Genomic DNA, 51,356 nt, shown 5'->3' on the forward strand with positions numbered 1-51,356 from the left:
GGACACCTAAAGGATATGGATTATCCTGTGAATGGAAGACATTCACAACCTAGCTCAGTGCGCACTGATGAGGCTAGGTTATCGGAAGCCCTTGATTCTCGTTTTGGGATTTCACGACGAATCATAAGGGTGCATAAGAAAATGACTTCATGTCAACTGGAGAATTGTGTTATTTGAACGCTACAAGTGTCGACACATACATCTCAGCAATTGTATATGCGCTCCAAGTGATCCAAAAGACTATGGCCATAGCAGAGCACGAGTATGCTCAAACTGGATCTTGATGAGTGATACAATGTTGCAGAGATAGCCTTGCTCACCGGAAAGAAGTGTTAACTTATTTTCACTTCAAGGTATCTTACTGTGGATACATGTTTGTTTTCATGGACTTGGAAACAATGAGGTGGTGAGAAAGCATGGCTAGTAGCAACTGGGTTTATACGCAAACCCAAGCATTATTTTAATGCTATAAATTCTCCCCTACCGTGAGTAGTAAAATTCTGATACAATAATATGGGCAGTAAATCATCTATCTATGCAGTTGATAGATGTAGTGACAACATGTGCATATGTGGTCACTGGATTATGGTATTTATGGAGTTTTGAAGGATTCCAAATACATAATCACCAATCACAAATTTGCAATGCTTGGAAAGTCTTTGTGACTTACAGCATCCTGGTCAAATATGGTACATTCGACCTAGTGAATCCTTCTTTCTGAAAGGATACACAAAGTATGGTATGTTCAGTGTAAATATGTGCAACATATTTTGAACATACATTACTTATCGACGGAGTTCAAGATAGAGGATATGAATTGAAAGAGATTTCCAATTCAAAGTAAACTATCTTAAGTATCTTGGATACAAAGTTGTCTATATCCAACGTATATTGAAGAAATTCAATATAATGGAATCATAGTCATTTGATTCTTTCAGATCATGAAATGTGCTATTATATCTTGCAAGAGCATCCGGCCGGATATTGCTTTGCAATGATTTGCTAGCTAACAGCACATGAGATCGAGTTATGATCTCCAGGTGTACTCATGCTCTCCTTATGTTTGGATATACTGATCTTGGATATCTATAGAAGATCCCCAGGTACAAGATCAATGACATACTTCTGGTAAGTTGGACCTACTGTTTGATAAATGTTAATCAACAGAGATTAATGGTCACTTACACTAATCATTCTATAGTACACTTCGTGGGATTGTACAGAATGATATACTACATACAGAGGGTATGTGGTGGTCATGATTTTATATCAGTGACCTTATTATCTATGAAGATAATATTACTTTGTGTTGTTTAGATGAAAAACAAGTTACCAACTAAGTCTCTAACTTACTCCACATTTTAAATGTGTTTGTGAGTACGTATGGGATGACTTAGTGGTGCAGCCAGACTCACAGGAAACGAACCTTAACCTCGTTTTCTGTAGAGCCAGACTGAAAGATTAAATTTGCACGTGCACAGCCAAGCACCCAAGCAAGCCAGACGATACAAACACGAGAGCTACAACATAGGAGCGCAGCCAGGCTGCTAGGCCACGGCGGCAAACCCGAATTTTTTGCATTTTGGTCCTTCATCGGAAAAAATTCACGTTTGGACCCTAAAAAATTTTAATGTCATTTTTGGACCCTTTACTCGGCGCCGTAGCCTGTGGCGCCGAGGTAACACAGCTCGGCGCCATAGGCTATGGCGCCGAGGTACGTGCTGCGTTGGCACAAACGGACGTCGTGGCGCCGACGTGGTACCGAGCTCGGCGCCATAGATCATGGCGCCGAGCTCCGTTCTATATAGAAAACTTGTCTAGCTCAGTTGGTTAAAATACATGGCTCTTAACCCTGTGGTCGTGGGTTCGAGCCCCACAGTGGGTGTTTTTTAATACTTTTTGTCTTTGTCACTTATTTATTTTTTTGTTGTCCATATTTTTCGTTTATGTCGTTGATTTGTCCGTCATGATTTATTTCTCATCCAATTTTATTTTTGTGACTGATTTGTTTATTCGTCCAGATTTTTTTATCCGGCGAGCACAGCAACTGTATATGCAGTAAATTCTAAAATATATCATCTATGAGACAAGTATATAATGGAGTATACTTTTATTTAGTGCAGAAGAAAAAAAGATGAATATGTGTGCTTCTTTTTAGTGGGAATATGTTATTATGTATTTAAAATTTATGTTCAAAAGAACTCAATGAAAATATAATATTTTTATTTGATCACGATTGAAGTAAGAGTGTTCTCATTTGATTTTTATTGTGGTTAGCTGAGCAAACAAGGGGAGAAGTTGACGGCTTGTGAGCACTGTGGCACACATCTGCTGTGCTCGCCGGATAAAAAAATCTGAACGAATAAACAAATCAGTCACAAAAATAAAACTGGATGGGAAATAAATCAAGACAAATAAATCAACGACATAAACGAAAAATATGAACAAAAAAAATAAATAAGTGACAAATACAAAAAGTATTAAAAAACGTCCACCACGAGGCTTGAACCCACAACCTCAGGGTTAAGAGTTTTATATTTTACCAACTGAGCTAGACAAGTTTTCTATACAAAACAGAGCTCGGCGCCATGATCTATGGCGCCGAGCTCGGTACCACGTCGGCGCCACGACGTCCGTTTGTGCCAACGCAGCACGTACCTCGGCGCCATAGCCTATGGCGCCGAGCTGTGTTACCTCGGCGCCACAGGCTACGGCGCCGAGTAAAGGGTCCAAAAATGACATTAAAATTTTTTAGGGTCCAAACGTGAATTTTTTTCCTATGAAGGACCAAAATGCAAAAAATTCGGGCGGCAAACACGCCCGTATAGTCAGTCTCTACTCAACAATTTCAAAAGCGTGAAGTTCCGTCCACCTCGTCGTCTCCGCGTCTGCCACCCACTCAACAACGCGGCGGCAAATCGCGGCCGGTTGGCTGGCGATCGCCGCCTCCTACCCCTCGCCAGCGGCCCGCTCCAGAAGCAATGGCGCTGGACCTTGCCATCGGGGGCTCGGCGGCCCGCAGGGCCGAGACCCAAACCCTAGCGCCCGTGTTGCTCATGGGCCCGCCGCCTCCACCGCCGATCCCGCCGATGACGGGGATGTACTTCGTGGGGCCCCCGACCACAGGGGCGCTCCTGCCGCTCCCGATCCCCGTGGCGCTCCCGCACGAGGTCATCATGTACATGGACGAGTGTCGGAGCCGCTCCCTCCTCAAGGTGAAGTTCGAAGCTTAAAGCTCGCACGCATGGCTGTTCCTTATGGTGTAATTTCTTGTGCATCCGTGGTTGATTTTGGGAAGTGACGTTTCACGTGGTCTAGTTCATTTCCAACGCGGGGATTGAGCCTTCGCTAGAGGACGAGCGGAGGAGGGAGCGGGTAGTACGCGAGCTCGGCAAGGTAATGGGGGTTAGGATTTTCGGGCTTAAAAGTTTCTGCTTGCAATGCTGGTCGAAATTGATCTTTTCATCTGGTGGTGACTTTGTTGCAGATAGTAATGGATTGGGCAAGGAGGGTGGCCTACGAGCAGGGCAAACAGCACTGGATCACATCAGCCACCGTGTTAACCTTCGGCTCTTATGCCTTGGGGGTAAGGAGGATGCCAAATTTGTCTGTAATTTCTTGGAAACCTTATTGGTGATATAACATCCAGTTTAATTGTTCATGGTGTTGATTTAGAATGATCTATTTGTGTATGTTGAAGTGTATAAGTGGATTTAGAATGATCTATTTGTATATGTTGATTTAGAATGATCTATTTGTATATGTTGAAGTGTATAAGTGGATTGACTAACTTCTAATAGCTTAAGCTTTTGGGTTGAACTGGTCAGTGCGTCCACTCTAACATAGTATCAAAGCTAGAGATCTTGAGTTTGAATCCTATCAGAGACTTTATTTGTTTCTTTTGCTGCACGTGATATGTGAGTGAGGATGTTGAAGTGCATAAGTGGATTAGCTACCTTCTTCTAATAGCTTAAGTTTTTTGGGTTGAACTGGTTAGTGCGTCCACTCTAACATAGTATCAGAATGGCATAGGCTTTATTTGTGTCCCTGTCCCTTTGTTTTCATGTTTGCGCCTTTCTCTCTGGCTGCATGTGAGCGGGGGTATTGAAGTGTATAAGTGGATTGCATCTTTCTCTCTAGCTGCATGTGAGTCAGTGTGTGGACTGTGGACGTGTATAAATGGATTGCCTACCTTCTCCTAATAGCTTAAGCTTTTGGGTTGAACTGATTAGTACATCCACTCTAACACTATAGTGTTTGTGTTGCATTTACTTCATGTTTTGTATGTTGTGTTCTCTTTAAACAAATTAATTGTTGCCGAAATTGATATCACTAGTCTTTAATCGCACGGACCTTTTCCGGCAAAGCATTAAGTTTATCAGCTAGTGTCGGGGACCATAATTAGGGGTACCCCCAAGACTCCTAAACTCGGCTGGTAACCACCATCAGCACAAGCTGCAAAGGCCTGATGGACGCAATACAGGTCAAAGCTCCGTCCACTCAAGGGACACGATCTCGCCTCGCCCGAGCCCGACCTCGGGCAGGAACAGTAGACCCAGGTAGATTCACGCCTCGCCCGAGGGCCTCCTCAAGTAACGAGCACTCCTTCGACTCACCCGAGGCCCAGCTCGGGCAGGCTTCGCAGTGAAGCAACCTTGGCCAGATCGCCTCGCCAACCGACCGTATCGCAGGAGCATTCAATGCAAGGATTGCCTGACACTTTATCCTGACGCGCGTTCCTCAGTCGACAGGCCGAAGTGACCGCAGTCACTTCGCCCCTCCACTGACTGACCTGACAGGAAAACAGCGTCGCCTGCCCTGCTCCGACTGCTGTGCCACCCGCCAGGGTGAGGCTGACAGCAGCCGAGTCCAGCCTCAGGCGCCATAGGAAGCTCTGCCTCGCCCGACCCCAGGGCTCGGCCCCCGCCTCGACCTCGGAAGACGATCTCCGCCTCGCCCGACCCCAGGGCTCGGACTCCGCCTCGACCTCGGAAGACAGTCTCCGCCTCGCCCGACCCCAGGGCTCGGACTCCGCCTCGACCTCGGAAGACGGTCTCCGCCTCGCCCGACCCCAGGGCTCGGACTCAGCCTCGACCTCGGAAGACGGTCTCCGCCTCGCCCGACCCCAGGGCTCGGACTCAACCTCGACCTCGGAGGAATCACCGCCTCGCCCGACCTTGGGCTCGGACCGACCATGTTACAGGGGGGTACATCATTACCCTACCCCTAGCTAGCTTAGGCTACGGGGAACAAGACCGGCGTCCCATCTGGCTCGCCCCGACAAACAAGTAATGATGGCACCCCGCGTGCTCCCGTGACGACGGCAGTTCTCAGCCCCTACGGAAGCTAGGAGACGTCAGCAAGGACCCGACAGCCCCGACAGCTGTGCTTCTACAGGGCTCGAGCGCTCCTCCGACGGCCACGACACCACATGAACAGGGCACCAACACCTCTCCGACAACCACGTCGGCATGTACATAGGGCTCTGGCTCCTCTCTGCTAGACACGTTAGCACATTGCTACACCCCCATTGTACACCTGGGCCTTCTCCTTACATCTATAAAAGGAAGGTCCAGGGCCCTCGTACGAGAGGGTGGCCGCGCGGGAGGACGGGCTGACGAGCAGGCTCTCTCTCTCTCCCTCGCGAACGCTTGTAACCCCCTACTGCAAGCGCATCCGCCCTGGGCGCAGGACAACACGAGCCGCGGTTCCCTTTTTCCCCCTTGTGTTCCGTCTCGCGCCGACCCATCTGGACTGGGACACGCAGCGACAATTTACTCGTCGGTCCAGGGACCCCCTGGGGTCGAAACGCCGACAGTTGGCGCGCCAGGTAGGGAGCTGCTGCGTGTTGACGAACAACTTCCCGTCAAGCTCCAGATGGGTAGTCTCCAGCAACCTCTCCAGCCCGGGACGCTGCTCCGTTTCGGGAGTCTCGAGTTCATGTCCCCCGACGGCAGCTACGACATGGTACTCCTTCCTCCGCCGCGCGACAACGGCAATGGCGGCCGTCAGCCCGCCCGGCGGCGGCGGAATCGACGACGTCTTCCCCCCGTGGCGGAAGAGCAGCATCCGGGCCTGTCCCGTCACCTTCCCCGCCGCAGGAGGAGGAGGCGGGGCAACTATGGCCAAGCAGGAGGCGGCACCTCGTTGGTTGTCGAGCGAGTCAACGACGCCGGCGCCCCAGCGGGGGACACGTCGGGCGTTGACCTCGCGTCTGAGACGAAGGCGAGCGTCGTTTCCCCGCAACACGCCAACCCCAAGCGGACTTCGTCACCATCCGTCGATCAAGAGGTACCGTCCGTTTTCCACCCTGTGCCTTTTAGATTCAGCTTCGACCCACCAAGCGACCCCGCTTCGGTGGACGCTTTCATAAAGGCATATCCTAACCTTCCGGGGTACCATATGTGGTCAACCTGGGACCGACTAACGGCCGTCTCAACCTATGGGCCCCCGGGTTCCGAGGAAGATGACGAGCCCGACTCTGGTTGGGATTTCTCCGGGCTCGGTAACCCCAGTGCCATGCGAGACTTCATGGCCGCATGTGACTACTGCCTCTTCGACTACTCCGATGGTGGCCACAGCCTCGACGACGAGGACTGTGGCCCAAGTCGCGAATGTTTCCACGTCGATCTAGGGGGTCTCGACGAAGGCAACCACCTTGGTATGCCGGAGGACGGCGATCCCCCTAGGCCTGCGCCTCGCGTTGACATCCTTCGGGAGCTAGCTGTGGTCCCAGTCTCTGCGGGGGGTCAGGACACACAGCTCGAGCAAATCCGCGAGATGCAGGCCAGGCTCGACGAGGAAGCAGGACAACTTGTGCAGCTCCGGCAGAACATCGGGCAGGAGTGGGCAGGCCGAGCGCCAGCCGGAGAAGCGCGTCATCTGGCCCAGGACGTCCAGCACCGCATCGCTGACGATGCCAGGGCAAGGCTGCCCTCGGCTTCCAGTGGGGTCGGCCAGAACCTGGCTGCAGCAGCAATACTACTCCGAGCGATGCCGGAGCCATCCACCACCGAGGGGCGGCGTATCCAGGGAGAGTTCAAGAATCTCCTGGAGGATGCCGCGGTCCGACGGGCCGAAAGCTCTGCCTCCCGAAGGCAGGGGTACCCCCCGGAGCATCGCGCCGCGACTTCCCGATTCATGCGGGAAGCCTCGGTCCACACCGGGCGCACGCGGGACGCAACGCCTGCAGCCCCGGGCCGCCTCGACAACGAGCACCACCGCCGCGACCGTCGAGCCCACCTCGACGAGAAGGTGCGCCGAGGCTACCACCCCAAGCGTGGGGGACGCTACGACAGCGGGGAGGATCGGAGTCCCTCGCCCGAACCACCCGGTCCGCAAGCTTTCAGCCGCCATACGACGGCCACCGTTCCCCACCCGGTTCCGACCCCCGACTACCATCACCAAGTACTCGGGGGGGGGGGGGGGACAAGGCCGGAACTGTGGCTCGCGGACTACCGGCTGGCCTGCCAGCTGGGTGGAACGGACGATGACAACGTCATCATCCGCAACCTCCCCCTGTTCCTCTCCGACGCCGCCCGGGCCTGGCTGGAGCATCTGCCTCCCGCGCAGATCTCCAACTGGGACGACCTGGTCAAAGCCTTCGCCGGCAACTTCCAGGGCACATACGTGCGCCCTGGGAACTCCTGGGATCTCCGAAGCTGCCGCCAGCAACTAGGAGAATCCCTGCGGGACTACATCCGGCAATTTTCGAAATAGCGCACCGAACTGCCCAACATCACCGACTCAGATGTCATCGGCGCGTTCCTCGCCGGCACCACTTGCCGCGACCTGGTGAGCAAGCTGGGTCGCAAGACTCCCACCAGGGCGAGCGAGCTGATGGACATCACCACCAAGTTCGCCTCTGGTCAGGAGGCGGTCGAGGCCATCTTCCGGAAGGACAACCAGCCTCAGGGGCGCCTGCAGGAAGACGTCCCCGAGGCGTCCGCTCAGCGCGGCACAGAGAAGAAGGGCAAGAAGAAGTCGCAAGCGAAACGCGACGCCGCCGACGCAGATCTTGTCGCCGCCGCCGAGCACAGGAACCCTCGGAAGCCTCCCAGAGGGGCCAACCTGTTCGACAAGATGCTCAAGGAGTCGTGCCCCTATCATCAGGGTCCCGTCAAGCACACCCTTGAGGAATGCGTCATGCTTCGGCGCTACTTCCATAAGGCCGGGCCCCCAGCGGAAGGTGGCAAAGGCCACGACAACGACAAGAAGGAGGGCCACAAAGCAGAGGAGTTCCCCGAGGTCCACGACTGCTTCATGATCTACGGTGGGCAAGTGGCGAACGCCTCGGCTCAGCACCGCAAGCAGGAGCGCCGGGAGGTCTGCTCGGTGAAGGTAGCGGCGCCAGTCTACCTAGACTGGTCCGACAAGCCCATCACCTTCGACCAAGGCGACCACCCCGACCGCGTGTCGAGCCCGGGGAAGTACCCGCTCGTTGTCGATCCCGTCATCGGTGACGTCAGGCTTACCAAGCTCCTCATGGACGGAGGCAGCAGCCTCAACATCATCTACGCCGAGACCCTCGGGCTTTTGCAGATCGATCTGTCCACGATCCGGGCCGGTGCGGCGCCCTTTCACGGGATCATCCCCGGGAAGCGCGTCCAACCCCTTGGGCAACTCGATCTGCCCGTCTGCTTCGGGACTCCCTCCAACTTCCGAAAGGAAACCCTCACGTTCGAGGTGGTCGGGTTCCGAGGAACCTACCACGCAGTGCTGGGGAGACCATGCTACGCCAAGTTCGTGGCCGTCCCCAACTACACCTACCTCAAGCTCAAGATGCCGGCCCCCAACGGGGTCATCACCGTCGGATCCACGTACCGACACGCGTACGAATGCGACGTGGAGTGCGTGGAGTACGCTGAGGCCCTCGCCGAATCCGAGGCCCTCATCGCCGACCTGGAGAGCCTCTCCAGGGAGGTGCCAGATGCGAAGCGCCACGCCGGCAACTTCGAGCCAGCAGAGGCGGTTAAGTCCGTCCCTCTCGACTTCAGCAACGATGCCTCCAAGCAAGTCCGGATCGGCTCCGAGCTCGACCCCAAATAGGAAGCAGTGCTCGTCGACTTTCTCCGCGCGAACGCCGAGGTTTTTGCGTGGAGTCCCTCGGACATGCCTGACATACCGAGGGATGTCGCCGAGCACTCGCTGGACATCCGAGCTGGGGCCCGACCCGTGAAGCAGCCTCTGCGCCGATTCGACGAAGAAAAGCGCAGAGCCATAGGCGAGGAGATCCACAAGCTGATGGCTGCAGAGTTCATCAAAGAGGTATTCCATCCCGAATGGCTAGCCAACCCTGTGCTTGTGAAAAAGAAAGGTGGGAAATGGAGGATGTGTGTAGAATACACTGGTCTAAACAAAGCATGTCCGAAGGTTCCCTACCCTCTGCCTCGCATCGATCAAATCGTGGATTCCACTGCTGGGTGCGAAACCCTGTCATTCCTCGATGCCTACTCAGGGTATCACCAAATCAGGATGAAAGAGTTCGACCAGCTCGCGACCTCTTTCATCACACCTTTTGGCATGTACTGCTATATTACTATGCCATTTGGTTTGAGGAATGCAGGCGCGACATACCAAAGGTGCATGAACCACGTGTTCGAAGAGCACATTGGCCGAACGGTCGAGGCTTACGTCGATGACATCGTAGTCAAGACGAGAAAAGCCTCCGACCTCCTCACTGACCTTGAAACGACATTCAAGTGTCTCAAGGCGAAAGGCGTAAAACTCAATCCCGAGAAGTGTGTCTTCGGAGTCCTCCGAGGCATGCTCCTGGGGTTCATCGTCTCCGAGCGGGGCATCGAGGCCAACCCGGAGAAAATCGCGGCCGTCACCAACATGGGGCCCATCAAGGACTTGAAAGGAGTACAGAGGGTCATGGGATACCTTGCGGCTCTGAGCCGCTTCATCTCGCGCCTCGGCGAAAGAGGCCTACCCCTGTACCGTCTCTTAAGGAAGACCGAGCGCTTCACTTGGACCCCCGAGGCCGAGGAAGTCCTCGGGAACTTAAAGGCGCTCCTTACAAGCGCGCCCATCTTGGTGCCCCCCGCTGCCGGAGAAGCCCTCTTGATCAACGTAGCCGCAACCACTCAGGTGGTCAAGGCCGCGATCGTGGTCGAGAGACGAGAAGAAGGGCATGCATTGCTCGTCCAGAGGTCGGTCTACTTCATCAGTGAGGTACTGTCCGAGACCAAAATCCGCTACCCGCAAATTCAGAAGCTAATGTACGCGGTAATTCTGACGCGGCGAAAGTTGCGACACTACTTCGAGTCTCATCCGGTGACTGTGGTGTCATCCTTCCCCCTGGGGGAGATCATCCAGTGCCGAGAGGCCTCGGGTGGGATTGCAAAGTGGACGGTGGAGATCATGGGCGAGACAATCTCGTTCGCCCCTCGGAAGGCCATCAAGTCCCAAGTCTTGGCGGACTTTGTGGCTGAATGGGTCGACACCCAGCTTCCAGCAGCTCCGATCCAACCGGAACTCTGGACCATGTATTTCGACGGGTCGCTGATGAAAACAGGAGCGGGCGCGGGCCTGCTCTTCATCCCACCCCTCGGGAAGCACCTCCGCTACGTGCTGCGCCTCCATTTCCCGGCGTCAAACAACATGACCGAGTACGAGGCTCTGGTTAACGGGTTGCACATCGCCATCGAGTTAGGGGTTTGGCGCCTCGACGCTCGTGGCGACTCGCAGCTCGTCATCGACCAAGTCATGAAGAACTCCCATTGCCGCGACCCGAAGATGGAGGCCTACTGCGATGAGGTTCGGCGCCTGGAAGACAAGTTCTACAGGCTCGAGCTCAACCACATCGCTCGACGGTACAATGAGACTGCGGACGAGCTGGCTAAGATAGCCTCGGGACGGACAACGGTTCCCCCGGACGTCTTCTCCCGAGACCTACATCAACCCTCCGTCAAGACCAACAACACGCCTGAGCCCGGGGAGGCCTCGACCCAGCCCGAGGCACCCTCGGCCCCCGAGGTTGAGGCACTACGGGTCGAGGAAGAGCGTAATGGGGTCACGCCTAATCGAAACTGGCAGACCCCGTACCTGCAATATCTCTACCGAGGAGAGCTACCCCTCGACAGAGCCGAAGCTCGGCGACTGGCGCGGCGCGCCAAGTCGTTCGTCTTGCTGGGTGACGAGAAGGAGCTCTACCACCGCAGCCCCTCAGGCATCCTCCAGCGATGCATATCCATCGCCGAAGGTCAGGAGCTATTACAAGAAATACACTCGGGGGCTTGCGGTCATCACGCAGCACCTCGAGCCCTCGTTGGAAACGCCTTTCGACAAGGTTTCTACTGGCCGACCGCGGTGGCCGATGCCACTAGGATTGTACGCACCTGCCAAGGGTGTCAATTCTACGCAAGGCAGACACACCTGCCCGCTCAGGCCCTGCAAACAATACCCATCACCTGGTCGTTTACTGTATGGGGTCTGGACCTCGTCGGTCCCTTGCAGAAGGCACCCGGGGGCTTCACGCACCTGCTGGTCGCTATCGACAAATTCTCCAAATGGATCGAGGTCCGACCCCTAAACAGCATCAGGTCCGAGCAGGCGGTGGCGTTCTTCACCAACATCATTCATCGCTTTGGGGTCCCGAACTCCATCATCACCGACAACGGCACCCAGTTCACTGGCAGGAAGTTCCTGGACTTCTGCGAGGACCACCACATCCGGAAGGACTGGGCCGCCGTAGCTCACCCCATGACGAATGGGCAGGTAGAGCGTGCCAACGGCATGATTCTGCAGGGACTTAAGCCGAGGATCTACAACGACCTCAACAAGTTCGGCAGGCGATGGATGAAGGAACTCCCCTCGGTGGTTTGGAGTCTGAGGACGACGCCAAGCCGAGCCACGGTCTTCACGCCGTTTTTTCTAGTCTATGGGGCTGAGGCTATCTTGCCCACAGACTTAGAATACGGCTCCTCGAGGACAAGGGCGTACGACGACCAAAGCAACCAGACCAGCCGAGAAGACTCACTACACCAGCTGGAAGAGGCTCGGGACATGGCCTTACTACACTCGGCACGGTATCAGCAGTCTCTGCGACGCTACCACGCCCGAGGGGTTCGGTCCCGAGACCTCCAGGTGGGGGACTTGGTGCTTTGACTACGACAAGACGCCCGAGGGCGCCACAAGCTCACCCCTCCCTGGGAAGGGCCGTTCATCATCGCCAAGATTTTGAAGCCCGAAACATACAAGCTGGCCAACAGTCAGGGCGAGGTCTACAACAACGCTTGGAACATCCGACAGCTACGTCGCTTTTACCCTTAAGATGTTTTCAAGTCGTTCATATACCTCGTTCTCTTTACATACACAAATAGAGTCTAACCGTCAAGGAAGGGTCAGCCTTTTCTCGGCAAAGCCTGACTCTCCCTCGGGGGCTAGAAGGGGGGAACCCCCTCTGCGTCAAAATTTTCCTCGGAAAAAGTCTTTCTGCCAGAACATCTTTCGCGCTTTTCGACTACTTCGATAGTGGGATCCTGAAAACGACGGAGTACACGTAAGCGGCAAGGCCGACCGAGCCGAGGGACTCCTATGCCTCCGGGATACGGATACCTCACTCATCACCTTCTGCGATAAGTAATTCACGCTCGGATAAGCGATTCTGCTGACCGAACAAGTCTTAACGCTCGAAAACTTTTCTGCCGAAACGATTTTTCGTGCCTTCTCGACTATATCGATAACAGAATCCTGCGGACGAGTAAGAGTACACGTAAGCGGCGAGGCCGACCGAGTCGAGGGACTCCTATGCCTCCGGGATACGGATACCTCACTCATCACCTTCCGCGATAAGTAACTCTCGCTCGGATAAACGATTCTGCTACTGACAAACAAGTCCTGATACTCGAAACAAGGGGAAAAGAAACACAGCTTTATAACACAACGATGATATGTTTGGGCCTCGACGGCCGCAAAAAACATACGCGTACTACAGGCAAACTGTTCCTGCAGGTTCAGACATCAATAAGGGGAGCAGCAGCACCCTCGGCGTCGACTCCACCTTCGGCGGAATCCGACCCGGCCTCGGACAACGACACGGTCGGAGAATCTCCACCTCGAAGGAAGATGTCAGCACCGCGCCTGGGCCATCGCCGCCAGGGTCTCCTCCAGGAACCCGGCTCGAGCAGACGGCTTGACCGGCCGCTCCGTAGCCTCAGCCAGCTGTCCCTCGAGGACATCAGCCCGGCTCATGGCCTCGGCAGCCCGACTCCAGGGTTGGTCCTGCCAGTGGACGACCTGGCCAGGTTCCAGCCGCCGCTGCTACGCCTCCTCGGCCTGGGAAGTCACCTGCTCCTGGGCCGACGAAGTTTCTTCTCGAGCCGACTCCGCCTCTGTCCACGCTGACACCGCTGCCTCCGGCTCCGGCTCATCGCAGAGCGGCCGAGGGTTTCTTTAACTAAACAAGAGAAGCCTTGGGTGGCAAGGCCGACCGAGCCGAGGGACTCCTACGCCTCCGGGATACGGATACCTCACTCGTCACCTTCCGCACATGGCAACTCACACTTGGTTAAGCGGTCCAGCTAGCCGACAGGCAAGTCCCGGTGCTCATAATGAGGAAGAAACACGGTATTGCACTCAAAATACCTAGATGTTCCGGCCCCGACAACCACAATGAACAGACACCGGCACTCAAGGTGCCATTACAAACGGAACTCCGGTTCCACTCCCGCGGGTATGAACAACCTCCACATCGGAGGGCCTGCGGGACGACAAGCTCCGGGTGGCTCGTCGCCGACCACTACAGCAGCGACAACGACCTCCGCTCCGGGCGGCCAAACAGCAGCAGCGATGACCTCAGGGCAGACGCTGTTGCGACAAGGCCCTCGCCCGCGTCCCCACTCGAGGGGCGAGGACAAGCTATCAAAGCCAAAGAGCCGGAGGTCGGTCCGCGGGTGGCGCTGACGATCTCGTCGGCGGGGAAGCCTTCTCCGGCTGCCACCACCTCAGCACCGACGATGGCAGCCACCTGCCTACCGGCAGATCCCCACTCAAGTCCTCCCGGACGGGCGAGCACCGACCTCCGCGCGGAGGCATCGTGCCGGAGCGAGGGCAGGACAGCCCAAGAACACGAACGCCGCCCTAGCAGCGTGCGACGTCTTGGGCGGTCCCCCGGTGCGCGCGGCGTAACAGTCGCCTGTACGGCGGGCAGATAGCCACACTCCGCCCAGCGGTGGGAGGTGGCACCGGAAGCTGCGCCAGAGCCAGCTGAGCCAGCAAACCAGGCATGCTGGAGCTGACGACGCTTGCGGCCAATCGGCCCCGCGTTGTCGAAGTCTGCCCCCTCCGCTAGGCCGGTGAGCGCCATCTCCCCTGAATGCTGAAGGAGGAGGTGGCCCGCCGGCCCGTACGGGAGGTAGAGCTCCGGCTCAGCTCGTCCCCCGCCCCAGCAAGGATGATGAAGATCCTTGAAGCTGAGGGCGGGGCAGAGGCCGCAGCCCGGCTTGCTTCTCCCCACCATCGAACTGGTGGTCACCGTCCTGGGTGACCATTGGTGAGGGGATGCAGCCGGGTTGCCTGATGAAAATCCTTGAAGCCGAGCGATGGCTGAAAGGTGCCAACTTCCACGAAGTTACGCTCCTCCAACGGCAGCAAGACGAAAGCAACGCGGGCACTCCCCATCCGGGGGCTCGGAAGGCGGAAGGACGCAATGCATGAGGAGAGTGCGAAGGCATGGCTACCACTCGGGGGGGTCGCGATCCCTTTTTAAAGGCGACTCTCCCCGCTCGCGTCCTCAGGCGTCGCAGACTAAGTCTTCACCAACGCGCTCCAGGGTCCTCCCCCTACGACACGGGGTTGGGTCCCATGCGTCATGCGAGCTGGCCAAGGACAGAAGAAGCCAAACCGCCGCGCGCGGAGCGTGTAACCGCCCAGCGGTTACAAGCACTCCTCCATCTTCGCCTAAACCAACGGGTGAAAGGGCGGACCGCCATGCAGGCGGCATGCAACTGCACCACAGGGACGCACCCTTTCGACTTCGACGCGTCCAGCATGGAGGCCCAGGCCCACACGTCATGTAACCGGCGCGCCGGTTACTACGTGCGAAAAACTGCACCGCCACTTGCGCCAGTACCGCGCCTTCTCGACTGCGGAACCGGTGCCGCGACTCGAGGCAAGTAGGCAACCCTGCGCATAGCCCAACAGTGCCAACCAAGCGCATCGGTCACGGGTCAGTCAGCCGCGGGAGAAGGCGCGACGGTCGATATGGCCAAAAGTGGGCCGGCAGTAATGGCGGCGGCAGGCTGGCGGAAGCAGCAGTCAAATCGTTTGTAGGCTCACGTCCTTTCCTGGAGCAGCAGGGGAGCCTTCTCCCACGGCGCGGAGACGACGCGCCCGTGTTCCGTCCCTCGAACGGCTCGCGCAACGGCTGCCCCGTGAACCACTCGTCTTGTCGCATTAACTCCGCGGCAGGGCAGGCAACACCTTTGGCAGGCGAAGCGGGCGACGCTTCACCTCCGCCATGATGACCGCGTCAAAAAAGGTGTGCCACATCGTTCAATTTCGTATCCTCTTCCCCTTTTCTCTCTCTTGCTACAGGGACCGGGAAAGGGGATACTCCGAAAGGGATCCTTCTCTGCGAAGGAAGCGGGCCCCGAGCCCTCCTACTGATCAGGGGTTCGAAGGCTGGCCCCTCGGAAGGGTTCGACAGCCACCCCAGAGCACTCGGGCTCCGCGCCCACTACTGATCAGAGGATCGAAGGCTGGCCCCTCGGAAGGGTTCGACAGCCGCCTCAGAGCACTCGGGCTCCGTGCCCACTACTGGTCAGAGGTTCGAAGGCTGGCCCCTCGGAAGGGTTCGACAGCCGCCTCAGGCCTCTCGGGCTCCGCGCCCACTACTGATCAGGGGTTCGAAGGCTGGCCCCCCGAAGGGTTCGACAGCCGCCCCAGAACACGCAGAGCGAGGGATGACTCTGGGTACGTCCGATACATGGCCGAAGCTCGGGCTACGCTCCCGAGGTACCCTAGGACATTTCCGAGACCAGCAGGAGCGATTCTGTAACAGAATCCCATCAGAGGGAGGCATCGAGCCCTCGGACCCTATCAAACGGGACCGGGTCCGGCAAATCACCTGCAAATACTTTTGGAGCGTGCCTCTGGGCCACTAGCCGACCCTTATCGAACGGGGCACGGGCGTCCACTCGGATCGCCCGTTAGCAACTCACTGGAGACACCATGTTCGGCGCCCTCCGAGGGCAACATGGCGCTTTCCCCCCCCCCTCCTCCTTGCGGAAAGGTGACGAAGGGGCGTATGATAAAAGCCGAGTCAGTCCTTGGTCGTCCTCTCGCTCTGTGCAGAGGCTCGGGGGCTGCTCTCGCAAACCCGGCTCCGGCCAAACCGTTGACAGCGTCAACATACCAGCCCGAGAACTCGGAACCTGACCATGCACCCGGACTACGATCAGATCGCATGAGGGAACAACCAGACCGGCCGAAGCGTCACGAAAGGCACTAAGACCTCGGAGGAGTCAAACCACTCCTCCGAGGCCTCGGGGGCTACACCCGGCGGGTGCGCTCGCGCGCACCCACCGGAACAAAATGCAACCGAGAAAGGCCGGTCCCCTTGCAAAAAAGTGCGATAAAGCCTCCAAGCAAGTACCAACACTCCCTTTGAGGCTCGGGGGCTACTGTCGGGGACCATAATTAGGGGTACCCCCAAGACTCCTAAACTCGGCTGGTAACCACCATCAGCACAAGCTGCAAAGGCCTGATGGGCGCAATACAGGTCAAAGCTCCGTCCACTCAAGGGACACGATCTCGCCTCGCCCGAGCCCGACCTCGGGCAGGAACAGTAGACCCAGGTAGATTCACGCCTCGCCCGAGGGCCTCCTCAAGCAACAGGCACTCCTTCGACTCGCCCGAGGCCCAGCTCGGGCAGGCTTCGCAGTGAAGCAACCTTGGCCAGATCGCCTCGCCAACCGACCGTATCGCAGGAGCATTCAATGCAAGGATTGCCTGACACCTTATCCTGACGCGCGTTCCTCAGTCGACAGGGCCGAAGTGACCGCAGTTACTTCGCCCCTCCACTGACTGACCTGACAGGAAAACAGCGCCGCCTGCCCTGCTCCGACTGCTGTGCCACCCGCCAGGGTGAGGCTGACAGCAGCCGAGTCCAGCCTCAGGCGCCATAGGAAGCTCCGCCTCGCCCGACCCTAGGGCTCGGCCCCGCCCCGACCTCAGAAGACGATCTCCGCCTCGCCCGACCCCAGGGCTCGGACTCCGCCTCGACCTCGGAAGACGGTCTCCGCCTCGCCCGACCCCAGGGCTCGGACTCAGCCTCGACCTCGGAAGACGGTCTCCGCCTCGCCCGACCCCAGGGCTCGGACTCAGCCTCGACCTCGGAAGACGGTCTCCGCCTCGCCCGACCCCAGGGCTCAGACTCAGCCTCGACCTCGGAGGAATCACCGCCTCGCCCGACCTTGGGCTCGGACCGACCACGTTACAGGGGGGTACATCATTACCCTACCCCTAGCTAGCTCAGGCAACGGGGAACAAGACCGGCGTCCCATCTGGCTCGTCACGGCAAACAAGTAATGATGGCACCCCGCGTGCTCCCGTGACGACGACGGTTCTTAGCCCCCTACTGAAGCAAGGAGACGTCAGCAAGGACCCGACAGCCCCGACAGTTGTGCTTCTACAGGGCTCGAGCGCTCCTCCGACGGCCACGACACCACATGAACAGGGCACCAACACCTCTCCGACAGCCACGTCGGCATGTACATAGGGCTCTGGCTCCTCTCTGCTAGACACGTTAGCATATTGCTACACCCCCCATTGTACACCTGGGCCTTCTCCTTACATCTATAAAAGGAAGGTCCAGAGCCCTCGTACGAGAGGGTGGCCGCGCGGGAGGACGGGCTGACGAGCAGGTTCTCTCTCTCCCTCGCGAACGCTTGTAACCCCCTACTGCAAGCGCATCCGCCCTGGGCGCAGGACAACACGAGCCGCGGTTCCCTTTTTTCCCCCTTGTGTTCCGTCTCGCGCCGATCCATCTGGGCTGTGACACGCAGCGACAATTTACTCGTCGGTCCAGGGACCCCCCGGGGTCGAAACGCCGACAGCTAGCGATGCGGTACTGTTAGTTTGTTATAGTATTCATTCTATTTCCACAAGTTACCTTCTGTGCAAGTATGTGTCGGGGTTGCATATCTAACATGATCAGTTTAGTAAATGGTGTCTCTTGTTTTGACAAATCTGCCAATTATGATGACTTTAATAGCTCCTCAATCTTTCTCTGAGTTTGATGAGTTAATGTTTCTGGTGGAGTGACTTGTCAGATTGTATTGCTATTTGCTCCTGTTCGTTAATGTAAGCCCAATGGTTGGTAGGTTAATCAAAACATGCATTCATAAATTTAAGAAGAGAGTTGCTGCTCATATGATGGAGATCCTCTCCACTCAGAAAGAAGTGCTATTTTGTGCATCTACATGGTCTCTAACACACTTTATCAGAAAAATTGTGTTGTGATATGTATATAAAACATAGCAATAGCAAACACATTGATAACACGATGGTAAGACCTTAACTACGGAGGCTGACAGTTAGGGTTCTAGTCCTGGTTTGCACTTGAAAGAAGTTCCTGGCAATCCACATAGTAATTACTGGATGCCAGCCTGGGTTATGGTGTGGCAGTACGGGTGAAACCAGGGTTTGGGCCTTTTCTTGCTTCTCGGGCTTGTGTGGTTGAGGCTCCTTCTATTGATAATGCCTCAGGGAACGCTATTTGTTTCTTAATAAAACATAGCAATATGATTATGATGATTTTTTAGACAGTCTACTCATACTGTTTTCAGGTATCGAATATCAATGTGAAAAAGATAGCTGCCATATGTCTAAAAAGTTCAATTGTGCACAGCTAAAAATGACATATTTGTATGACTTTAAGGACCATGTGAGATTTTTTTTTTAAAATTGAAGTCTGTTTCTATGGTTAATAGCATGCATGAGTTCTGAAAGCTGTAAGCCTGTAACAGAAGTTTAATCCAGGCATGTAATCAGGGAGTTAGAAAGAGCTTCTAGACATGAATTTACATGGCTAACTATATGCAGGTTTTCAAGAATGATCATGATACTTGTGCCTAGAATGTTTTGTTTTGCATTCCAAACCATTGGTAGCATGTCATCATTTTTGGTCGTTGCAAGTGTTTGAGTCAATTAGTTTTTGATAATTTAATTGCATGCAAAGCACCATGCTATGGAATGTTATAATTTGAGTTTGCTTGTTTATACTTTATATCGTATTTGCCTCTGTAGTTGCTCCTTTGAATACTGCGATTTGTACCTTTTTATGACAAACCTTCACTAAAAGTTTGCTACTTTGAAGGCGTATGGACCTGAATCTGATATTGATGTCCTCTGTATTGGCCCTTATATTGCATCACTGCAAGTAAGTGTGAATTTTGAAATTTGTTTTTCTGACAAATTTTGAAATTTACTTGGAATGTGTTCATGTGTTGATCGCAGCACCATTTTTTTGTTGTCCTACGACAAATGCTCGAAGGGAGGCCAGAAGTATCAGAATTGCATTCAATTGAAGGAGCTAAGGTTCCATTGATGCGTTTTAAATTCAATGGGATTTTAGTTGACTTTCCTTATGTTCAACTCCCAGTGATCAATGCTGCAGAGGTAAACATCCGGTTTTCCATTTGTGTTTGTGTACTAGATTATACATTAAATGAGTTATGTTTGTTGATTATGTATAATTTGTATTCTACTTCTCTCAGAACATCCTTTTTGTCTGCTCACCCTGTAACACTGTGCTTTCATCTTTGCAATGCTGTACCTTATAAGCTATTACTTCCTACAGCTTTTGGTAGCATGTGGTGAGTGCCTAATTCTTAAGATCAAGCAATTTCAGTCCAGCACCTTTTTTATTGAACGCGCAGGAGAACTGTACATCTTTATATAAATTAGGGAAAGAAACAAAAGGGTTTACAAAGCAGAGAACCTGCTAAAAATAAGCAAGACCAAGGAGAGAGAGATATCAATAGAGCCGGCCACATTCAAGGCCCTAGCTAAGTCTAAGGATCCCAGACCCTTAGCACCAGCCATAACCCAACACACTGATTCATCTAGGAAGCTCCTCTGAAGCCTCCCCAATGAAGGGGAATCCCCATTAAAGACCATCCTTTTACGATGAAGCCATAAACACCACGCCCCTAGGATAATGACACTGTTAAGACCCTTTTTTTTTTCAAAGCAGCCTCTCCATATTTGCCTGGGGGGTGACTTGACTCGGTTTATCCCTTCACTAGACCCCACTCTTGTGGTAGCCTCTGTCACTGGGTCTACCCATTGGTTGGCTTGTAGAAAAGAGACGCTGTACATGATATCTGGTGCTTATTTTTAGTTCTCACAGGCTGTACACTGTGCAGGCTATGCATGCATTTGATCCCCATGTGCTAGAGAATGTGGATGGGCCAAGCTGGAGATGTCTATCTGGAGTCCGTGCTAATAGACAAATCATTCAATTAGTTCCTAATATGAAGGTCCGACAATCACCTCACTAGATTTATTCAAGTATTCTATCCTTCATTTATTTTGTTTTAGTCTGAGTCTTTTTTTTTGTATTTGAGACATAATGTTGTCTCCCATTATAACACTTTTGTTCGTTATGTGCATTCTGCATTCTATATTTCTCAGTTTGGTCTCGTTTAATGTGTTTTGTCAATGCCGAATCAGATGTCCTTTTTTATTAGCACTGTTGAAGTCTATTGCACTTGTTATGACTTCAAGCTTTCTTGCTACCACTCTTCTTATTTTAATTTCCCCTTTTTATGGTGTATCCATGCAGAAATTTCAATATCTATTGCGGTGCCTCAAACTATGGGCAAGAAAAAGAGGACTTGATTGCCATGTAGGTGATTTGTCTACAGTCAATTATGTTTCTACAACTATGCTGTTATTGATTGCCTGATGGTATTTCAGCTACTTGGCTTCTTTGCTGGAATTCATTTGGCTATTCTTGCTGCATATGTTTGCCGCAGACATCCAAATGCTAGTATAAATACTCTGCTGTCTTTGTTCTTCGATATTTTTGTTCACTGGCCGTGGCCTCTTCCAGTGAGTTTGCTTGATCCGCCAGTTCTTTGTGGGGGTCCTGATGGGTGCTCTCTCATGCCCATAATGTTGCCCTGTATTCCACCAGAATTTTGCTCCTCTAGTACAACAGAAAGTACTTTCAGCAAAATCAAAGAAGAACTTCGGCGTGGTTATGCTCTTAGCAAGGTATAGTTATTCTTACTATGTTTCCACTATCACACCATGACATCATGCTGGAATTTAATATACAAATTGCTAGAATGCATATGTTGCAGAGCAGAGAGACCTGACTTGTCATATTATCATATGCTTTTCAATACCTCCCCCCTTTTCTCTTTTTGAGAGCACTTAGAGGGGGGTGAATAGGTGATCCTGTAAAATTAAACACTAAATAGCCACAAAACTTAGTTATAGAAGTGTTAGTGCGATTAATTAGTTGAGAGGCGAGTTCTCGTGGACAAAACAATCACAGAGAAAGCAATCACAAGAGGCACGCGATTTTATCCCGTGGTTCGGCCAAGTAACACTTGCCTACTTCCACGTTGTGGCGTCCTAATGGACGAGGGTTGCACTCAACCCCTTTCAAGTGATCAAATGATCAACTTGAATACCACGACTTTCTTCCTTATAGTTTTCTTCCCGTTTGCGAGGAATCTCCACAAGTTGGAGCCTCTCGCCCTTACAATATTGATCACAAAGAAAGCACGGAGTAAGGTTGGGAAGAGCAACACACACAAGACTCAAATTCGCAGCACAACCACGCACACAAGTCACGACTTGAGCTCGAAACACAACACACGGAGTTCGCAACTCAAATGGAGCTCAAATCACTAACACAATGAAGCGAAAGTGCGGGAGCGGAGTCTGGATGCTTTAAAATACTTAGAGAATGCTTGGATGACTCCTCCATGCGCCTAGGGGTCCCTTTTATAGCCCCAAGGCAGCTAGGCGCCGTTGGAGGCAAACTTGGAAGGCCATCCTTGCCTTCTGTCGAGTGGCGCACCGGACAGTCCGGTGCGCCACCGGACAACTACTGTAGTCTGTCCGGTGCGCGATTGCCTTCCAAATCGGGCACAGACGACCGTTGCAGCTCCGGGCCCGTTGGCGCACCGGACACTGTCCGGTGCACACCGGACAGTCCGGTGCCCCCTGCCGACCGTTGGAGCTGCCACGCGTCGCCCCTGGATTGCGCGGCCGACCGTTGGCGCTGGCGACCGTTGGCTCACCGGACAGTCCGGTGCACCACCAGACAATCCGGTGAATTATAGCCGTACGCCGCCGTTTATTCCCGAGAGCGGCGAGTTCACGCGGACCGGCCTGGCGCACCGGACACTGTCCGATGCACCACCGGACAGTCCGATGTGCCAAGCCGAGCTGGAGTTTGCTGCATATAGCCAACTCTTTTTCCAATTCTTTTCTCACTGTTTCTAGCACTTAGACAAAACATATTAGTACTCAAAACAATGCACTAAGTCTAGAAACGTACCTTTTTCTTTGATTTGTACTTCTCACTTTACTTGGCACATAAGAACTTAATTAACCGTGTTGGGCACTTAATCACCAAAACATTATTGAAATTGCTCAAGGGCACATTTCCCTTTCACTTTTGCCGAATTGTTGTATTACATATCTGTCAATTGTGATTGCAAGTTAATTCCTTTGTAGCACTTTGTTACAAGCTACCAAGTAATTTAAACAGAAAGGTATTATTTCTTATTTTGAGTCTCTCTTTTCAATTGTTGAATTTCTCTTTTGTGTGGCCATGTTTCTATTTTCTCTTAATACTTATAGGAAAGGGTTTAAGGTTTTGTTTGAATATTGGACAGCTATAGTGTCTTACAATACAATTTGTGGGTGTATCACTGTATTGGCTTCTTGGAGTCCAGGGTGGATATGGCACAATAAATTTCTCATTTCCCAACAAGGCACTACAACCTTTCACCATTTAACTACTCTGGAAAACACTCCCTGCACCCACTGTGGGACCCACCCAACTCCAACACACCAAATTAGCTCCCTAGATCAATCGATGTGTTTATAGTTTAGATTTTGACTCGCTGGTAGTTTTCCAAATATGTTATGCGGTAAAGTCTTACTTTTAAGTTCTCTAAAATGCTAAATGTCAATGGTTCCATTTCACCCACCTCTATTATTGGTGCAATTCATGATTAAGACTTGCATGTGTCCCTAAGTGTCAGGTTGATAATATTTCATCTGCTTGACTGCTTTTTCCACAGGATACCAGAAGTACTGATTCTGACTGGAGTTGGCTCTTTGCACCTTTTCCATATGGTGCAAGATACAAATGCTTTCTCCGCATAGTTCTCTCTGCTCCGATGGAAGACGAATTGCGTGACTGGGTTGGATGGGTGAAATCACGATTCCGCAATCTTCTTCTCAAGGTTATTTCACCTTTTCTTTGGGCATGTGTGCTTTTCTTTTCCACATTTCTTGGTTGTAGTGTTAATGCTGATCTTGAACTCTCCAATGTTGTTCTGCAGCTGGAGAGTCTAGGTGTTTACTGTGACCCTGATCCCTCAAAACAAGTTGATCATACCATCACTGATCCAAATGTTGTATTCTTCTGGGGTCTCATCTACAGAAGGAGTATTCAAATATGTACAAATTCTCTCAAAGAAGATTTCATGAAAAGTGTCTGCAATAACATCTATGGGAAGGAAAAATGTGCCCATTCAGACATCACAATGGCCGTTGTTGGGCCTCCCCAGCTGCCAAAAAAGTGTCTGTGATCTCTCAGTTTACTCAGAAAAGCTGCCACAACATATGATGGGGACCAACTAATGAAGCAGAACTACAATGCAGTCAGTTAGGCTCAGCTGTCATATTGCGTGCGAGCTTCGATTGTGAATATTACAACAGTAAGAAGCCGCCGCTTCGATTGTGAATATGACAACAGTAAGAAGCCGCCGTTGAAGTCATTTTCAACATCAGATCAGGATTTTTTGCTGCCCTTTTTAAGGGGCTTGTTCATGACATGGAATGGGAGATTTTTTTTTTGTGAAGTGTAGAACAAATGCAGGAGGCTCCTAGGGTTCAAGCATCCAGCAAAATAGGGCCATTCAAGCGACTTATTCCTGTTATGAGTTTTGTGCAGGTACATGCATATTCATGTACACATCATAGCAATTGGAGGTATGGTATAGCTGTATGTAAACTGTACGTATAATGTTTCCAGCAGCAAAAATTGTGTAGATTGCTTCCTGTTAGCACTGCTGCTGGGCACAGATGCTGAGGTCGATGTGGAGGAGATTCTGAATGGAAGCTATACATTCCAGGCTAGTATGGAAGTGTTTTGGATCGATTCGATGCACTTTTGCCTTATAAGCTGCAAAAAAAAGTCTGTGTCCTAGAATCCAAGGATTCTCATGGTAATGAGTAATGATCATGACTCTGATGAAGATAAATGTTTACTCATGCTAAGCTTGATGTGACTGGCCATTATTCTTTCCGATCTCTGTTCTTACAAAAACGTTGAAGGTGCAAGGTTTGAATACAGCCGTTTTGGCTTGTGGCTGAACCAACTTTGTCATAGTTTGGGGCTCATTTGGATCCACGGCAGAATTCTGGTAAAGCTTGCCTCCTTGGTATTGGTAGTGCCTTTTGCATTACTGTGCAATCTTTATTTTGAAAGACCCGATATCAGCTTGACAATCATTGACTGAGTTGTGGGAAATACTCCCTCCGTTTTTTATTTGTCGTGTTTTTATTTGTTGCGATCTAGTTTAAAAATAAAACCAGCTTATTTGTCGTGTTTTTATTTGTTGTGATCTAGTTTAAAAATAAAACCAGCGGACGACAAATATTCGAGAACAGAGGTAGTAGAATATTGGTGTGGAAAGTCTGATGAAGACCTCTGCCTGTATGCATGGGGACGCAAGCTAATTGCAGTTCTTGCTATAACTATAAACGGAACATAGGAGGGCTGGATTGACACTTGGGTGATGCACGCCATGTCGTGATCCGGTGACAAATAAGGATGAGATCTCTGCTTTTTTCGTGGCATGCTATATGGACGGTAGTGAAGGTTAAGAACGCAGCTAAAGCCGATGAAACGGTGCCTGCCCTAACGTGGCTGCGCGACCAGCGATCCAGTTCAGATCACCCCCGAGTCACTCGCATACTGGGGCACTTGCCATGGATATCGCGCCCAGCATAACGATATTTTATGGCGAGCCAGGTTACGCTAGCCACGGCTCCCATGGCCGTTGCGTCTCCGGTGCCGGCAGCACCAGGCAATGAACTCTACCTAGCATTCAATATTTCATCGGCAAGCGATGTTCAGAGCAAGTATTCATGGACAACAACAAATTTACTGTGTCGAATCACTTCGTTCAAAGTCACTCTTCGATGGTACTCGCCAGAAATTTATTCTGCTCGGAACAAGCACATTGCTGGCAAATGGCACAAGAAACTAGTCCCTACCCAGCGCAGCAAAGTGTGAAATGACATAAGACATAACCGGGAAGACTCATCTTTACGCCTTCACTTGAGGAGGAGCATCGCCTTGGAGGGCGGGATCTGATTTGACGGCATCTAGTGTCTTGAAGAACTCCTCAGGAAGAGCAACGGGCCGGTGCTGAGGAACATGCTTAGGAATTGGGGTGTCGTCTTCAATCACCTCACATTCGTAGTCATCAGGGACACCCCACGGATCCCATTCTGCCATTCATTCAAACAAAGAATCACATTAAAACGAACTGAAGCACAAAATTTGCATCAGCAAACAAATAGTACATGCAAACATATTACGCTGGAATTGAAAACCTAGAACATCAGTTTGCAGATAAGCAGCATTGCAATATAGCATCAGATGTGTTGTTCATAATCAAAAGGAATAGATGAGAAGTGAACCAGTGTAAGTATTACCCGTGTTACAGTAACAATAATTTGCAAGCGATAAGTTGAAGATATCCTCAAACCCATGCACTCAATAGGACTAATCGTTATTGGTCCAAACCAACTTGAAATTAATCACGACTGATTGCGATTAATTGGACAACTTGAAAACAGTGCACTCAATAGAACTTTTGAAACTAAAAAGTCCATTCTTCAATTATCACACTGATATAAAATCAAATTCTGCAGCTACATGTACATGGCAAAACATATATGAAAACTGTTGAAGTATAAAACATATATGAAAACAGTGCACTGGTATTTGCAGTGTGTTACGAGTTTGATTTGCATTCCTGCTAACACCAAAGACTAGAGTTTGATTTGCATTCCTGCTAACGCCAAAGACTAGGGTCCGTTCGAATGTAGATTTTGGAGTCTGGAGGTGCTGGAATTGAATTGGGTTCAGTACTAAACCAGCATTGGTATTGTGGCACAATACAAATTCTATTGTTTGGATGTACATTGAATTGGATGTTGGAATTTGGGAGGGGCACCGGACGCGAGGAAGAAAGGGTGTTGTGTCAGTGGCACCAAGCCACTAGCCATGGGGAAGAACCGAAGGGCACCAGGCCACCAGCCATGGGGAACAAGGGGTGCTGTGTTGGTGGTGGAAGAGTGTCGAGGGCAAGGGCAATGTGTCAGGGGTGGAGGTGCATCAGGGCCAGAGGAGGGTCGGCCGCAGAGGCGCATCAGACCAGGGTGTTGGGGGCAAAAGGAGCGTCGGCAGCAGAGGCGCACCGGGGAGGAGCGTTGGAGGCAGAGGCGCATTGGGGGCTGTTGAATGCCAAGCAATGTCGAGGGGAACGGCTCGGTGTTGAAGATGATGGATTGCAAGTTTAGTGAATGCCGCTTGGTATTGGAGTCCTATTCCAATTCCGGATTCATAACCATCCAAACAGACGCATTTGAAGCTACCCAATATCGATTCCAAATTATAAGGCTGAATATCTACATCCAAACATGGTGTAAAAGCAAGATCATAAACAAGATTAAAGGGCACATTAAGTATCTCGGATTTATTTCAGTTATACTCTACTAACTAGACACAGACAGACTAACCAAACCCATTACATTTTTTCCCAAAATTTAAGAACGTGGCAGAAATAACACAAATTAAGAGGTTATGTTGTACAATAAAACTTAGGTCCTGTTTGGAAGCACCCAGATTTTAAGAAACTGGTTTATAGAAATTGGGGTGGTTCCAAACATACCAGTTTATAACCTAGTTTATAGAAATTAGATTCTCAGTTTCTTAAAAACCAACAAACTGGCCTCTCCTAACTAAAAGATAAAAACTGGTTTCTTAAACTTCCAAACAGGGCCTTAGTGGTACGGTACAAAGGATACAGTGTAATGTATCAGATGCTAAGGCATCAGTTCAAATCTGATGCACTGCTCCTAACGGGAGGAAACTGGCAGTGCAGGTGGCCGTTTCCAGACGCAGTATGTGTTGTCCATATTTGTGATTTTCACTTTAAAAAAAAAGGGAGTAAGCAGGCCAGCCGGGTGGGCCGCATCAAGGCCCAGCTGGCCAAGCAACCCACCAGGCAGCATGTTTTCTAGGGCAGTGGAGGTCATGGCTGAGACCCGAGGCATGCAGAGGAGATTAGCTTCCTGGCGGCGGCGCTTAGAAGCTAGTTGGTTCGGTGCTTGCCGATTGCTTCGCCGATCTCTGTGCAAACTTCTCGAGGACGACTCCTTAATTAGTGAGTGTGTGAGACAACCTCTCTGCTCAGGTCCCACCGAAAAATCCCAGCTCTCTATTCCTATTCCTCCTCTCGGTTCCAGTCACGGTTTGGATCGATTCCTTCAATTCTTGGTGTTCTGGTGTTAATCCTGCTGGTAGAAGAAGGTGGAGGTGGCCTTGCTTGTGCGCAGCGAGGTTCTCCTGCGCTCCATTGTCTCACCGGTGCACCTGTGTGGTGCTCTGTATGTTCTGATTATTGTCCACCGTGGCCTGGTGTGTGGGCTCCCTGTTGCGCGGTGTTCGTCTTCTCGGGCTGGTGCAGTGGACGTCTCCCTCGGCTCCGGCAGCGGCTCTAGTATCTCCGTCAACCTCCCGTCGTGCAGGCCCGGACGTGGGCGGCGGAATTGGTTTTCTGGGACAGAACTTCGTGTTCGCTGAGCTGATCTTCCCACGTAGACAATCTACGTGCTGTGAGTTATTCGTTGCCTCACTTTATTTACTGTTTAATTTTGTGCAATCTGCTAGTATTAAATACTTGGGTGTGATTGCACTGTTGTGGGCGGATTTGTGTGCTCGATGATGATAGCGGTGTAGTGAGACAACGTGACAGTCTGGATTCTAGTGTATTATCATTTTCAGCATTGATATTATTTGTGCCTAATTAAATATCTCTTTGTTGAGGCTGTTTACCTGTGTTAAATTCTGTTATTTTATTTAGTACACAGCTCCTTACTATTAGTTTTTATATTTGATTATTAGGCTTATTACATCTGATCTAAAACCCTGATTTGGTAAGATAGGGCTGTCACGTTAGTCGAGGATCTCTGATCACCTATTAGCGTTGGAGGGCTGTTTATTACAGCAACCCGCTATTTTGAGAGCAATATTTTAAGATAAACAATCATGTTTATTAGTTTAATCTGCCTTCTTCATCTGCAAGTCATGTTTAATTATGAAATGGATCTGAGTAGCTATTTTACATGTTTACATGTTCTAGAATTGCTACTGTTCATTGCTGCAATAATTACATATGGCATTTGTCTGAGTTATATGCTTGTTTTATTCGGAATTAGAATATTTAATTTATTTAAATATATTGGAAGCATGTCACTTATTTCTCTAAATTTATAACAATCCAGAAAACCAATTCGTATAATGGCCTCCAGTTCTGATGTCATTAAGCCTGAAGCGTTCGACGGCGCAAACTTTAAGCGCTGGCAGATTAAGACTCGCATGTGGCTCACTGACCTAAAATTATTTTGGGTAGTGACGTCGGTTGTTCCCCAGGCTGCATCAGATGATTCTGATGATGCAGCGAAAGCCGCCGCACTAGCGGAGAAGGCCAAGTGGGACGAAGCCAATGAGGCATGCTTGTCTCGTCTGCTGAACGTCTTGTCGAACCGCTTATTTGACGTGTACTCTGGTTTTACCTCCACTAAGGGTCTATGGACTAAACTTGAGAACGAGTTCTCTGAAGTTGACAATGGCAATGAGTCATTCACAACGGAAAACTACCTTAACTATAAAATGGTTGAGGGAAGGTCTGTTATGGAGCAGCTACAGGAGATTCAACTCCTTGTTAGGGACTTGGTCCAATATGGCAGCGTCCTACCAGACAATTTTCAGGTGAATGCAATACTGGCAAAGCTCCCGCCTTCTTGGCGAGACTTTGTGACTTCACGCCGCCACATGAAGAAGCAAATGACTCTCACTGAGTTGTCAGCTGCGATAAATGTGGAAGAGCGTGCAAGGTCCAGTAACAAGCCATCCCAGCAACTTCAGGCTCACGTTGTTGAGAAGGGTGGAGATAGAAAATTCCAGAAGAAGAAGAAGAACTCTCCACAGAAGAATCTGAACCAACCTAAGTCCAAAAAGATGAAGAAGAAAAAGGAGGACTTTATCTGCTACGTTTGTGGTGTCTCCGGGCATACAGCTCGGAGGTGCAAACTTAGGAAGGGAAAAGGTCCTCCACCTCAGCGCAAAGAAGGGAACGTGGTGGTTAACTCCACCCCAGGGTATGCACCTCAGGCCTTTATGGCAAGTCCATCAGATGACTGGTGGATGGATTCCGGTGCTACCGTTCATATTTGTGCTGATCGATCCATGTTCTCTTCATTCCAGGGATACAGTAGCGCACCAGTCTTGATGGGAAATGGTGTTCCGGCAGCAGTTCGAGGTACTGGACAGGTCTACCTGAAGTTAACTTCAGGAAAGACACTCGTGCTGAAGGACGTACTCTATGTGCCATCGATGAGCCGGAACCTCATATCAGTGTCGCTGCTATGTCGACAGGGTCTCAAATTAGTGTTTGAGTCTAATAAAGTGGTCCTGTCTAAGTTTGGTACTTTTGTTGGAAAGTCATATGAGTCAGGCGGTTTGTTCCGTCTTTCTGTTTTGAATAATCATTCTTCTTACCATGTTAATGTGGTCTGTAATAACGATTCCATTAATAATATATGGCATTCCCATTTGTGTCATGTGAATTTTGAAGCCATTAAGAGATTAAGTGACATGTCTTTAATTCCTGAATATAAACATGTTAAAGGTGTAAAATGTGGTATTTGTGTGCAAGCTAAGCAGCCTAGAAAACCGTTTCATACGGTTGAAGGCAGAAGTACCACTCCTTTAGAACTAATTCACTCAGATATCTGTGAGATGAATGGTATAATCACAAAAGGCGGTAAAAGATACTTTCTTACCTTGATAGATGATGCTACCAGGTTCTGTTATATTTACTTACTCAGAACTAAAGATGAGGCACTAGAACACTTTAAGATCTATAAGACTGAAGTTGAAAACCAGCTAGACAAGAAAATTAAAAGGTTACGGTCTGATAGAGGAGGTGAATACCTTTCCAACCTTTTTGATGAGTACTGCAAAGAGTGTGGAATCATTCATGAAACCACCGCTCCATATTCACCTCAGTCAAATGGGGTAGCTGAAAGGAAGAACCGAACGGTGTGTGACTTAGCTAATGCTTTGTTGCAAAGTTCGGGGATGCCTGACATCTAGTGGGGCGAGGCAGTACTCACAGTATGCTATGTCCTGAACAGGGTGCCGCCTCGCAACCGTGAGGTCACGCCCTATGAAGGATTTAAAGGAAGGAAGCCAGATCTTTCGCATCTTCGAACTTGGGGCTGCCTTGCAAAGGTGAATGTCCCGTTGCCGAAGAAGAGAAAGCTAGGCCCTAAGACCGTAGACTGTGTCTTCCTGGGTTATGCACATAACAGTGCAGCTTATAGATTTCTAGTGGTCCATTCCGAGACAAGCGAAATCGCTGTAAATGTAATAATGGAGTCTCGGGATGTGACATTCTTTGAGAGCATCTTCCCTATGCGGGATAAGGAAGTAGTAGCCCCAGCTGGTCCATCTCGGACATATTCTCTGCCCTCGAGTGTCCATGACCAGACTCCAGATTTAGAGTTAAGGAGGAGTAAGAGACAAAGGACTGAAAAGTCTCTGGGTGATGATTATATTATTTATCTAGTGGATGAAGAACCACGCTCCCTCACAGAGGCATATACATCTCCGGATGCAGAGTACTGGAGGGAGGTTGTCCGTAGCGAGATGGATTCCATCATCTCGAACGAAACTTGGGAGATAACTGATCTCCCAGCTGGTTGCAAGCCTGTGGGCTGCAAATGGATCTTTAGGAGGAAGAGGAGACCCGATGGTACTATTGAAAAGTACAAGGCCCGTCTTGTGGCTAAGGGTTTTAGGTTTTACTCAAAAGAAAGAGGAGGATTATTTTGATACTTATTCTCCTGTGGCTCGATTGCCCACAATCCGTGTGCTTTTAGCGCTGGCAGCTGCTTATAAACTTCTTTTCCATCAAATGGACGTAAATACAGCATTCCTAAATGGAGAGCTGGAAGAGGAAATTTATATGCAGCAACCAGAAGGATTTGTGGTTAAAGGACAAGAGAGCAAAGTGTGTCGCTTGATTAAATCCTTATATGGTCTGAAGCAAGCTCCCAGACAATGGCATGAGAAGTTTAATAATACTCTGACCACTGCCGGGTTTTGTGTAAACGAAGCTGACAAGTGTGTGTATTATCGCTTCTCTGGGGGCAAAGGTGTCATCATGTGTTTATACGTTGATGACATATTGATATTTGGGACCGATTTGGAGGCTATCATGGAGACAAAATTATTCCTCTCCAAGAACTTTGATATGAAGGACTTGGGTGAAGCTGATGTTATACTGAACATCAAGCTGATAAAGGGTGAGGATGGGATTACTTTGTCACAATCCCATTATGTGGAAAAGGTCCTGACTCGCTTTGGGCATATGGACTGTAAACCAGTCACCACGCCCTATGATCCATCCTACACGCTCAGTAAATATGAAGGCGAGCCTGTGAACCAGCTACTATATTCGTAGATCATCGGATCTCTCATGTACCTGAGCAGTGCAACTAGACCAGATATCTCATATGCAGTATGCAGACTGGCTCGTTATTCGGCCAGTCCAGGAGATAGACACTGGGTAGCCTTGTACAGAGTGCTTCGGTATTTGAAGGGAGCGATGAATCTTGGTATTAAATATACCGGATTTCCGTCAGTGCTTGAAGGATTCAGTGATGCAAACTGGATCTCTGACTCGGATCAAATGAAGTCTACAAGTGGCTATGTGTTCACTTTAGCTGGTGGGGCCGTGTCATGGAGATCGTCTAAACAATCAGTGTCGACACGTTCCACCAAGGAGGCTGAATTAGTTGCACTTGATTCAGCAGCATTGGAGGCTGAATGGTTGAGAGACCTGTTGTCAGACCTTCCAATGCTAGCAAAGCCGATACCGGCTGTCCTAGTATACTGTGACAACACTTCTGTGTTGCTAAAAGTGAACAGTAGAAAGGACAACCAAAAATCCTCGAGGCATATCAGAAGACGACTTGATTCATGTCGGCATGCTAGAGAGACGGGTGTAATAACCGTAGATTACATCAAGTCTGAAAGGAACCTTGCTGATCCTTTCACCAAAGGGCTGGCTCAAAAGCCAATCCAAGCAGCGTGCATGGGAATGGGACTCGTACCCTGTTAGCGGTTTCAACTGCGGATAACTGTCTTGAGTGACCGGAGATCCCGAGATCCAGGCTCCAGGAAACGAAGCACTGTGGAACCAAGAGCACAAAAGACAAAGAGTCTCATTAGCTGCTGTGCTCTGTCTGTATGGGAGGTTGAGCAATATGCTCTTAATGAAGTCAATGCTATAAGCAGGGAAATTGTCCTACAGAATTTCCTTAACGATTTCACCTATATGAGCTGACTGTGGGGTCGCAGTCCGGGAGAGAATGGGGTTTTCTCTCTAGTGAGTTCATGAATAGATATTAAAGGGCATGACCGTAACGCCCTGCCCCGTAAGAGAAGCAGATAATCTGCCTAGTACTATGTGCCTTTTGTGCGAAGATTCTCACACTAGGGTTTGTGGATCAAGGCGTAGTCCTCCGCTTACTCGTGCAGGGTTGGAGTACACTGGGATAGGCTTTGGTTCAAACCTAACAAGTACCTCTGCCGAAAAGTAGTATATAAACAGTACGGGAGCTCAATGACATTGATCAGAAAATAAGAGTGAAAATGGTGGGGATTGTTGTCCATATTTGTGATTTTCACTTTAAAAAAAAGGGAGTAAGCAGGCCAGCCGGGTGGGCCGCATCAAGGCCTAGCTGGCCAAGCAGCCCACCAGGCAGCATGTTTTCTAGGGCAGTGGAGGTCACGGCTGAGACCTGAGGCATGCAGAGGAGATTAGCTTCCTGGCGGCGGCGCTTAGAAGCTAGTTGGTTCGGTGCTTGCCGATTGCTTCGCCGATCTCTGTGCAAACTTCTTGAGGACGACTCCTTAATTAGTGAGACAACCTCTCTGCTCAGGTCTCACCGAAAAATCCCAACTCTCTATTCCTATTCCTCCTCTCAGTTCCGGTCACGGTTTGGATCGATTCCTTCGATTCTTGGTGTTCTGGTGTTAATCCTGCTGTTGGAAGAAGGTGGAGGTGGCCTTGCTTGTGCGCAGCGAGGTTCTCCTGCGCTCCATTGTCTCACCGGTGCACCTGTGTGGTGCTCTGTATGTTCTGATTATTGTCCACCGTGGCCTAGTGTGTGGGCTCCCTGCTGCGCGGTGTTCGTCTTCTCGGGCTGGTGCCGTGGACGTCTCCCTCGGCTCCGGCAGCGGCTCTAGTATCTCCGTCAACCTCCCGCCGTGCAGGCCCGGACGTGGGCGGCGGAATTGGTTTTCTGGGACAGAACTTCGTGTTCGCTGAGCTGATCTTCCCACGTAGACAATCTACGTGCTGTGAGTTATTCGTTGCCTCACTTTATTTACTGTTTAATTTTGTGCAATCTGCTAGTATTAAATATTTGGGTGTGATTGCACTGTTGTGGGCGGATTTGTGTGCTTGATGATGATAGCGGTGTAGTGAGACAACGTGACAGTCTGGGTTCTAGTGTATTATCATTTTCAGCATTGATATTATTTGTGCCTAATTAAATATCTCTTTGTTGAGGCTGTTTACCTGTGTTAAATTCTGTTATTTTATTTAGTACACAGCTCCTTACTATTAGTTTTTATATTTGATTATTAGGCTTATTACATCTGGTCTAAAACCCTGATTTGGTAAGATAGGGCTGTCACGTTAGTCGAGGATCTCTGGTCACCTATTAGCGTTGGAGGGCTGTTTATTACAGCAACCCGCTATTTTGAGAGCAATATTTTAAGATAAACAATCATGTTTATTAGTTTAATCTGCCTTCTTCATCTGCAAGCCATGTTTAATTATGAAATGGATCTGAGTAGCTATTTTACATGTTTAAATGTTCTAGAATTGCTACTGTTCATTGCTGCAATAATTACATATGGCATTTGTCTGAGTTATATGCTTGTTTTATTCGGAATTAGAATATTTAATTTATTTAAATATATTGGAAGCATGTCACTTATTTCTCTAAATTTACAACAGTATGCACCATGAGACCAGAACCACACAAGATATAAACACTCCAGTCACCAGTAGTATTTTCAAGTGCTGCTCGCTGATCAGTACATTAAAAACTCACGCTCATTTTTTTGCAGCCATAGGCTAATGAACAATATCAAGGAGATTTATAGGGATAATAAGGTAACCTCACACCAACCTCTCGTCTATCTACAATTCCAAAGACTGCAAAAAAATTCCAATCCTACCACCAACTATTATCAAACGGCAGTATTTGTCCTAGATGAGCTAACCTATGTGTATCGTATTATCAATGTCCCCAAATCAGTGAAGACACCTATAACATAAAACTTACATACCAAATATACCAATCACCCTAACTACTGCCTACGGATCAGAAAAACCATAAAAATGGAATAAGCTGTAGAGACAACGAGGGTGACGGGAAGATAGCCAAGAATCACATACCAATCATTTTGGCGATGAGCTTGAGCTCGTCCTCGGCCTCCTCGATGAGCTCCTCGACTTGCCCGCATCCGATTCGGTCCTCGATGCGCTTCCAGTCGTCCTCCTCCTGGCAGATCTGGAGGCGGTGATTGGTGAAGGACTCAACGGCCTTGCGGTAGCCCTCGTCTTTGGGGACGGCCTCGATCTCCTTGAGCGTACGCGTGTAGAGCCCGATGAGAACCTCCCGCGCGTTGGGCGCCACCTCAAGGCCGACGATCCCCGTCGTCTCCTTCACGGCGCGCGCCGCCCTCAGCGCCGCCAGGCCACCTCCGCCGGTCAGGATCCGTCGCAGAAACATCTCCCCGTCGTCGCTTGCGGTGGTGGTAGTGGCGTCTCTCTGCTGATGTGCGGGGACGAGACTCGAGGGCTGCTGGATTGAGGACAGTTGGTGTCGTTGTGTCATGTGTGGACTGTACTAGCGGTTGAGTCGGCTCTTCGTAGGTTCAGGTAGCCTGGGATTGGAGACAGCTTTTTACTACGGGATCGACCATTAGTCATACTAGAACAGGCGGCGCCCTTACGGGCGCCCTACAGGGACAGATGCAAAATTTGTAGAATGACGTTTGTTTAAGAAACAAAACAGTACAATGTCACACAAACAATATTATATCTGCTAATAGATTTGAGATTAACGTTTTGTGCTTATGCTGGATTATCTAATTAATCTAAGCCCTTTAGAGATCTTGGTAATGGTCGGCAACTGCCGGTTACTTGTGTTCCAGTGCCACCGGTAGAGGAATCGACGGCAGCACCCTTCCAGCGCCACCGATTAATAGATTTGATTCGGCTCTCCGGCTCCGCTCATCATCATTTCATATCTTTCGTCCCATTCCCGACCAAAACAAAAAACTGTACAATCCAGCTCGTGCGCGCGTCACTGCCACTTGTGCGTGTCGCAGAGGTAGCACCCTTCCCGCGAGACGTCGGAGACCTGCACCCCGGCGTCGTAGACGCGGCCGGCCTCCCACCGGCGCGGCAGCACCTCCAACTCCGCCCACACCCACTTGCCGTCATAGCAACCTGTCACCACCAGCCGGAACTGCAGCGGCCCCGGCGGCGCCTGCGTCGTGCTCCACGCCGGCCCATGGTCCCGCGCCATGAACCGCCAGTTGGACGACCCCACCTGCCAAAAACCAACCACACGCACGTGCACGACGTCATGGAATGGAAGGCGACGATGAATTCGAACCGGCTTGTTGAGTGCGGTCCTCCTCACGCTTCCGAACCGAACTCGTCGGGGGGATACAAACAGCGGAGAAATGTCTCTATTCGATACTAAACTGCTAGTGTGCTAGGAAGAAAGTAGCTTACAGTGGCGATGTCGACGGCGACGGTGTCGGTCTGGCCGCCCTGGTACAGGAACCTGATGGATAGGTTGCTTGGCGGCCGGCTCTTCTCCTCCACGCGTATCGATAGGTTGCGGTCCTTCATGTACCCGCAAGGTACCCTGAGCGCAGTATACACAAAATCAATCTCTCGATCCTTCTCCCACCAGTAAAGAACTCTGCATCATCGGCCCGCGGGACCGAAGCAGAGTGTCGGTGTCGCTGCGCCCAAGTACCTCTTGTACTCGACATCGACAACGCGCCGGTCCCTGAGGCGTGCGGCCTTGCCGGCGCTGGCCATGGCCGCGTACGCCGCGGCGCTCAGCACCAGGGTCGTGCGGTTTGACGTCCGCGCCTGGTCCGTCACATGCACAGCTCGCTGTCCCTGCACCGCACCTGCAAACAATGCCAGCCCTTGCTTACACACAATCCGAATCGGGCCAACCACGGGAACAGAGGAACCGCCGCTGGGCACGTGCTGCTGCAGCTGCTGCAACAGATCCGGCCTAAAGGGGGAGGGAAAGGGAGGAAGCTACCCTACCTGGAAGCAGGCGCCGCAGCCGACGGCGCCCCTGTACAGCTCGGGGCTGGCTGCGGCGAGCAGGCCGCCGTTGAAGGACGCGGCCAAGGAGCCGTACCCCGCACGACCCGGCTGCGCAGTTCAGTAGAAACCGAAAGATGAATCAAATTCCACAGAAACAGACAAATCTTTGAAACGCACAAGGCAGTGGTACCGTTGAGGGCGAGCGAGGAGGCCTGGTAATAGGTGGCCTTGGACCGGCGCACGCAGCGATCGCAGCCGTCAGCCGGAGACGGGGCGGCGGAGAAGACAAGGAGCAGGAGGACGAGGGGCAGGCACGCCGCGTCTCCGTCGACGTCCACGAGGCACTACCACCACTTCATGAGAAGATCGCCCACCGTGCCCACCGTGGTGTACGAGGACGCCGCTGCCGCCGGTGGCTCTCTCGTCGTCGGAGGGGAAAGAGGGGAGTCTCTGGAGTGGTACTCCACCGTCAAATAGTCGCTGGCTCCAGCGGCCATGGCCGTAGGCGGCTACAGCGGCATGGACAACAGTGAGGAGGAGGCGACGACAGCGTGGGCGCGTGAAGGAGAGGAGGCGCCGAATCGACGAGCAGAGGGCAGAGAAGCGGTGGATCTTTAGGGAGGCGGCGTTGAAGGGAAGCGCGGGGGAGAGGACACGTTCACGGACTCAGGACACCGCTGCTCAGAGCTGCATTAGAATCCAATTTCGTGTCCGCGCTCTAACACGTGTCAACGCCTGATACGGGACGCTTCCGTGGAGTGCGGACATGGCTTCAAAACGGGTGAGGTTTTAATAACTTAGACTATAACTAATATTTAGTTAGCTAAAAAAATACTACTAGAATTAGCTAGTTAATAAATAGTTAGCTAAATAGTAGCTAATTTACTAAAAATAGCTAATAGATGAGGTATTTAGATATCTCTAACTAATTTTAGTCATTAACTATTATCTCTAATGTACTCAAACACCCTATAATCCAACAAGCATAAATTGGTTAGAATAGACATAAATGGTCGATCCTTGTAGTAATAACATTGTTCCCACATAGGGGCAGATCGGTACACATCTCTACTACTCTATAAGACAATAGTGTAGACGTACACACCTACTTTGGTGCACGGTTCTGCCTACAGACGCCCGCTCTCTCTCTCGCGCCCCCGCTCTCTGCGCCCGGCTGTCTCCGACCCCACTCTCTGCGCCCCCGACGCCCCCGCTCTCTCCAACCCCGCCAGCAGCGCCATCCCCGCCCGCAGCGCCCCCGACGCCCCGGCTGTCGCGCATGGAAGGTCGCCATCCCCGCGATCCTTATGGAAGCGCCCCGGCTGTCGGCTGCTCCAAGAAAGGAATTAGCGTCGTGTGGAGGACCCGCCCCGCTCTCTGCGCCCCCGACGCGCCGCCATCGCATTCCCCGCGTGGTCTGCTACAAGGAAAGGTCCGCGTGTGTGGAGATGGAAGGTCCGTTCCCGCCATCCCCGCCCCCGCTCTCCTCTCTTGGCTCTCCTCTCTTGGAACTAAAACTTATGTTCTACAAAGAAGTTCAGCCCTATATTTCTCAAGGTCTATGATGAAATCAAATCATGTAACATATACATAATGCATCAAATACTTTCTGTTTCATCTTTTTATTCATAATGCATAAAAAGTCTGGTGCTGTGGTCAAAAGTCCAAACTATAGCAAGCATGTGGGTTTTCCCCACAACTTTATGGACTGTATTTTACAAATCCTAACAATCAATTTTCAAACGAAAATAATTCTTATTGTAGTAGCCTGATCAGGCTCAGCTGAGTATTTCTATGAAAATCCCAGAAACCGATGAAGGGCTTTGAAGGGTTTAGGCATTTAGCATTCTCATCGGTTAAATTCTCTGCAAATTGCAACAATCCACAAATACCAATGAACTTTAGGAATTTTGTAATCCTTAGAATATAAACGTACCTTTGTCAATGTCAACATCATCAAATACTACTATAGGACTTTTTCCACCAAGTTCCAGTGTAACAGGCTGTCAAGAAAAATGCAATGTTAAGGAATGCAACAGAATTTCCTCTTAAAATAGGGCACTCAAATCATACTTTCTGATAATTTATCAACTAGAAGAGAGCAAAACAACACGGCACAACACATTACTATAAATAAAACATAATTCACAGACGAACCTTGACCATAGGAGCTGTCGATGCCATAATTTTCTTGCCAGTTTCAAAACTCCCAGTAAAAGTGACCTAAATAAACAGAAAACCCATGCTATGAGGAGTGCTCATGCATGATTATGTCATTATATGCAGAATAGTTTACCTTGTCAACATCTGGGTGTGCTGACAAAGGAGCGCCAGCATCAGGACCTAATCCTGTCACAATGTTCAAGACACCAGAAGGGAGACCGACTTCTTTACAGATATCAGCAAGCTCTAAGCAAGTCCTGGTAATTCAAAACGTAGGCACATAAAATGTTGTTGCTTGTAGCATGAACATGATATAACATGCTAATACTTACACAGAAGCCAGTTCAGATGGCTTCAGCACAGCTGTACAACCAGCAGCCAATGCAGGGGCTACCTTCCATGTAGCCATCAGTAGAGGATAGTTCCTGCAACACAAATACAAGTACAAAGTATAATGCTTTAGAGTCAGAATCAGAATAAGTAAAACAAGAACATATGAAGAAAACATAAATATAAGTAAATAAGTTACTTAGTCAACAGCATCTTATATATAGACATAATAGTCTGAAATGGCCCGCACGACAATTATGTGAACAAAGATAGTAACACAATAGTGAGTTTCTAGAGAAGAAGCGTACACTTATACTAGGACAAAGCTCACTGTCATATCAACATAGAAAGAATACTTGATATTGGCCAAACATTGACACAAGCAAAAAAAATTGACATTAACTTGGATATATAGGTGAGATTCAACACTGGATAGGAAGTACAAATCTGAATACTGGAAATATTTCAGAATGGTGATGAGGAAAGTTATCGAAATTAGGTTTAAAAGACTGTGTGTGGTTAGAGAATATGCAGTTTATTCGCTATACATTTACACACGGGCATCTATCCAAGTTTTTTATAATTGTCCCTGACCAATTATACTTGGATCAAATTCTAGAGGGCTCCAAACTGGACAACCTGCTGAATTTCAGTTTCAGCTAACTGAACCAACTTCAGTTAAAGCCAACCTGACAGTCCACTTTGAGTAGTTGTTACTCCAACTTTTGTATATGATCATGTCCACCACCCTTTAAGGAAGTTGTTCACCAATATATGGTCTTTAATTCCTCTACAAGCACTATGGTCTAAAACCTTATAGAACAGCCATAAATGAGCTCCAAAACAGCCATCAATACTGAATTCCAGATTCAGCTACTATTTAGAATCTGAAAATTCAGAAACACAGCAGCACCACTTGGAACCATTCTTTTTCCTGGGTTCCAATAGTTCCTCTACAGTTTTTACATAGTGACCCATAGCTAATTGGTCTGGAACGATTAACATCTTGATCTGGCTTGGCCTGCTGACAGATGGCACAAGAAGTCACATACTAATGCACAACCGATTTCATACCCGGCCAATAAAAGAACTTCTTCATTTTCCTATATGGGAGAGTGATCTTCTTCAATGGGTGCTATAATAACCTACCGAGACAGAGCAAAACAAACCTCGGTGCACGAATCTAGAATGCAAATGGTTGTCTGTGAACCTGTTTGTTCGAATATTCTGTGAACCTTGGTGTGTTTGAGAATTATGTGTACTGTTTATACTGTGTGACAACAAATATGTTTATGTGTGTACTAAACAAATCACTGTGTAAAATGTGTGCAAATTGATACCTATACACAATAGACAAACGATGTGTCTAAATTGTGGTTGTACAGAGTACTATGTGAAAACTTATCTAAGCCATTCCACTGTCCATAATAGGGTTTCCTTATGGAGAACGGAGAACCAAAAGAAACAGATCAGATTGAACATAATGATGGTCGCACACCATTATCAAACATCTCAAACACTATAGGTAAAGGTTATTACACGCGTGTCGATTAACGTTTCAAACGTAGTATGTAGGGGAACACTAATACACAAAGTTATATTGTAGCTGATGAAAATGGATCGAAATCGCTTGGTCCAAATGTCGATGCTAAGGAACGTAAGAGGCAAAGGGAAAGGGAAAGATATGCCGCGATGACCGTTGAACAAAGAAACGAGAAAAATAGAAAGCGTCGTGAAGTAAGCCAACGAAATAAAGGACTTGCTATACAGACAGAGGCATCTAGAGGTGATGAAAGAATTTAAATTTCACATTGTTATTATACCTACATACATGTACCTTATACAAAGTTGACATGTATTATTTTGTATATGGGTGATATACAAAGAAGACATTAATATGAAGACATTTGAGACAGTTAACTTTGAAACAAGTGGCTGTAGCACAATTGATTTCACAAACTTTGCAACACAAGGTAATAGGGTATACCAATCACAGTTTTTTTCACCCATCGTTTTATAATACATATTTGTAGCCATGAAAATCATTTTGCCGTTGTTGATTTGGCAGTTCCAAATAATAACACTTCACCGACCGATAATATTATCGAACGAGAAAGGCAAAGGCATAGAGAAAGACGTGCAAAAATGTCAGTAGACCAAAGGAACGAGTTGAATAGGAAGCGTCGTGAGGCGCGACAACAAAACAAGGGACAAGAAATGATGTCCACTGTGTCAGGAGGTGATGAAACACGTCAAATTTAAATTAATGTTTATGTGCATAAACCTACACTTAGAAAGTAATGTGTTCATTGTTTTTTAGATGTAGACCAAAAAGTAAATGTGAATCAAGATGATGATAGCGATTGGTTGCATAGGAATGATACATTCAAGGCAGACGACGTTTTCACAACCAGAGACCTTCTGGCACCAGGTACATGACTGTTCACTCAACTAAATTAGCAAAACAGCTGATTTCTGGCGGTTTAACGTATACATGCTTTATTCCAGGCGGTGTGCATGAAACTGTTGGTAACACACCCAACCATAATTTGGAAAGGGCCGCCTACTTTAGAGAGCGGTACAAAAACTTAACTCCCGCCGAGATGGAGTTTAGGCGTGAACGCCTTAGGTTGTATGATAATACACCAAAGCGGAAAGGGTCAAAGATAGAGTATATAAGAAAACGTAGAGCACTGTTGGCTGACACATTGAGTCAGGAGTCAATCGCCATGGAGTCCCCAACATATACCCCTGAGGTTGTACACCCTACAACAGATGCAATTGAACCTGATGGATTCGTAGTTACCCCCTGCGACTGGGTTATCCCTGAAATCGCCGGTAACCCGTTCCTGCCAGCTCCAACACAGACTGAGGATGCCGATTCACCGCATATGTCTACTGGACCACTAAGACGTAAACATGTGCCACGTGGTGAAAGACAAGCTATCTTAGCCCGTCGAAACCGGCAATTTGAAGCATCCATTTCAAGGAACATGGCTACTACGACTGAGGATACTATCAGTGATGCTGGTGAAGGGGCTGATTGTACACAACCCCATATGACTACAGAGAACAACAACAATGGTAATTACTATCATTGTTTTCAAGTCGGATGAGTTGTTGGTCATTTTGGCTGACCGACTTGGACGATTAATCGTGACCAGTCTCGATTGATCGGATGACTTGAAAACAATGATTATTATCCTATCTTAAATGGATGCAGCATGACGACGATAGCGTGTAGTTCGACTAAACGTGTGTTTCCATCAGTACAATGTAGGAATCAATGTCATGGTGATATCGTGGCAACAAATGAGAGTGCAAGTATGACCGAACAAGGAAGTGGGGTGGATCATACCCAGTCGAAGCCAAGGGTCATTTCCAATGGTAATTGTTAAGAATCTTTATTCAGGTTACATATTTTTCCCAACCCTGTTATCCTGAATGCCCTTGTATTTTATCGGGCTTGTATTTTCACGTTCCAGTTGATGACGATGACGGTGTCGTATTTGAAGACGATGCTGATGAGAACGAGGGATACCTATTCGCTGGGCAATGTACTAATTTCAATCTTTTTATGGTATGATACCAATGCTTATATAGATACATATGTCTTACTCATTGTTTCCAAAAAATATCAGATGAGGATACCGATGAAGATATAGAGATCGATGGTAGTCAAGATGAATCGACTGCCACTGATGTTCCTGATCCGTATGATAAGGTGTACAGCAACATCCCTGAAGAAACACATATGCTCAAGACTGTTCCCAACTGCGGTTATTGCACCGCGAAGAAGTTTGAGTATGAGACACCTGGTTTTTGTTGTCGTGGTGGGAAGGTTGAGCTAGCCCCACTGGAGACCCCTCCCCAACTCAAGAGGTTGTGGGATAGTGCAGACTCTGATGCTAGGCACTTTCGTGATAACATTAGGTTTTTTAATGGCCATTTCTCTTTCACTTCCCTATACTGTTGCCTCGATAGTATGACAACAAATGTAAGGGATTCTGGTATATACACGTTCCGAGCACAGGGCATGATGTACCACAATATAAAGTCATTTGGTAAGGAAGGTGGGGCAGAGCATAAACACCTTGAGCTATACTTTTATGATGATGATCCCACACTCGAGCATCGGTACCGTAAGTGTCGCGAAGAGCATCAACAGAAAGACAAAGAGGTTATTCGACAGATAGTCGACATACTACGTGGAAACCCATACTCCGAGCACCTTAGGACCATGGGCCACGTTGAGAACCTTGATGACTATCGTATCGCGTTGAATCTAGACCAGACGTTGAACCAGAAGACATATAACACACCTCTCACTTCGGAGGTGGCCGCTGTCTGGATCGATGGGAGCGAAGGGCGAGGCCAGTTCAGCAAAAGTGTTATGCTCCATGGGAAGGACAGTTCAAGCCACTGCATCCGCTCATACCATGGATGCTACGATGCACTATCATATCCATTGTTCTTCCCTAGAGGCGAATTTGGCTGGCACGCAAATATCCCAAAGGTTGGAGTATCCATGGACGAAGTGGATGCATATCGTGCGACACATAGGGCAAGTAATGCAAATGATGAAGATGCGGGTTAGTTGTTTGTTTAAAATTTGATATATTTGCGCATTATTAACTATCTTTTCAGCATCACTCACTTTATAATCCTTGCGTTTGCAGAATCTCCTAGCCATTTATGTGTGTCTGTACGTGACTACTACTGCTACAAATTTCAGATTCGCCCCGGGGTATTCAATCCAATACTTCATGGAAAGCGGCTTTTCCAGCAGTTCGCGGTCGACACGTACATAAAGATTGAGAGCTCACGTTTAGATTACATACGCAATAATCAGGGTCGATTAAGGGCAGACCTGTACCAGGGCTTGGTGGATATCATGCTAGATGGAGATATTAGAGCAGAGAATGTTGGCAAGCGAACTGTGTTGTCGACGTCGTTTATTGGCGGTCCTCGTGACATGAGACGTCGGTATATGGATGCTATGGCTCTGGTGCGGAAGTTTGGAAAACCAGACATATTTCTTACCATGACATGTAACCCTAACTGGGATGAGATAAGGAGGGAGCTTCTCCCTGGGCAGACACCGCAAGATCGTTCGGATCTTGTAGTGCGTGTCTTTCATGCGAAGCTACAAGAGTTAAAGCATAGGCTGACTAAACAAGATATTCTTGGTAAGGTCCGAGCCTACGTCTATGCCGTGGAGTTTCAGAAGCGGGGTTTGCCGCATGCCCATTTTCTACTCATAATGCAGAGGAAGTACAAGCTCACATGTCCTGAGCAGTACGACCTTTTGATCTCAGCCGAGATCCCAAGCAACAAGTACCCAGAACTACGAAAGATGGTTATCAAGCATATGATGCATGGCCCGTGTGGGTCGCTAAACCCTAACTGCCCATGCACTAAGGGTCGTAAATCGTGCAAGAATCATTACCCTCGGCCTTTCAGTGACACAACGTTGCAAGGGAAGGATTCGTACCCTATTTACAGACGTCGTGACGATGATCGTAAAGAAAAGGTCCGAGGGTGCGAACTGGACAATAGATGGGTTGTCCCTTATAACCCATACCTCCTTCGTCTCTTCAACTGTCACATCAATGTCGAGGCATGTGGGAGCATCAAGGCTGTTAAATACCTGTTCAAGTACATATACAAAGGCCATGATCGTGCGTCTGTTGTTATGAGAGATGCGAGCAAGGAATACGATGATGTTGATGAGATCAAGCAGTATAGAGATGCAAGGTGGGTGACTCCTCCAGAAGCCTTGTGGAGGATATACGGTTTTGAGCTTAGCCAGATATCTCCACCTGTGATGCAGCTGCAACTCCATCTTCCAAACATGCACATGGTGGCGTTTCACGAGCGGCAAATGGTCGAGCGAGTCGTCAACCGTCCAGGTGTTGATAGGTCAATGCTCACAGCATATTTTGAGGCGAATAGTCTTCACGAGGAGGCTCATGGCATCCTATATCGTGACTTCCCTGAGTGGTACACTTGGCAGAGTGGTAAGGGTAAAGTATGGCAGCGGAGGAAACGAGATACAGGCGGACAAGTTGGTAGGATAGTCTCTGCTCATCCGGCTGAGGGGGAGCGCTACTATCTTCGTGTTCTCCTAAACCATGTGACTGGTGCCGCCTCCTATGTGGATCTAAGGACAGTTGATGGTGTCACCCTACCCACTTTTCGTGAGGCGGCAGAGAGAAGGGGACTGCTTGAGTCGGACAACACACTAGATGAGTGTCTCACTGAACGTGCTCTTTTCCAGATGCCATCGGCGCTGCGACGGCTTTTTGCCACAATACTGGTGTACTGTGAGCCAAGCGATGTGGCTGTACTCTGGCAGAAACACAAAGATTCTATGTCCGAGGACTACCAACACAGGAGTCAGAACAAAACTCATGTTGAGCAGATGGTATTGATTGACATTAGGAACATGCTGCAGTCAATGGGAAAGGACATAAATACATTCCCTCTACCTCCTATCATCGACGCGTATGACGATGCTATTGGTACTGCTAGGGAGGTTTACGAGGAGGAAAGTATCCAACCGACAGCGGGAGATGTGGCTCTTAAAGACTCTCTTAACGAGGAACAGAGGGTCGCCTATGATAAGATTATGTCTGCCGTTGACACCGATCAGGGCGGGTTGTTCTTTGTGGATGGACCTGGTGGCACCGGTAAGACTTATCTATACAGAGTGTTGCTCGCGACGCTACGCAACCAGGGCAAGATTGCAGTGGCAATAGCTACATCTGGTGTTGCGGCTTCCATAATGCCTGGAGGAAGAACCGCCCATTCACGCTTCAAGATACCACTCACTATTGACGATGGCGCTGTATGTAGCTTCACGAAGCAGAGTGGAACAGCAGAGTTGCTACGGAAAGCATCTCTCATTATCTGGGACGAGGCTTCTATGACTAAGAGACAAGCCGTGGAGGCACTGGACAATAGCATGCGCGATATAATGGGTCGCCCCGCACTACCATTTGGTGGTAAAACCATTGTCTTCGGTGGAGATTTCAGACAGGTCTTGCCAGTTGTTCGTAAAGGGTCAAGGGCTCAAGTGGTCGCGTCTTCATTACGGATGTCTTACCTATGGGAGTCCATGTCCCACTTAAAGCTTGTTAGCAACATGAGAGCAAAAAACGACCCTTGGTTTGCGGAGTTTTTGTTGCGCGTAGGCGGTGGAACTGAGGACACAAATAGTGACGGCGACATTCGTCTTCCTGACGATGTGTGTGTGCCTTACAGTGGGAGTGACAGCGATCTTGACAACCTAATAGACTTCGCTTTCCCAAATCTTAATGAAAATATGTCTGATTCCACCTACATCACTTCAAGGGCGATACTGTCAACACGTAATGACTGGGTGGATATGATAAATGCTAAGATGATTGATCGTTTTCAAGGGGAGCATATGGTGTACCATAGTTTCGATAGCGCCATGGATGATCCCCATAACTACTACCCACCTGAGTTCCTAAACACATTGACGCCTAATGGGCTGCCCCCTCATGTTTTGAAGCTCAAGATTGGATGTCCTGTTATATTGCTCCGGAATATAGACCCTGCAAATGGACTTTGCAATGGCACCAGGCTGGTCGTTCGTGGCTTCCAAAGAAATAGCATTGACGCAGAGATTGTACTGGGTCAACACGTTGGAAAACGGATTTTCCTACCGCGTATACCGTTGTGTCCCTCCGATGAAGAGATGTTCCCTTTCCAGTTCAAAAGAAAGCAGTTTCCTGTACGGCTTAGCTTTGCAATGACGGTTAACAAAGCACAGGGTCAGACTATTCCCAATGTTGGTGTATACTTGCCTGAACCAGTGTTCTCTCATGGTCAACTATATGTTGCTCTATCTAGAGTGACAGCCCGATCGAACATAAAGATTCTTGTCATCCCAGCCGTCGATGGGAGGAAGAAGTCAAGGAAGGGTGTAAAGAAAAACCCCACCGTAGATTGTGGGACATATACCAAGAACATCGTCTACAAGGAGGTCCTAACAAACTAGATCCATATACGACTGAAACGGAACTCAATCTGTTGCATGCTAAATACATGTAAATGCACGATGCCCTTTGGTGTATAACTGATTTCAGAATCGTTTTGTATATATCCTATGTTTTATGATAACTGATTTCATGATCGTTTTGTATTTGTATATATATGTGGCTCATGCTGTTTACCATTGGTTTGCTGCAAATTGAGATTCTGTAAATAGAAATGGCTGATCGTGTTTTTCTGCAGAACTATTTAGAACCCATAACTCTTATTAAATAACAATAATAATAAGGTAACCAATAGATACTAGGTAAGTGCTCGTGCGTTACAACGGGAACATATAATACCACAAAACCCTTGGCTAACCAATACCCATCATATTTGTAGTGTAATTCGACCAACTTATTTAATTTGACAGCTATCGCTATCTGGATGCATTAGCTACTATAACTCAATCATCACGTTAGGTATATTGCGTTAGCTAATATGATATACCTTCACGATTAATGTACATAAAGATTTCTAGCAAAATTCACTGTCATTAGCTACTATGACCCAGAAAATTCACTGTTTAGCTAAAACCTCTAGCAACTAAACGATGAATAACTGTCATGATACAAATATATTGCGTTTAGCTAAAGTCCTAGGAAAATAATACATGTAAGTATTCCCATTCAGACAAATTGGAGTTCTCAGGCAACTTTACCCACACTGGAAACATGAGGAGGGCCACAAGTGCCACCTTTGGTTTGGAACAAATCAAGCACAAGCAGATTTATCTCAGCCACCACCACCACCATCAGCATGGTCAATTTTCAGAGCCTGAGCCCACACTTGGGAGACTCCATCAGACTCAGGCGCTGAACTGGCCGGCTTCCTTGGCTGGGTGCCGCCTTTGTCGAACAGACAGTCCTCACCTTCCTGCCCAGGCAATTCCATCATTTGAGGGGCTTCAGGAATGTTGTATATCTGGCTAAGATACTTGCAGTCGGGGTGAGGTGGCTTCCTAGAGCTTGTGCCATTCTCCTTTGCCTCTTTCTCCTATTTCTTCTCTTTGTGTTTATCTTTCTATTCCCTTTTCTTTTTCTCATGCCGATCACTCTTTTTGTCCTCTTCCTTGGCAATATTAGGTGCCCCATCTCTGACCTTATCTGGCAATAATAGCACTTAAAGAATATAAATGAATCGAAATAGATGGTAAACAAACATATTGAGAGGGCAGCATGCAAGTTCTGGACATACAAATTGCATATGCTTTTTCACGAGTCATGTGATTTGCTTTAGCGGGGCAATCCCAAAATGTTATTTAAATTTCTAGCTGCAAACTTCAGTGCATTTATTATCCTTTTTGTAACATTGACCTGGTACATATGCTTTCCAATTTCCCTTGTCCCATGAAAAGTGCAACACTTCCACCTGAAAAATCAGCAGCTTTGTCTTGTAGCCTCCTGACTTCTAGGGCCTCATCATAAGCTGAACACATGGATCATGCCTATGAAATCAATATTTATGGCTTCCTGCTTCACAGAAGAGAGTGGCGCGGCTACATGAGATGTTGTACCATCCTCCACACAATTGCTGGGGAGTGCTGGTCTCGGCAACTTTGTAGGCCGCATATCAAGGTTGTCTGTACAGCAGCATCAGAAGTCTTATAATATAAAGCACCATAAAAACGGATAATGGTGTCATACAAGACTCGCATGCTGTTAAGTGCAAAAGAAAAAAAAGAAAAGCTAGGAACTCACTTTGTAAGTAACCATTCGTTTCAGTGTTCTTTCGCTTCTTCAGGTTCTCATCAGGCACAACAGATTTTCCATCATCAACTGGTGGGGCTATAGGAGGGTCCGAGGGCTTCAAGTTAACACTATCTATCGGATAACTTATACTGTTTTCTCTTGTTTTATTATGCTCTTTGTGGTTATGTTCCCTTTTCTCCTTTGCCTCTTTCTCCTATTTCTCCTCTTCCTTGGCAATATCAGGTGCCCCATCTCTGACCTTCTCCATCCTTTCAGCTCTCCCGTCTGCAACATTCTCCACAGCTGGAGGCTTTGACATAACCAGTTTATGATCAGTTGAAATGTTAGCAATATATAGAGGACAATGAGGAAACTGGTTATTACCACACAGCTAAAGTAGCGAATAATTGCAAAGCAAGCCAATCAACAAAGTCAGTGAACTTATGAATGCATAATACACATTTGATATAGCATTCTAATAGCACTTAAAGAATATAAATGAATCGAAATAGATGGTGAACAAACATATTGAGAGGGCAGCATGCAAGTTCTGGACATACAAATTGCTATCTAACAATCAATTCTGCTCACCACTCTAAGCAGGAAAACTTATAATAACACGAAACAGGATTTGTTCCTTTTCCTTGTCCATAGCAGGTGAAAGGCCTCCTGCATCAGGTTTCTTAGCAGAGACAGAACGGTTTTGAGCTCCCAGTTTCTGATCAATTGAAATATTACCTTGCAGCAACCTTCCACCTTGTTACTGATTCGCTGTCCAAGCCCCTCTTTTCTGGGTGTAGCTTCATTATAGGTGCTGGTGGAAAGCCACCAGCAGTTCTTCGAGGAGAAGTGGTGAAACTTTCAGAATGTTGTACCGATGTCCCATTCTTTTGTTATGAGCAGACCTTGGAAGTCCCTTTTATTGTGCCCGTGCAATCAACGGTTAGCAAAATAATCGAGTATTATCACTCAAAATCCCCTTTTTGTAGAGTGGTTCAATCAACTGTCGACCAAAATCAAAACGCGGAAGGAAACTCATGAAACTACAAACCGCTTAGGAGTGAAGCATCTGTACAGTTCCCAAAAAAAACAAACCGCTTAGGAGTGAAGTCAAACTGATAATTATAACATGGCTTCTCTGAACTCAGTCATTATTGAAGCAACTGTACAGATGCATGTACTGTACATTCAGTAGATGTAGATCAAACCCAACTCTCAAAGCAATATGCTGGTATGGTCCAGAGCAAAGGTTGAAGGAGCGAATTAACAACTCCATGTGGAATTCTGGATCTACGTCTGAGATTGGGAGACAGTACCCAAGCCAAGCTGCCTGTTCTGCTGCTCTTTTTGGTTGTGCTGTTGTGCAGCCGGGATAAACCGTGCAGGTGCAGTGTAAGATGGATATGGAATGGATGCAACCAAGATGGATCCGTGGCTATAATAGTTTTCTAGCTTGAGAGAGACAATAGAAGGTCCTGGCTTGAGTGCTTCAAACATATCCTGAATTTTTGTTGCTGTAATAATTTCTGTCGTTCCATCATCAGTGTTGCAGGCTTAGTGTCAGTCTTAGTGTCACCAGAAACCTGAACTGGATAATCAGTCTATTTGGCCTCTTCGGAATATAATAAATTAATGTCTCATGAAAACTTGCATTGTTTTTTTCGGGTGCCAACAGTGTGATAGAAAATATTTGCCCAATCGTCTCTCACTGATGTGTGCTGTCAGCACAAATGAATTCATTTAGTCAGAAACTGATAGTTTTCTTGTAAAATTTAGTGTGCATTTCCTGCACAAGCAATGAAACATTTTTGTGACTCCAACTTACAGTTTTGTCAAGATGTTGATTTAGAGCTTGCATCTGCTAAACTACTTGACGAATTAACCTCCGATAAAATAACCTTTTCTGGTTGTTTCTGCAGCTCTTTCTTTCTAGCCTCTGCGGTTGTGCCTGAATCAATTATAGCAAAAACAAAGAGATTAAACTTTTACCATGAGGGCTGAGGGATTTGTAAATTCTCGGCATATAAAAAAAGGAGAAGTGAGCACAGAACTTCGCCCCATTGTATATATATAGAGACTAAGAAGATGAAGAGCTTGTATTTTTTTTCTCTTTTCTATCTTCAACAGACAACCTTACCATTTCTTAATTACCTCTCAC

General features: G+C 48.8%; 2 protein-coding genes and 2 pseudogenes across 5 annotated transcripts; 1 reads left to right on the forward strand and 3 right to left on the reverse strand.

Annotated features, from left to right (window-relative positions):
* Positions 1-2,802: 2,802 nt before the first annotated feature.
* On the forward strand, positions 2,803-24,483 carry LOC103639211 (nuclear poly(A) polymerase 3). The gene is made up of 10 exons (XM_020543904.3): positions 2,803-3,215; positions 3,319-3,396; positions 3,488-3,586; positions 19,325-19,387; positions 19,465-19,626; positions 20,376-20,489; positions 20,795-20,857; positions 20,929-21,228; positions 23,280-23,444; positions 23,544-24,483. The coding sequence occupies exons 1-10, from the start codon at positions 2,982-2,984 to the stop codon at positions 23,790-23,792; spliced, it is 1,527 nt and encodes a 508-aa protein (XP_020399493.1). The 5' UTR covers positions 2,803-2,981; the 3' UTR covers positions 23,793-24,483.
* An 839-nt stretch (positions 24,484-25,322) lies between these two features.
* LOC100280838 (NADH-ubiquinone oxidoreductase 13 kDa-B subunit) lies at positions 25,323-35,928 on the reverse strand. Of its 2 annotated transcripts, XM_035962230.1 has the most exons (3): positions 35,793-35,928; positions 35,043-35,533; positions 25,323-25,722 (listed from the first exon to the last, which is right to left on the reverse strand). In XM_035962230.1, exons 2-3 carry the CDS (start codon positions 35,482-35,484, stop codon positions 25,538-25,540), a joined length of 627 nt encoding a protein of 208 aa, XP_035818123.1. In that variant the 5' UTR covers positions 35,485-35,533; positions 35,793-35,928; the 3' UTR covers positions 25,323-25,537. The 2 variants fall into 2 exon arrangements, with proteins under 2 accessions (XP_035818123.1, NP_001147230.2); NM_001153758.2 differs by lacking the exon at positions 35,793-35,928 and having other exon boundaries at positions 25,345-25,722; positions 35,043-35,526.
* On the reverse strand, positions 35,633-37,601 carry LOC107522108 (expansin pseudogene; annotated as a pseudogene). Its single transcript, NR_161192.1, has 5 exons — positions 37,141-37,601; positions 36,948-37,058; positions 36,643-36,802; positions 36,393-36,528; positions 35,633-36,204 (listed from the first exon to the last, which is right to left on the reverse strand). The product of NR_161192.1 is annotated as an expansin pseudogene (transcript).
* Positions 37,602-38,938: 1,337 nt separating this feature from the next.
* Positions 38,939-39,552, reverse strand: LOC103640338 (betaine aldehyde dehydrogenase pseudogene; annotated as a pseudogene). The gene is made up of 3 exons (XR_002265042.1): positions 39,446-39,552; positions 39,108-39,370; positions 38,939-38,953 (listed from the first exon to the last, which is right to left on the reverse strand). The product of XR_002265042.1 is annotated as a betaine aldehyde dehydrogenase pseudogene (transcript).
* Positions 39,553-51,356: the final 11,804 nt, after the last annotated feature.

This window comes from Zea mays, chromosome 9 (genome assembly GCF_902167145.1).
Source record: "Zea mays cultivar B73 chromosome 9, Zm-B73-REFERENCE-NAM-5.0, whole genome shotgun sequence".
NCBI lineage: Eukaryota > Viridiplantae > Streptophyta > Magnoliopsida > Poales > Poaceae > Zea > Zea mays.

Coding starts and splice junctions, on each gene's coding strand:
- LOC103639211 (XM_020543904.3), top strand. CDS start 2,982: ATGGCGCTGGACCTTGCCATCGGGGGCTCGGCGGCCCGCAGGGCCGAG. Junction 3,397..3,487: donor TAGTACGCGAGCTCGGCAAG/GTAATGGGGGTT, acceptor ACTTTGTTGCAG/ATAGTAATGGATTGGGCAAG. Junction 19,388..19,464: donor CTTATATTGCATCACTGCAA/GTAAGTGTGAAT, acceptor TGTTGATCGCAG/CACCATTTTTTTGTTGTCCT.
- LOC100280838 (XM_035962230.1), bottom strand. CDS start 35,484: ATGACACAACGACACCAACTGTCCTCAATCCAGCAGCCCTCGAGTCTC. Junction 25,723..35,042: donor GCTCATCGCCAAAATGATTG/GTATGTGATTCT, acceptor AATGAATGGCAG/AATGGGATCCGTGGGGTGTC.